This window comes from Zalophus californianus, chromosome 4 (genome assembly GCF_009762305.2).
Source record: "Zalophus californianus isolate mZalCal1 chromosome 4, mZalCal1.pri.v2, whole genome shotgun sequence".
Classification (NCBI taxonomy): Eukaryota; Metazoa; Chordata; class Mammalia; order Carnivora; family Otariidae; genus Zalophus; species Zalophus californianus.
Genome location: NC_045598.1, coordinates 14,752,279 through 14,822,360, shown reverse-complemented (window position 1 = coordinate 14,822,360; position 70,082 = coordinate 14,752,279). Strand labels below are relative to the sequence as shown.

Genomic DNA, 70,082 nt, shown 5'->3' with positions numbered 1-70,082 from the left:
GTAGTCACTTAGTTACTGGAGGCATCTACCAATTCAGAGACCTTTGGGATCATCCCATCCATCCCTCCCCATGTTCACACAGGTGTGTGTGTGTGTGTGTGTGTGTGTGTGTGTGTGTGTGTGTGTGTGTGTGTGTGTGTGTGTGTGTGTGACAGGTGGGGTCCCAGCAAGGACAGGTAACTTGGGGGTCACCCTGCCTGATAGTAACTTTGCTGTGGCCAGAGGCAAGCCCAGTCTGTTGTTCTTCCCACGATGCTAGATGCTTCTTATTTTCTGATTCCAGGCCATATAATTCTACACCCTGAACATAGTGAATAACAACCGCTGGTATCATGGTTACCATGGTAACATTGGCCCCAAATGTTCTCCCAGAGGGGCTGGGAGTGGGGCTTGGGCTGTGAGAGACCTAAGGCTGGGCGGGGGCTGACCTGGATGGGGCCAGAGTCCGCTGGTGTCTCAGGCCCGAGGGATGACATCACCCCTAATGCCTTCAAGGAAGCCCCAGGGCTGTGCCTGGAGCAGGGACCGTCACCAGTGATGTCCCAATTTGGTGTTGATGTTACCCGTGGAAAGAGAAGCAGGATCCATGTTTCAGATTTTTTTTTTTTTTTTTTAAGACCAGAAAATGAGAGACATAGCTGAGTCCTGGAGCAGATGAGCTACATAAGCAAGGAAGGGCCACTGGAGAGAAACCATGTCAGGCCCTTTTGAAGTTCCAGGGAGGGAAGAGAAGTGCCCGTGAGTGACAGGTGTTGGTTTGTTCTGGAGAAACAACACAGAAAAAAAAGTGCCCTGAGAGAGGGCTAGGCCCAGAATGGGGTTCCAGGGATGGAGGGGCTCCCAAGACACAGTCCTGGGGCTCACAAGGCAGGATGAGCTCTAACTCCTGCTCCCCAGGTGTCCCTAGAGCCCTTATGCACGGGGTGGGGGGGTGCTGAGGCTGCAGAAGAGGGAGGTACTGTCACAGAGGAGGATGCGGGCAAGCGAGGCCCTGAGAGGAAGTTGGGGCAGAAGACTCCAGGGTCCAGGGACTGAGGGGAGGCGGTCCACAACTTCCTGCTATCCTCAGTTATCCCTCTGCTCCTCTCCATTCCCTGCTCCTTGTCTACTTCCCTCTTCCTCAGTCTGTCCCCCCCACCCTCTGCCCTTGCTTTCTTCCTTCTCTCTTCCCCTTCTTCTTCCTCCCATGCCCCTCTCTCCCTCTCCTCTCCCTCCTTTCTCTCCTGTCTCCTGTTCCCCACCAGGTGACTGGAAATGCAGCAGTCCTCAGCCCCCCTACAGCAAAGCCAACCTGAACTTTACACATACACACATAGACACACACACATTCAACTGCATAGGCTCTTCTTGCCTCCTAGTCATCACCCGGGCCTGCCACTGTTTGCTCAGGGAATCTAAACAGCAGCCCAGAGCAAACAAAAGTGAAAAGGAAAATCTATCGCTAAAATCCAAGGCTAAATAGACATGCACCTGGGACAGCATTTCCCAGACTGTGGCCTGTGAACTCCAGGTCCTCCAGGTGGGAGCTGTGGTCCCGTGACGCAGCTAAAGTGCAGCTTTTGGAGCACACCAGCCACGTGACCTTGGGCAAGTATGTCATCCCTCTGTGCCTCAGTTTCTCTTTCTGCAAAATCGTAATAATAATGGTATCTGCCACAAAGTCCTGTGGAGCGTGAGCTCTGCTTTATGATATGGGTTCACCTTCCTTCATCACAGACTGAAAGAAGGCTTCAGTATTTTTTTTCAGGAAGCACAAGAAATTATTTATAATAGTCTGAAAAAATACACTGTCATATTTCAAGTGTATGCAATAGAATGTACTGTCACGAGCCCTTTCCCCCAGGTTGTCGGCTCAAGTGGCTCCTCTTGGGCAGTCCAGCTAACTGTCTTTTCAGGGAAGATAACGTTCATGTTTGTGCTGTGGACTTGTTGCTGCTGAATCCTTCTGGGGGGCTCTCCTGTTAGGCAGGGAGCAGGGGGCTTCTTGTTCATGCACCCTTTGCCTGACCAACCACCCCTGTAGCTTGTGTTCTGTATATACTACGCTTAAGGCAAGTGTGTATCTGTGTGTGGGTTTTAAAAATCACTTACTTCTTATAGTGATTTCACTTGTACCATGACTTCTTCACTGAAACCACAAAATCCGGCTTACAACTCTGGAAACCTAACCCTATTAGAGGTGTGACTATTCTGAAGATTACATGCACATTTTATATATATATATATTATATACATATATATATGATATATAATATATATAATGTGACTGGTTTAAATGTAGATTGTATTTTATTGTATTCTATTGAGGGGACCTTTTTTTCTCTTACACTGTGATTCCGCCCCCCGCCCCCCCGCCTGATAATAGGAGTGAGGTTGACTTTGGGGAGATAAGTTCTTTGTCAGGACAACAAGCAAGGGAGGATAGGAGCGAGAACTTGGTGCCCAGATGCGTACAGTTATTCCGTGCCATGGTGGTTCTCCTTGCCAAATGAGGGTGTGGTGACTTGCTTCAGCACCTTGTTCTGATCCTGGTTCATTCTGTTTCTGTTTAAATCAGGCGTTCTGCTTCCCTGAAAGCTCACAGTCAGCTCAGCTCACTGCCATGTCCGGCGCAGGGTGGCAGGCCCCTTGACATTGCAGCTCACATTCACTGCGTGGCTCGCCCCACCTGTGCAGCACTGCAGCATCTTCTCCCCCCTGAGCTTGTACTTCCGTTTCAGCATGTGGCTTTTCTGGTTCAGAACTGAGGGCCCCTTAAAAACAAAATGTGTTTCTGCGTGGGGTTTCCATTTTGGCTGTGTGACCCTGGGCAAGACACATCCCTCTCTGGGTCCTTGTTTTCTGAGTGCTCCCTAATTCCAGTATCGAGTCGTGTCCTGGGCACCCAAACAGCACGAGCTTTCAGGCCGTTTCTAAATGCTTGTCCTTGAGATGACTCAGTATCTCACCAACAAATCTTAAACAATGGAGGTCATTAGTAACACATCTAGTTTTCACATTGAAGAATGGACTTGGTTGCTGAAACCAGAGACAGAAGGGGTTGCCTCTGTTGCCTTATTCTGGGCATACGGTGGAGGCCTTGATGGCAGGGGCCCAGCAGCCTTTGAATAAGGCCGTCTCTGGGATCGGCGTGCCTGGCACAATCCTTCGTGGAAGTGGTCGCCGAGGGGAGCTCTGGGGTCCTGGGAGACTGAAGCTGGATGCTCACTAGAGCTCTAAGCAAGAAGCCCAGAGGGTAGCTTGGGTTTTATCTTCTATCTTCCCCACTTGCTTTCTCGTCAAGGAAGAGGAATTTCCTAGCCTAGTAGCCAGGCAAGTAAAGCCACCTCATGTCTCTTATCTACACACAGTGTTTTCCTTTCTCCCATTTATTGAGATATTTCACCACACAGACAAGATGCAAGAGACTGTTTTAACATACCCCTGTGCAGATCTTCATGAATGGCATAACTTGCTTCAGATCCATTTTTGTGTGTATGAGAAATAAAATGTGACAAACTGTGTGCTCTCCCTTAAAAAAAAAAGGTATCTGCTTCATAGGTGGGTGTGAAGATTAAGTGCCCTAAAATGGGAAGATCTTAGAATAGCTCCTGGCTCAGGAGAAGGGCTATATATAGTGTGTGTGTGTATTTATAAAACCATTAGCTGTTCCTATAGGTGTTCCAGGGAAGGACGTTTGAGAAACACTGAGTACTTCTTGCCCACCATCTTGGAAATAATCAACACACAACAGTGCATCAGAGGGCCCAGAAGTCCTACAGCAGAGAGATCTGTTCGACTTCGTTTACCTTTATAATTCTCAAACTTGTTTTTACTGGAGTATTTTCCCCTTCCTTCTTTGGAGGCACAAAACACCTGTCTCTTGGGACACGTCCACTTTGGACGGTCACAGTTTGAGAAATGCTGGCTTGGGATTATTCACTGTTTGAAGACCATGGTGAGTGAAGTAGAGGTAGAAAGCATTATCTGAGTCAACAAAAAGATCTGGAGTCAAACCCCAGCTTTACTCTGCCGGCCACAGAGCCCAGGAAATGGTGCAGTCAGGCCCCTAGCAAGGAAGTGGCTTGCCCAAGGGAAAGACTCAAGACTGATTCACAGGACCCGCCCTGTCCAGGACTCTTCCACTTCCTTCCTTGCTTCTCCCTCAATGCCAAGTGAAAGCAGGAAGTCCTATTTTGCGGGGGGGAGGGGGCATCCCTCATCTTTGAGACTGGTGGGAGTCTCCGCCCCTGCTCCCCATTGGCTTTTCATGTCCTGCAAGGCTTGGGCCAACGTGGCCACGAAGAACATATGCTTTCCTCCCAACCGAAAAGAAGGAGGAGGTAAGAAGTTCCCACTCTTCTCTCCCCACCAAAAAGAGTAAGAGTTAAAGAGCTAAACTCCCTGCACGGACTGAGTGACCAGGCACTTGTGAGAGAGCCTGTGCATGTGCCCCTGTCCCTGGTGCTGAAATGTGTCTGGCCCCTGGGTGGTGGTCCCTCAGCCCCAGACCCGGCGGGAAGAACGGCTGCAGAATCTCTTGGGGAGCGTCCACCAATACTGTGATTCCCAAGCCTTGCACCGTGTCTGCTCAGTCAGAATCTCCTGGGGTCAGGAGCCAGCCTCCTCACGTTTGGAAGTCTTCCGAAGGGTGGTTTGGGACCCCACTACCTTAGGGAGCATTTGTGTTTCCCAACCCTAGCCTGCTTTTCCCATGGATCAGTGTTTTTCAGTGGTACTATTTTCTGAAAACAATTTGTAATTTTGATACTCTCACAGAAAAAAATAAATCATTTTATATGTTTTATATTAATGGAGCAGATTTTATGGGTGGTTGGCAGTTCTATTATGTTTACGGCGTAGCCATTTTTTTCCCCCACTTGGAGCTTGAGGGTGCATATTCCTTCCTGAGTCCATATGTGTGGTGCTCTGAAGTCCACTGCATTCTTTCCCTCGGCCTGCAGGTCTGGCAATTTAGGGCGCTAGAGTGGATTTAATTATGTCTCTGTGTTCTCTGTCCCCATGTTGCAATGCTCCAGGCATCAATGAGATGCCTCTAGTGTGGTATTTACTCTTTCAGATACTTCTCTTTCCCTCTGGGACCCCAAGGATGGTCCTCAGTGGAGAAACAGTCGCATTAGACATTCTACCAAGAAAGATGCCAGCAGGATGGGTCCAGACAGCTTCCCCAGCCTCTGATGACCCCCTTGGGCTCTAATGCTATGGGGGAGGGCAGATCTGACCCTTGAAGCCCTCATCACCTCTAACTTCGCGGATGCCAGAGCAGCAGGCTTTGAGGCTGTGAGGAGGTATAGAGTAGTGTTCACAATTACAGGCTCGGAGTCAGACCTGGGTTCAAAGTCTGGTTCTGCTTTTGTAGCCATGTGATCTTGGACAAGTTGCTTTCATTTCCTGGGCCTCAGTTGCCTAACGTGTGACATATGGACAACTCTATCCATGCCTTAGCAGGGTTGGTGTAGAGATATGGGAGGAAATGGACATCAAGGTGTCATCCTTTAAGTCATCATAAGTTTTTCTATCGTACAAATTAATCTCTACCCAGATGATGGCAGCAAACTTAAGGAGGGCATTTGCACGTTAATGTGATATTCTTGATGGCCTACATACTTCCACTTCTCTCCCCCTCCCCTGGAAATCAAGTTCTAGGAATGAAGTTGAAAGTACATGTTTGGGGTCATGGAAGGGCAGGGTTGTGTGTCCAGGCAGAGTATTGGTCACTGTCCCCTCACAGTATTGGTCACTGTCCTGCTCTAAGGCATCTTCTAGAGGTACCTCTAAAGGGCAGTCCAGTCCAGGGGAAGAAAGGAAGCTGTCCCAGGGGTTGGAGAAGGTCATTGAGTTTTCCCAGGCCCGGCTGTGGAAGCCTTGAGCCAGTATGGGCCTGGAGCTGCTCAGGTCTTAGGGTTGGGCGGAGGGGAGAAAAATCAAAAGTCACAAACTGGGGGCTCCTTTACCCTGTTTGCACAGATGAGAACATGGAGGCCCAAGGGGATCCAGCGACTCGCTCAGGGCCACACGGTTAGTTGGCAGCAGAAGCAATGGAAAGAAACTGGTGTCCTTTTCATTGCACCACGTGGCTTCCTGGGCACGGTTCGGAGTCCAACGGCTGCGTCTGTCTAGAGTAAAAAAGACCAGACTCCTGGGGACCTGGGTTAGTTTCTGGGAAGTTGGATTAGATTGGTTCTGTGTGGCCCCAGGGAGAAGCCGCAGTGCTTAGGTATTGGAAATATAGATTTTGGCATCAGAGAGACTGAAATGTGAACCCAGGCTCTGCTATTCTCTGTTGCTATGAGCTTGACCTCTTAGTTTCTTCACCTGGGTGGTGGGACTAAAGGGACACACTACATGAGTGATGTTGTGAGTCAATAAAAGAGCCAGTGGCAATGCGTATGATCTGTCTGTGCATATGCTAAGATGTTCAGTGAGAGCAAAGAGTTGATGGTACGGCCAGAAGTAGCCGAAGTTGTGTGTGTGGACGTCCAATGACAGAAGGAGCTGCCTCATCACCGGAGGTGAGCAACCCCTGGTGGGGATACCACCGAGAGGACTCAGGCATCTGCTGAAAAACGAACCAGCGCCTCTGATGTTCTGTGAAGCCCACTCTCCCCCTTCTCAATTCCCTGGCTCCTGCTCACCAGGGGCCTCTGTTTTCCAAAGCAGCAAGCAGCCTGCATGGTAATTACTTTTGGACTTATTAAGCATAATTATCCCCTAATCGCATACAACCAGTAATTACGGTGGCTGTTACCAGGGGCCTACCCATGCAGCACCACCCGCCGCCCTGGGGTCCAACACCCAGCTGGGGCCTGAGGATGGCCTGGTGCTCCCTGCCCAGGGGTTGGGGGTGCTGGCCTGAGATGGGGCTGCTGCATCCCCCACCAGGTGCTCCTGCAGCCTGGGCACCCTGCTGGTGAAGAGTTGCTCACATATGACGGTACCAGGGCCACACCAAGCTCCAGCCAGGCCACATGCTCCCCATCCTGTTAATGCTTGTCTGAGCCACCCTGCATCTGCCCATGCTGTTCCCTCCTCTTTTCCTCTTCCTTCCCTCCAACCAACCACCCTCTCCTCTTGCCTTCCTTCAAGTATTTTTGAGACTCCTTTATGCTCCTGACACTACTCTAGGTACTAAAGTTACAGCAGTGTTGGGAGCGGGGGACAAAAGCCATGCTTTCATGGGATTTAGTGTCTATTTGGGGGAGAGAGAGAGACAAAGAAGAAAATGGGTAAGTTATGCTCTTAGAAGAGGTTGAGCGCTGCAAAGGAATAGGAGGCAGAGGGATGAGGATGAAGAAGAGGGAGGGGTTAGAGAAAGTCATAGTTTTAATGGGATGGCCAGGGTTGGTCTCACTGGGAATGGCACACTCAAAGACTTGAAGGAGGTGATGGGTTAACCTGTGATGATATGTGGGGAGAGAATGTTCAAGGAAGAGGGAGCAGCTAGTGTGCCATTTAAGGATGTCAGTTTTCCTCTGAATGAAACATTTGAGCAGAGGAGCGGCCTCATCCGGCTAGTGTTTTTGTGTCTCTACTCTGTCCACAGAGAGACATGGGGGCAGGGGTGGGGGGAACCCAGTGAGCAGGAGCAGTTGCAACAATCCAGGTGGGGGAAATGGTGGGGGCTTGGCCACGGAGCTGGGAGGAGTGGAAGGATTCCAGAAATATTTTCAAGGTGGGGAGGACAGGATTCCCTAATAGGTGGGGAGAGAGGCATCAAGGATGACACATAGGTTTTTGGTTTAAATAACTGGAAGGAGGGAGTTGCCACTTAGCACATGGGAAAGGCAAGGGTGAATCAGGTTTCTGAGGAGGGCAGGTGCTCGGTTGGGGACGTGTTAAGGTCTTGGCTGTTGGAGAGAGGTGCTAGTCTGGGATTCCGAGGAAACAGGTCTGGCTGGGGCGTGATTGTGGAAGCCCGCCCTCCCCTCTTAGGATTTATCCCTGTCCCCCCGCGCTCTTTTTCTCTCTCCTCAGGGCTTTTTGTGTCTTCCTCCGCGTCTCTCTCCCTCGGCCTCCTTTCCTGGGCCTCGGCCTCTACCTCTCCCTGCCCAGCGCCGCAGGGGGTGAGGCCCCTGGGGTGCCGGGATCTCCTGCAGCTGAGGCGCCAGCCAATCTCCCGACGTCTTGGAAGCAGCTTGTGGGCCAAAGGGTTGCGCCTCCTGCCCGCAGAATGCGCTCCACTATTTATTTACATGCGGACCAGACTATTATTTATTAAGGTATCGCTGCCAGCTGTGCGTGGGCGAATTGTTCTTAATGTACCCCCTCCGGGTTCCCACGGCGGCGACGCCTTCCTGGCAGCGGAGCCAGCGTGGCTCCGAGCGGGGAAACCGAGGCTCGAGCGCGCGGAGGGTGCTGGGAGTGCGGGTGACCGCGGGGTGCGGGCGCCCGCGGGGTGCTGCGGGCGCGGAGAGAGGCCAGTGCGCAGCGCAGAGGGTGCTGGGAGCGCGCGGTCGAGAGGTGGGGACGCGGGAGCGCGGGCCGGGGGTCGCGGAGCTCTCGCCCGGAGCGCGATGCGGAGTCTTGGAGCGGGTGGGGGACCCTGAGCGAAAGGGACGTGCAGGGAAGACTGGGGGGGCTGTCTTCTAGCAGGTGAGGGACCCCGAGAGCGAGGAGCCGTGCAGGGGGACTCAGGTGGGGGTCTTGGAACGGATCGGGGATCTCAGGACGGAAGGGTAGTGCCGGGGACCCAGGTGGGGGGGGGTCTTGGAGCGGGTGGGGGACCCCAAGCGCGAGGCCAGGCGGGAGTGAGTTTTGGACGCACGGCGCTTGGGCCTCGCGCGGCTCGCCCGGCAGTGGGCGGACAGACCGACGACCGCGGGGCCCCGGGAGGGGGCCGTCGCCTCCCCCCCACCCCACCGCGTAGGCGGCGGCTTCGCCTCGCCTGGTTCTCCCGACGTCAGCAGCAGCCGCTGGAGCCGGAGGGAGCGGTTTAATTGGCAGGATTTTGGGTTAAGGACAGATGTGGCTTCGCCGGGTTTGGAGGCAGGGCGCACGGAGGAGGGGGCGGGGGGGGAGGGTACTGGACGGAGGGGGGAGGGGAGCGGGTAAAATAGACTGAGCGAGACCCCGGCTGGGCGCCCCTGGAGAGAGGAGACAAGGCAGAGGTGGGCGACCGTTGGGAGCTAGAAGCAGATGAAGAGGGACGGCAAATACAGCTGGGGAAGAACCGAGGCGACGTGGAGGCTGCAGAGACAGCCGGGAGAGGGCGCTGGCGGGCTGGCTTCTGCCCTCTGGTGCCCCCCCCCCCCCCCCCCCCCCCCCGGGCCCCTTGCCTGGGACCACCCCCCCCCCCCCACCCAGGTATTAGCACAGTCCCTCCCGGGCGGCCGTCTTCCTTGCGGGAGGGGCTAGCTTGGGGACATTGATTCATTTAATTTTATTACTGGTACGGTGGGTACAGTGTCTGCCCATTCCCAGGCCTTGTTGGTGTCACCCAGATAGTTCTCTCCTGGCTGGGAACTGCGGCTTAAGAAAACCCAGGGAACCCTGCCCTGCCCCCCAGCCCTCCCCCCCGCCAGCACTCAGTAAAGGCTGACTTCAAGCAGGCGTCTTAGCAGCCCCGTGGGTCCCCCTCTGAGCCGCCCGGGGCGAAGCACATTTCTTCCTGTGAACAGCGCCGAGGGAGCGATGGTGACAGGCCAACGCTGGATGGAGTAGCCCAGAAACACGCATTTTCCACCACTCAGGGCCAAACCTCTCATTGATGGTGGTTGTAATTTCATCAGGCCTCTGGCCCTGAGGGACAGTGTTGTGCTGGCGGCGGGGCTTTCCGGAACGGCATCCAGTGGATCTGTGGGGTCAGTGGTTACTCTGCGGGTTCCCCAGGCTCCCAGAGCTCATGTCTCCACCCCTGGACCAGCTGTGGCCATGCAGGACGCTGCCACCTGCATGCGGGGGCCTTGTGGCCCAAGGGAAGAGTCCTTGTCTCCAGGAGAGCTGACACAACCTCATGGGCATCCCCACCCATGGATGTTCTGGAATGTTCTGAAGTCTGGAACCAGGATGGTAAAGTCACCGCCGGGGAGTTATCCAGCCCTCCTCCCTCATTCCCCAGATGGGGAATCTGAGGCCCAGAGTCTGTGTGCTGGAATGACCTGGGCTTTCACGGAGGGACCATTGGCGAGGGGGCTGTGGACGGTGCCGGCCCTGTCTCCTTATTTCAGTATCAGGGCGGCTGGGTTTTACTACAAAGTGGGGAGGGCAGCAAGATTCATTTTCTGTGTGCCCAGCCTTCTTTCCAGCTCTGCTTCCTGTCACCTCATGCTCTCTGCTGTGCTCTCTGCTGCCAGACCCAACTCCGCCGCCTAAGCGTCTAGCTTGTGGGAACCATCCTCACCCACACACCTGACAAGGGCCTTTCCGAAGACCTCCCCTTAGAGTAGCTGTAATGTAGGATCTTTAGACCCAACAAGGGCAGGCCTGGGGGGGACCTGAGTGACCTGGGTCCAGGCCGCATCGCTTCCCGGGCCTCAGTGTCTCCATCTGTAGAATGGGGCAGGGTAGACATTTGGAGGTTTCTGAGCACCCTTTCTAGCTCTGACAGCTCGGGACTGCCCAGTAGGAGGAGCAGCTGGGACCTGGGTTGGGTGGGCCAGGGCTCACCTGCTGCTTCCCTTCCTTGGGGCAGGAGTAGAGGGGGTGATGGGGACAAATAGCAGAGAAGAGGCAAAGCTCTCCGGCCCCCAAGGAACAGCATGTGCTATGTAGGAGGAGCATTTGTTACCCATTCTCCTGTGCCTGGAGCCTCCTGGTCCTCCGCTGCCTTCTGGGGAGGGACAGGAAGCGTGGAGCTGTATTTGCTTCCTGGGGGGTGGGGTGGGGAGGAGGGGACTTAGGCGGCAAGGGGGCAGTGAACCTGCGGTCCCAGCAGCTGAGCTCGGCAGAGCAGGAGAAAATGAAAAGCTTGGTATCAAATGTTCCCTGCCCCTGCGTGGCCCAGCCGCCCTGGCCTGGTGGGAGCCGGCGCCCAGGAGATGTGGGGTGAGTGAATCAGTGGGGCAGTGTGTTGAAGGAGAGAGACCTGGCCCTAGGGTTGGGCAGACATGGGTTTGGATCCTTCCCCACCTGTTTCTAGCCGGGGGATCTTGAGCAGATTAATTAATGTCTGTGAACTGGGGTTTTCTCATCAGAAACACCAAAAAGCTACTTCATAGAGTTGTGAGGAGCCCATGAGAGGCATCAATGGAAAGACCTTAGAATATGGCTGACATTTAGGACTCCCCAATTTAAAACTTCTGATTATTTTTATTAAAGAGAGGAGGACTGGCTCACCCTCTAAGCGTGCACTTCAGCCTACATGTACTGAGCATCTAGGAGGTTTCAGGCACTGCAGAACCCCAGTCTCTGCTCTCAGATTGCTTGTAGTCTGATGGGGGAGACACACAGCCCTGAAATACCACCCAGAAGTGCTGGTAACAGCCATTACCTGGAGGACAAAGGAGTGTGGGAGAGGTCCAGTCGGCCCTGAGGGTACAAGTCAAGGAAGGCTTCCTGGAGGAGGTGGGCTGCACACTGAGCTCTTGGTAAACATCCAGCTTGGCAGCAAAAACATGGCAAGGACATGAACAGCTTGCTTGGAGGACACTTGGAATCCAGTCTCTGTTCCTCTGTCACCTGTCTGAAGGTTGTCTCTACCTGCCCTAGGATAGCAGCATCCTCCCCACCCTGACACTCCCTTTTCCCTAACATTGCTTCATTTTTCTGCCTTTTGCCTTAATGTACCTTTCCTTGATTTTGTGTTCTTGTCTGTCTCCGCTACAGCGTCAGCCCCATGAGTGCAGCATTATGGGTGCAGGTGTGCCCCTCACTCCCTAATTCCCATGTTGAACTCTGAACTCCTAGTACTCAGAACGTGACCATATTTGGAGATAGGATCTTGCCAGAAGTGGTCCAGTTAAAATGAGGTCATTGTGGTGGGCCCTGACCCAATATGACGGGGGTCCTTGGATAAAGGGGGAATTTGGAGACAGTTGCGTCCCAGAGCGAAGGCCATGTGAAAACGGGGGTGGGGTCTGCTGCCACAAACCCAGGAAGCCCCAGCAGCTCGGAGAGGGGCCTGGACCAGATCCTTTCCTTGAAGTGCTCAGAAGGAACCAACCCTGCCCACACCTTGATCTTGGACTTCTAGCCTCCAGAACAGGAGACATGGCATTTCCTGCTCTGTGGTCCTTTGCTACGCAGCCCTACCCAGCAGCCCAGGCCGAAGCTGTTATGTCATTGCGTGGCCCTGGTCACTTGGGGGCACCAGCCACAGTTCGCGCATGGACTGCCCTTGCTTGAGACATGCGGTGGCGAGGGCCACAACCTGGGTGGCGGCCCGGGTGGAATGGGGGGACCTGCAGAGCCAGGGCTGTGTGTGATGCAAATAGGGGGTCTGGTGTCTTCAATCCCTCTCGAGTCTCGCCTGCCTGCTTTCTCTTCTTTCCCGGAGTGGTGATCTTTCCTCTGATCCAACCCATCTTTCTACCGCCCAGTGTGCAAAGCTCAGGGGACTTGGGGGCGGGGGAGGAGGGCCGTCTTCAGACTGAGTATTGTCTCCCCACAGAGTCCTGAGACAGGTGCCACCGGAGCCGCACAAGAGTTGCCTCAGAGAGCACACAGTCTGATGGAGGAGACAGAGCCCCGTTTGGAAAACCCCTGGTCAGATGGAGGAGATAAGATCTGTGCTCCTGAAGAGCCTCCAGTCTGATCAGGTCAGGGAGGGCTTCCTGGAGGAGGTGGGCTGCACACTGAGCTACACAGCCCTGCCCTGGGAGAGACCAAGAAGTATGGCTGGGAGCTCCCAGTCTGATGGGGGAGACAGAACACACATATGTAGACACTAGTAAATATCCCATAAGAAGCTGCTGCCGGGAGGAGGCCTGGGAAGGCTTCCTGAAGGAGGCGGGCTCTCACGGAGTCTGGAGAAGGAGGGGTACTAATAGGGTGGCCAGGAGGAGGAGTGGGCAGGGCAGGGCAGGCCCAAGTAGGTGCCTCCTTTACAGTTCCAGGGGAGCTAGCCCAGTGCCTGGACTCACGGGTGAGTACGTGACCGGCACAGCCTTTCAGTGGGCTTCCTAGCCATCACGAATCACCCATTTTTAGCAGGGAAAAAAGGCTGTTGACAGGGGACAGGAATAGCTTCTGAAGCCTCCCTTCATCCCTGCCGCTGCGCTCCTCTGTCCCCGAACGTCTCTGCAGGCCCCGGGCCTGGAAGGCAGTGCACGCCCCCGGCGCCCTCTGCTGGAAGGCATCAGAACAGCACCACAGGCTCTGCGTGCCAAGGCGTTTGTGCGAACAGCCCTGGGTTCTGGCTCTGTGGAAGCCCCAGATTCTGAGGCCAGGAGTGAAAGATAGGCGGGAACTGGGTCAGTGCCTGAGAGGGTCCATATCTGCAACCTGCAAGATCTTGGAGCTTAAGATCTATTTGGAGTGGCTGAAGGAGCCACCATGGACCACACCCCCCACCCATCCCAGAACTTACTGGAGACTCAGGAGCTCTGAGTATCCAGGGCCCCACCTCCCCCCAGGCTAGGAGAGGACCTTCTCCCAACAGATGACCTATGTCTCATTATATTGAAGAGGATGTGTCCCTTTCTTTCTCCAACCCTGGATCTGGGGTGGCTAGACTTCAAGTGAGTGGTCTGGATGTTTCCAGAAGGGATTCATCATTGGGAGAGTCTAAATGATGCTCCTATGAGAAGGAGGGTAGCTGCTGCTGGATGGCAGAATGAGAGAGCTTGGCAGAGCTGGGCTAGGACTCAACATACTGTTTTCTCCCCATTTCAGACGGAGATAAAGATTAATGAAGCCTAAGGGAGCTCAGGTTTCTCAGGAGGCCCACAGTGCCTTAGAGGGAACTGGCAACCACAGGACAGAGAACCCAGGAGAGCCAGGACCTGAACCTTGGGCTCCCTTCATTCTCTCCTTCCGCAGAGTTCCTGGAGAGAATCCAAGGGTACTGAGTCTCTGCTTTCCTGAGTATGTTTTTCATAGCACGAGGGGCTAGGAGATCCTTATTGCCACCCCAGCAGGACACACACACACACACACACGCACATGTACACACATGCAAACACACATACAAAGTGGCTTTTACAAAATGCACAACTGGAGAAGCAAAGAAAGCAGCAGGTTTCTTATAAAGATGGAGGTCGTGCCTGCTCATAGGTCAGTGAGGTGCTAAAAGAACGTCAGGTCCCCCAGCAGCCTAGAGCTGTGGTGGGAGGTCGGAGAAAGGGCTTGTCTAGCTCGGCAAAGGCCCATTACCCAGCTGAGAGTCATACACGAGGGCCACTCCTGTGCGCAGCATTTCTGTTGGCCTTGTCAGTCTCAGCCTGTTGGGACTCCTCAGATGGTTCCTATTAGGGGCTGTTAGCACATCACAGGGATGTTTTTTGGCCTATTGGGAATTCCTGTTTTAGTCGCCTGTTCTCCCTGAAGGCTGCAAAGGGACACTGAAGTGAGGAAACAAGGTAAGGTGCTAAAGGAGTTCCAGATAACTTAGGTTTGCTTTTGGAGGCAGTTTGTGTGGGTTCCAAAACAAAATGGCGGCTAGTAATGATTTTCAGATAAAGGTATTTTGTGACCACTAATTGTTTCGGAGGGAAATCGGAAATGTGGGAGGCAGCTGTGCAGAGCAATGGTGGCAGGTGCTGTCAGGGTCCTGCCGTACCCCCACAGCTGGTTCAGTTCCTGGAGCACATGGGCTGGACACCCACCAATACCTGTATTTCTCTGACTGGTGGCTTTCTCTAGCTGCAGAAGTGAGCCCAGCAAGGGCACCCGGGCCGAGGCCAGAAGTGCCACGGAATGAATGCCATTTCTTAGGAGTGACCCTCAACCAGTGACTGACTGGAGCTGGACCAGTGCTCATTCCTTCTCCATGAGCTTGGAGATGTGCCTCTACTCTGGTTTCCAGTGGGATGAAAGTCCACACTCAGAGCTGTAACCTTCCCTTTACTGGTGTCCTTCATGTTGTTCTTTTACTTCCTCACTTGCCTCAGGGTGTTTCCGAGGATTGCACAAATACACTCTTTGCACTGAATCCTTATCTCAAGCTCTGCTGCTGGGGGAACCACTGTGACCAATTTGTCCCGATTTTCCTGGGATTGTTCCAATTTTATTTTATTTTTTATTTTTATTTATTTTTTTAAAGATTTTATTTATTCATTTGAGACACAGAGATACAGAGAGAGAAAGCATGAGCAGGGAGAGAGACAGAAGGAGAAGGAGGCTCCCCGCTGAGCCAGGAGCCCGATGTGGGGCTCGATCCCATGACCTCGGGATCATGACCCGAGCTGAAGGCAGACGCTTAACCATCTGAGCCACCCAGGCGCCCCAGGATTGTTCCAATTTTAAAAGTCAAAGTCCCACATCCTGAGACTGCCCCACACCTCAGTCCCAGGCAGACAGGGACGATGGGTCACCCGAGGCGGGATCCCAAACCAAGACAGATGTGAGCACACGGAGCAAGGCAAACAGACCACTGAACCACCAGTTTGAAAGCCAAGTATCAGTTTCGGAGAACAAAAGAGCAGACACAAGTATCATTTGGTCATATCATCAGGTTCATTAGTTTTTACGAGCTAAGCGCCTCTAAGAGAACAGTAGCCACCAATGACAAATAAGCCATTCCTTTGAAACCAGACATGGTCATACAGCCCCAGGGCGTGGTTTGCTAATTGTTGGTGGATTGAAGACGGCTGACATCCAGGACTCCCACAGCGTCCACATGACTGGCTACTGGAAAAAGGCGGCGGGTATTCTAAGAATAAGACGTGTCACAAGCACTGAAGGGGACATTACAGGTAAGCAGGCAAGGGAACAGGGCAGCGTGTTGTAGGCACTTAAGGCTCCGAGGGGGACAAGCACCGGCCATGCCACTTGAGCCAAAGCCACCTGGGCAAATAGCGAAACTACACCGCGTGTGTCACCACATTTGACCACATTGAGGCAAGGCGCTTTGCCTTGGGAAGCGGCTGTAAGCTCAAGGCAGCTGGCTCCGAGCCAAGGGGGTTTGCAGCATGAACAGGAGGAATCCCACTTTGTCAGGTGATCTGGGAGGGGGTTCAGAGCTCAAAGTCAACAGGCTGAGGGCCCGGAGAACGCGCGGGTCAGGGAGCTCCATTGTAGGGGGCTGGGAGCCTGGCTGGGAGATGCTGCCAAGCTCCTGACCTTAGGACATATTTCTGCAGATCAGATTATCCAGCTGCAAGATGCCACATACGCCCCTGCCCTGCTTATTTTTATACTGGCACTGCCGAGCATGCTCCAGCTGAGGAATGCGCCCATTTGGTGGTGGTGGGGGGAGCTGATTTCCTTAGTCCCTGCTAGATTGGTGGGGAAAAAAAAAATCTCCCAAATGCCACGGCAGTGAACACACAGCCCATTCCGGGGGTAGCAATGCCCTTCTCTCTCCCAGGGCACTAGGATGCAGAATGCATTTGTGTCTGGGGACCACTTGGGAGAGGTTCCAATACGCACGTAGTCAATAGCAGCATTTGGACCCTGCAATAGCAGGTGCCTGTCACGGGTTCCAGTGGGGCCGGTGAATGGGGTGGCCAGTCGCCAGGCGGAGGCTACACACAGATCAGGAGAGACTCCTTTCCTCACTTCCTTTCATTGGGGGTCCCTGCCAAGGAAGAAGGAAGATTCCCCTCCTAGCGAGCAGGTGAACCCCCCTCCCCACACACAGCAGGTAGTTTTGGAACTCGCTACTCCATTCGCCCCATTACAGCAGCAGAGGACAGTAGATGTCGTCTGTTTTGTCCGCAGGCAGGGGAAGTATGGGGAAAACGCAAGTGCTCTCTGGAAGCCGGTGCTTATTTTCAAATCCAGAGCAAGTCTGCCCAAGTGTGGGGCCCAGTTTTCCCAGGATCTAGAGCTGATCTCAGCTGAGGGGGCCCAGAGGGAGGACTCTGCCCTGCATGTGGCAGGAGGTTGGACCCTTGGGACACTTTGTGGCAGGGACTCCTCTGTCCCGCCTGGGAAAGGTGGCCCATCGCAGGCGCTCCTGCCAGGGTCCCACGCTGCTCTATCACATCATCAGTGTCAGAAAGCTCAGGGGCTGGCCTCTAGTGCAAATGTTGCACAGTCTGAGGCCACCCCTACATACAGCAGGATCAGAGGTTGGGGATGTGGCAGGTGAAGACATACTCGCCCCGGAATGCCAGGGAGTGGGGAAATGGTTCATGGAGCAGACATTCTTCAGATGCTTCTCACCAAGCTCCAAAAGACGGGAGCACCAGCCGATGTGTTCACTCTGCTGCCCCAGGAGGCCTGGCATACAGGAGTTTCTCAATAAAGGCTCTTTGAATGTCAGTGCCTGAAGATCCCTAACGAAGATCTAGACGAGTGTTTTCCCAACCGAATAACCCCGGGGGAGAGCAACCTTCTGAATCACCTCATTGGAGACTGACAATACACATTTGCATATTCATGACTCTGAGTCTGTCTTGACCTAAAGAAGTCTGTTTTCCTTGTGTTTCCCCAACATGTTTGCCTGCTGGACAGTTTCTCGTGAATTGCTAATTCACATATCAACCAAGGAATAGTGTTGGAAATGCTGATTGAGTGTAACCTCCTCATTCTACAAAAGATGAAACAGGGCCCTGAGAAAGCAAGCAACTTGCCAGAAGTCACACAGCACACTGATGGAGTTTAGACCAGCACTGAAATTCCCCGGCTCTCCTCAGTGTTCTTGCCGCTGAAGGTGGCATCTGTCGGACAGGGCCATTAGGCATGTGCACTCTCTTGATCCTTCAGCCAGGCAGCACATAAATGTTTCTTTGCATCACCTAGAAAGTAAGGGCTAGCTTAACAAAAAATCCAGATTAATCCAAGTTAATCCCAATTGCAGGAGCAATGTGTCCCTCCTTGAGAACTTCTGGAACCACCTTAGCTTCAATGCATGTGCTAATTACCTAAGGTTCTTACTTTTTCCTTAAAGCTAGTCCCTTCTGCTCTGGGCTTGGCAATCCTGGGGGCAGTTTCCGGAGACTGCGTGTCATCTCAATACCTCTGAAGGCCTTTAAAAAATGTCTCTTATCCAGATGTCCCCCAAAGCCCTTGGGTTATTTGATATCCATGAGGATTTGTTCCTCTGCCCCTTTGGGTGCTAGGCATGGGAGCCAGGGGGTGCGGAGGTTGGCAGCCCAGATTTCCAGCAACTGTTCCTGGAGCAGGATCCGAGGACATTCCCTGGAGAAGGGGGTGGTACATCCACCACCTTGCTGGGTTCTCGGTTACTCCTTCCAGTTCCACACTGGGCCACCTTGAACCTGCTCATTGTCCACACTGAGCCTGGAGACCCCGAATCAGGTGGCTCGGGAGGCTGGTGGCCCAGTCCAGTCTCATCGTGTAAGAGGAGAGGGGCCCAGGAAGCACACGCAACTGGTTCAGATTTACACAGACAGTGAGCACAAGTCCATGGTCACTAAGGGGTAAGCATCACAGAGGCAGAGAATCTGGGAAAGTTGGAGCAGTGGCAGCCCCCCAGCTCCTGCGCACCCAGCAAAGGGACGCCACTTGCCCAAACAAGTGCCAGGCGTTCCCACTCTTGGCCTGACAGGTGCTTCCACTAATGTGGGCCAAGGAGGGGATGTCACACCCCTCTCTCCTTACCCCGAAGCTGGGGCTGCTGGCTGCACGAGTGTTACTTTTGTGCGGGGAGGTGTGTAGGGAGGTGACAAGGCTGTCCTCACACCTGCTTGAGGCCTTGAGCAAGAGAGCCTAAAACCCTTATCCTGCTCAGTGGCACTGATTTTAAGCCAACGGCCCAGACTGTCATCCATGTGCCACCTGGGGTGGTGGTGGCCACGGTGCTGTTGACTGCCCGGCTGGGTTCCTCCCCAGAGGGTGATTCTAAAGCACAACACTCAGCCAGGCAGCAGACAGGACTTTATATGAGGTCTCCAGCCCCTTCCCCTCCCTTGGGGATGGATCACCAGGTTTTCAGAGCCTCAGCAGGACCTGTGGAGGGAGGCCCTCCTGGGGGATTTTGCAGCACAGCCGGAGGGCAGGGCAGGGCCCCAAATCCAGGGCGGGCTGTGTGGGGGGCAGGATACCACATCATCTTCTCTATGCCCGAAGGGCATTCTGCTGGAGCCCTTCTCTCCCTCTGCCCCTGCTGAAGACCAGGCATTTCTCGAGTCTTCGTGAAGCTGGGATGTGTGCCAGAGCCCACACCCCCTCCACAGGTCAGTTTGCTCTGTGGGGACCTCCAGATCTCCCTGGAGAGGGACTGGCTTTGTGCCAGGGCCCTGGGGCCCAAAGGGACCACTTGGTGAAGAGACATTAAGGCCTTGGAGAGGGTGGTGTGTGGGTTCAGCCTGGAGTCCCAGGCTGCTGGACTTCCAGAGGAGTCTTCAGGGCAGAGACGACTGGGCGCCAGCCTCCAGGGAATCTGAGGCCACGCCCGTCACCACAGGGTACGTGTGGCCTTGAGACAGGGAAGTCCCCAGGGGCTCTCTGCGGGACAATTCAAGAGTCCTTCATTTCTTTGAATAAATCCCCCTCCCAGCTGAAGCTGCTGGCCCCAAATGCGCTGCAGCCAAGCACTGGTTCTTTGTTGCAGAGAGGGACCCCGACACCCCAGAATGGAGCCGACGTGGGGGCCTCGCGTGCCCCTCAGCGCCAGTGGAGTTTGCCGTGCACAATTCCTGAAACTGTGCAAATTATTTAAGGTGTTGCCTGGTTTCTCCACTGGCTTCTGTGACCATGTCTATTCTGTTTGGACTATTTTTGCACAGACTGAAGCTTAGTTTTCACACCTCCGCTGGCAGGGGGTCTCCCGTTGGCCTCCCCACCTCCTCTTCTCAGACTGGAGGTCACCGAGAGTCTGCAAACTAGAATATACTAAGGGCCTCCAAGCCCAGGGAAAAGGCTCCTCAGTGACTCTTCGTAACATGTTGGGAAGGATGGTTCTCCGGTGGGTTTGTAAGTGGGATTTCAGGGTGCCAGACTGTCACCGTGGAGACAAGGCAGCAGGCAGAGGTTGTCTCCCACGCCTAGATGCGAGCTCGCGGGTCTGGTTACTGACAGTCTTTGGGTTTGTTCATCCACCCTTTTATTTGGGGGGGGGGGGTGTTGCCCACGGGACCCTCTTCCAGAGAGAACTGGGGTTTAAACTGTATTTTCTCTCTCCCCACCCCACGGCTGCCTGAGCGTCCAGCCGAGAGGAACCTTGGGAGCGTCTAGAGATCTAATCCAACTCCCTCGCCTCGCGCACTTATTTTACAGGTGGGGAAACCGAGGCCCAGATGGGGGGTAGGAGCTGGCCTACAATCGCACAGGTAGGTGGTAGCAAAGTTGGGATTGAACTCAGGCCTCCTGACTGCCAGTCCAGGGCTCTTTCTAGCAACCGGTATATTGGCTACAGCGGCAAAAGCTCCCCCTGCCAGGCCCGCATGGTCCCCTCCCTCTCCTCCCTTCCCGCCCCGACTACACGTAATTCGGGTTATAGCAGAGCATGTTGAACTCCAGGTTCTCGTCCCAGTGCCGCAGCAGCACGAAGAGCTGGCGGGCGGCCGCCTTGAGGGTGCCCCGTGTGCGGCCCTCGGGCACCTCCTGCCGCTCCAGCCACCAGTTGGCTTTGGCGGCCACCAGCTCCCACTCAACGAAGTAGGAGGCCGAGCTGTGCTCCAGCCACGCCAGCGCCACCACCGTGGCCCACAGCTTCCCCGTGTGTTCTGTCACGGCCCTGGGCTCCCAGCCTGGCTTGGCCTCCCCCAGAGGCTCCGGGGAGAAGCCATCACAGGAGGGGTGCTGCGCGGAGGGGCTGAGGCACAGCTGGGGGCTCGGGGTCTTAGACTCAGGCTGGCGGGCGGCGAGGGACACTCGGTGGCAGGTGAAGGGTGAGGTCCACTTGAGCTTCTCCATGGGGATGTGGATGGCCTCGCAGAAGGCTTGGTTGAGCAGGAAGGCTCCGGAGGCCAGCTGCAGAGACACCTGTGTGTGGAGGAGCCCCTCAGTGGGCCTCAAACTTTTTAGCCTGTGGAGTCCCAGGCCATGCAAAAGCCTGGGTCCACACAGCCTGCCCATTCAGCCCCCCTCCCTGCCCCCAGCCTGCCCCTCGTGCCCGGGAGATCTGCGGGATACCCCGGCCAACTGGGCATCTCTGAGCTTACCCCACAGGCCCTTCAGACTGAGCAGGCCCAACCCAACATCTTCCCCTCACACCTGCCTCTTGTCCTGCACAGGTGCGCCCCGCTCGGCCACTGGGGCCATCCACTGCCATCCGGCAGACTCTGGGCAGCTCACCTCCCGGTCCCTCCTCCACACTGATCAGTTTCTAAGTCCTGGCAGGTGTACTTTCTACTCAGCTCTGCAACCCACCAGCTGCCTCCACTTTCCTCCCCTGCCCCACCCCCCCAACTCAACCTCTTTCCCAAATTTGGTAAGGCATAGACCATGGCGCTCTTTGGAGGCCATCAGCTCAGTGACTTCAAGTTTCTCTTAGAATCAGTGATTTTCAGATCACTGGCTCGCTCTCAACTCTCCCCCCGCCACCCACCCCCAATTCTCCGGCCCCCAAGCTCTCTCCTCTCTCCACTGCCGGCCATGACTCCTCACCCTTCAGGTCTCGGTCTGACCACTGCACTCCTCAGGCAGTCAGACTTCCTTCCTCCCTGACCTCAAGCCTGAAGTCACTGTCCTTCAGGTGTCCCTCTGGCTGTCACATGTCCCGCACCAAACCCAACCTCTGCTCTCTCATCGCTCAAGCATCAGGAGTGTCTGGTTCCTTGTCTGTGTCCCCACTAGATACTAAGTGCCATGAGCTCAGGGACTATGTCCATCCAGTTCAAGGTTGTCTCCCAGGGTCTAGCATGGTGCCTGGCTCCACAAATATTTAATCCAAGCACAGTGCTCTGCAGCCCAGGAGATTTGGAAATTCAATGTGACACTATGCGATGGGTGTGTAGGGCCTGGGGCTGTGTGGTGCAGCTCACACCGGGGCCCCTCTCCAGCACCCTCTAGTCCCCAAGCCCCGCTGGGCCTCCTATGTGGTGGGGCCAGGCCCCCTTGCTCTTCAATGCAGAGACCCCCCCGCCCCCCTCCAGACCTGGGCTTCTCACCCTGCCACAGCATGCTGGGCTGTCTGCAGAGTCACTTGCTAAACATGGTGCGTGTCCCTGGGGTGTTAATTTTACTTACTTGTGAGCTATTTCGAGGCTTATTTTTATGTATTGGAAAATAAACACACATAGATGGTGGAATAGAATGCAAAATTCCTGTGAATTTTTTAAAGCAAAGAGAGCAGATTGCAAAGAACATTCGTGATGCTGGTGCTGGCTTCTAGCAACACTCTTAGGCCCCTGGCCCTTGCCCTGCTGGCTACTTGGGTGGGAAGGTCTCAGTCTTCTTCCCTTTGTGAAGGGGGAGGGGTGGGCAGGAGGCTCATAGGAAGGCCCCTTGGAGAGTGTTGGGGGTTGAGGTCTGGGGTCTGGGGCACTCACCAACGGGATATAGTCGAAACTCTGGCTCCCTGGGGTTGACTCTGGAGCCTTGGTCAGTGGCTTGCTCAGGAAGCCCTTGGCTGCTCGAGTCAGCAGCCTGGACTTGCTCAGATTCAGCCTATGTGGGTGGAACCAGGTAAGAGTGGCCAGGGCTGCCCCCTGGCGTCCCTGGTCATCCCACCCCCCCCAGCGCCCGCTCAACCGCCTCCGAAAGTTAGGGCCAGAAGGGAGGTGACAGATGGCTTTCTCCGACTTCCTCATTTGACAGCTGGGGAAACTGAGGCCCAGGGAGGGGGAGGGGGCTTGCGTTTCCCGAGTCACGCAGTGAGTTAGCAGCAGCCTAGATGAGGAACATGTTAGTGTTCTTTCTGTGACCCTCTTCCAATAGTGTATTCTTGTTCAGCCCAGTGGTCAGAGAATCTTAGGCTAGCCCTTCCAGGGGATTTGCACCTGCATGGAGACCATGGACATGTCGGGGGGCTTCCACAGTGTGAAACCGGAAGACAATGTATCTGGGGGTAGGAGGCCTTCTCGATACCCTTCAGATTGTTCATTTTTGTTTAAATGTCAGGCCGGGCCTGCTTTCTGCCTCCCAAGCCAGGGACAGCCCCGGGGAAGCAGGTGGTGGTACAGCCTACCTCTGGTGGAAATCCCACGTACCTGGATCCAAAGAGAGAGTCTGAGGTCTTGAAGGAAGAAAGGGTATGGGTGGCCAGACTGCGCAGGGGACCTGGAGAGCCACAGAATCTTGGTTGGGGCCTGACAGACGACCCTGTACAAGTGCTCCCTGCCAAGGGGGCAACAGAGACCTGGAGAGGAGAAGGGGCCCGCCTATACCACTAGGGGTCCGGGCTAACCGTTAGGCTGCAGGGCTGCTTTTGACCCAGGTAGTGCGGGGGAGGGTGAAATACGTATGTCCACATGTAAGAAATAGGCCTCCAAGTTTCCGTGGCTGGTGGCTGCTGGTGTCTTCTGGAAGGTTATCCATGGGGGGCAGTGATGGCTTCATATCAGCCCCCCTCATCCCTGAGTGGGGACATTGAATTTCCCACCCTGGCACATTGCTGGAGGCTTCTAAGCAGAGTTAGGTGGTAGAATGGTCCCTCAGCTGGGAATTGGGAGGTCAAATTCCAGGCCTGGTGTTGTCACTAACTTGCTGTGTGACCTTGGGCAAGTCACTTTACCTCTCTGAGTCTTAGTTTCCACGTCTTTAGATTAAGGATACTCCTATTAATCTCACACAGGGATGTTTTGAGGGATAAATGAACCACTGAGGACTTTGTTGGGCTAAGACACCCTCCTGGCCCAAGGATCAATCACTGCCACCATCTTAATTAAGAACAGAGTTGGCTGACTGCTTACTCACCCTCAGAAGCAACATACTTCTCGCGACCTGGGGACGTGATCTCACTGGAGGGCGCGGTGGGGCTTTCCTCCATATCTACAACAGATATGAAGCCAGTGAGGCCTGAGCTCCCCTGGCCCTCCCCTTCTCACCTCTCATCCCCTCAAGGAGAGTGAAGGTCCAAATTCACAGTACCTGGCGGTGGGCTGGGAGAGCAAGGTCAAGGTTTCCACCCCTGCTTGTGTGGACCTTTGTCTTCCAGAGAGAACACCATTGCTCCCCCATAAGACTCAGATACTCCTGGATTCAAATCCCAACTCCCCCACTGACTAGCTGTGTGACCCCGGGAAGGTTACTTCCTTTGTAAGTTTAGACTGCAAATTGGGCATCGGACTATCCATCTCACAGTGTGGTTGTAGGGATTAAGGGAGGTAATACCCAGCTAGTGCTTAGTGCCTGGCCCAAGGGAAGTGCTCAATAAAGCCCCAAGCTATAGACCCAGCAGGGCAATGGGAGCAGGTCAGGGGCCTGAGGGTGGGGGAAGAGGTGGGCATCAGCTCACCAGGTCTGTGCCTTACTGAGGAGGGGCTCATGCCAACTCTCCACGAGGCACCAGAACATGGCATTGACTTGTCAGAGGGCTCTGAGCCTCAGTTTCCCCATCTGTAAAATGGGGGATAATAACTGTACATAGTCTGTTCAATATGCATCATCAGGGTGATTATTCTTATGATTGTTATCTCAAGGGCTGGACCAGGATGGGCAATATACCACAAGGGAAGAGTATAAAATATGGAAAAGGCTTCATGCACACATGTTTATCAAAGCCTCTGTCTCCCCCCTGAGACCATTAGTGGCTCTGTGAGGGCCCAGAAGCTCTGTTTATCACTGGGGGCTCGGGAGCAGCACCACAGCGAATTAGGGACTGGATGTGGAGCGACTGAGGCAGGTGGGAGGCTAGCAGCATGGTAGTTCACCTCATGGGCTCTGGAGCCAAGCACTGCCTGGGTTCAAGTCTTGGCTCTATCATGTATCTGCTGTGTGACACTGAGTAAGTCACTTAACTTCTCTGAGTCTTGCTTTCCTCACCAACTTTGTCAGACGCTTGGAGGAAATTAGATTAGAACAGTGCCCAGCACAAAGAAAACTCACAGTACATGTTAACTATTGTCATCCTTGGGGAGGGAAAGGGCTTGGGATAGAATAAGAGTTTAGAAGTTACAGACACTTGGGTGTAAATCAGACGTCAGTGAAAAGAAGGGATTGGGGCGCCTGGGTGGCTCAGTCGGTTAAAGGTCCGACTCTTGATTTCGGCTCAGGTCATGATCTCAGGGTCGTGGGATCAGCCCCACGGCAGGCTCCAGCTCAGTGGGGAGTCTGCTTAGGATTCTCTCTCTCCATCTGCCCCCCACCCCCGGTCTCTCTCAAAATAAATAAATAAATCTTAAAAAAAAAAAAAAAGGGATTTGTGATTTTGATGGACACCATGGGCCACCAAGAACTGGGCTATGGAGAAATGAAAAGGTAGCCAGAAATTTCCTCTAGATGGGAAGCCCAGCTTGGCTCAGGGGTTCCAGCAGCTTCCCCCACTCCCAGTTTGAGAGGCTCTGAGGGACCAAAGAGCTGGCAGAGCTTTATATTTTATTTATTTTATTTTATTTTTTTAAAAGATTTTATTTATTTATTTGAGAGAGAGAATGAGAGAGAGAGAGAGAAAGCACATGAGAGGGGGGAGGGTCAGAGGGAGGAGCAGACTCCCTGCCGAGCAGGGAGCCCGATGCGGGACTCGATCCCAGGACTCCAGGATCGTGACCTGAGCCGAAGGCAGTCGCCCAACCAACTGAGCCACCCAGGCGCCCTGGCAGAGCTTTTTAGTTTCTGTAGTTACGCATTCTTCTACCCCTCACACACTGTTCTCTTTTTTACTCTATCAATGTCTGTGAGAACTTTCGAGTCCCTCAGGTAAAAAATTATGATGATCTGGGTGTCTGGCCTAGGGGCCAGGTGGGACTTCTGATGTCCTTCCCATGCATAGAAGAAGGCAGGAGATCCTCACTGAACATGAGAGGGCACAAAGGAAGGGGTTAGGACTACCGCAGCAGCCAGGCTGTCTTTGGAGGGACCAAAAGACATGCAGACATTCAGGAGACAGAGGGTTAAAGCTATCCTGTGAATTAGTGCCAGGTCACAAAAGGGTCAAATCATGGATGCTTAAGCCATAGGCACAACGAAATCAGGCAAAGGCAGAAAGGAAGCTTTGGGAATCCTGAAAGAAGCAGATGGTAGGACCCAAACAGATGGAACTAGCTCTTGGCCCTCGCTTTTCCCCTTGTTTATTAGTTTTCCTGGCATTCGGTGCCTGGGAGGACTCAAGAGATTGGAGTCAGGGAACAGCCGCTGGGCTCTGCAGACTTTGAAAGGGGCGAGGCGGAGGGCTGGTGCAGGCACACAGACTGGCGGCAGTTCTCTCAGCGAAGCTGTGTTAACGGGGGCATCCTCGGGCCAAGCTGAGCCTCCGAGAGCCCGGGAGGCCTGGCCTCACACTGGTCCTGCAGGGGGCCCAGAGGACAGACTCAGAGCCTGGCTTCCAGGGGGCCTTGGGTACCAGGGTGCCTCTGGTGCCCAGGCTTCAGAACACGCCTGAGGCAGCTCTTACTTAGGTTCTGGAATTTGCCATCTCCTGCTGCTGAGTCTTCCCCAAGCAGGGTCTGAGACCGTCCGAAGCCAGCAGCGGCTCCGCTCCACTGTCGGGTCAGGACCTGAGAGTTGATCATCCGCCACGCAGCACCTTCATGGGGACAAGGAGAAGGGATCAGATGGATACGCTTGGGTCAGTCCTTTGTCTCTCCCCCAGGGCTGGCGGGAATGATTCTGCCTTCAGTCTGTCACTTGTCCAGAGACAGAAAGACATTGTACAAGGTAAGACCATGAGCTTTGGAGCCAGAATGACCTGGGTTTGAACCTCAGCCCCATCTCTTAGTAGCTGGATGGGGTGCTAGCCGCTTTGTGCCTCAGTTTCCTCATCTGGAAAATGGGGATAATAACCTTGCCAGGTCCATGCTATGGCCGAGACAATGCTCAGGAAGCAGCAGTATTTTCTAGTTAGTTAAAAGTCTGCTTTTCTCAGGAACACCCAATTTTCCTTCTCTCCTAGTTTGTGGTCTCAGAGACCAAGGCCCCCATTCCCCTCCCACAGGACAGGGGCCTCACCAACGGGGGATGGATAAAGAGAGATGAAGCTATAGCACTGTCAAGTGTGTTTTGGGGAACCCCACTCTTGGAGAACAATGGTCTGTAAACTATTCCTTAAAAAAACGAGGAGTTCTAAGGGGAGGTAAGTTTGGAAGAAGCTGCAAAATACAGTCCCTTCTCTGAGCCTCCTGATGTATATTAACATACTAAAGGCTCTGACAAGTTCTGCAATCAAGAAAACACTGGGCGTTGAGCTTTATTTAATACAGTGGTTCCTAAATGTATTTCCTAAACTGGGACTTCCTAGTTTGTGCTGAATGGCCATGCTCAGGACATGCGACTAGGGTTCTAGTTTCCTGAATCACACTTTGGGAAGTACTGATCCAGGCCTTAGGGGGCTGTGGGACTTGGGTTAAGACATGGGCCAGGTCCCTGAACCTTCCAGGCTGTGGGCTATAGACACTAGGATGGTCTGCGATGGGTGAGGAGGGTGAGACATCCTGATTGTCATTCAGGATGACAAAGCCCAGTGAATGAGAATGTCCGGGGGAGTAACAGTCTGGGCCTCTGGCCAGAACCTGAAATGAGAGCAACCCAAAGAGGGAACAGGGTCGTCGATTATTTTGATACCACAGATAAGAAACAGCAGAGGGGAGGAGGGAGACAGGAACAAGGGGAGGCACATTTTGTTTTTAAACATTCTTTAGAAGGTCTGCTGAAAAAACAAAACAAAACAAAAAGGAACTGCAGAGGATGGGAAAATGTAATTCAGGGAAGAAAAAGTACATATAGTTAAGGTACCTATGAAAAGTATCTCACCAAAAAAACCTAAAAAAAAATCCCCAAAGAGAGATTCTTCCCTTGCCTATGAGCCTGGCAGCGTTTAGAAAGATAAGCAGCACACAGTGTTGGTGAAAAGCAGACCCCCAAACAACGTTTGCAGTCAGGTCACTTTGGCAAAACACATCCCAGTTTTAAATGGGCAGACTTTTTGATCCGCAATCTTACTTTGGAGAGTTAATTAACCCCAAGGAGATAACCAGACAGGGGCACAAAGATGTTCTTTGCACCATAATTTATGATAATCAAAAGGGGGGATAAATTGAAGGTCTAGTACCTGGGGGGCTGGTGGAAAAGGTACTGATAAACCTTAAGTGGTAATGGAGAGGGGCAGGAGGAAGTAGACTCTGCAGCCAGGCCGCGAGATTCAAAGCCTGGCTCTGCCCCTCACTGCTGTGTGACCCTGGGCAAGTAACTTAACTCCCTCTGCCTCTACCTTCCCATCTGTAAAATGGGGATAATAATAGCATCTACTTTGCTGAGCCGTGTTGAGGATTAAGTCATTCGATGTAGATAAAGTGTTTTGGACCACTGTCTAATTGATGATGAAAGTAGAAAACACTGCAGCTATTAAAGTGGTGATAGACAGTCACCTTCCTGGAAAGATTTTTTTTCCACACCCACATTTGGTAGAACACAGCACATATTGGTATAATCCAATTCATGGAAAATTATCTTTTGACTTCTCTACATGTAGATATTCATAGAGAGAAGTCTGGAAGGATGGTCACACCAAGGAGGTAATTAGTAACTCATTTCTGGATGACTGTCAATTCCAGGCATTTTTATTTATTTTATGCCTTTCTATATTTTAGAATTTTCTACAGAGAGCACACACATTGTCCCAATTGGAAAAGTACAGTAAAGTCCTATTCATTTGGTGGGGAAAAGGGAGTGGGGTGGTTTCATTGCCTTCTGCAGAGCAGTGGGGCGGGGGCTCCTGTACCCACCACCCTATGGTGACTGAACCACTTGGCCAGGGGCCTTTTTGCTTCTAGGCCATTCCTTATACCCCTCTCAGCAGGTCTGTACTCCTTTGTGTCCCAGCTCCCCTCTGACAGCCAAGGGGGTCTGCTTGGCCCTCAGAAGTGCCCAACTGCCTTACCAGAGTTGGGGTACCCCACCACGGTGGGCAGGTACTGGCTCTTGCTCACGTCCACAGGCACAAAGACTGTATACTTGCTGATGACATTGCAGGCCTTGCTGGTGTGCACAGCATTCACCTGGTAACGGCGGCTGGACCCTGTGGAGGGAGAAGCTGGGGGTCAGTGTGTGGATCCGGACAGTCCTACCTGACACAGAACTTCTGGAAGCTAAAAGAAGGGCTAGACCAGTGGTCCCCGTCTTTGGTTCTATAAGCTCTTAAAATCAAGGGGTCTGCCCACTTGCCAGTTAAGGAGATTAACCCTCACCCCCAAGATTATTAACCTCCATCAACGTTTCATAAAATAAGGACATTTTAATGTAAAAGAGCTAAGACATCTAGGACAAAAAGATAGTTACACCCCTTAAATAACTTGAGTGTTATTAAAAAAAATCCTCTAGGTGCGCCTGGTGGCTCAGTCAGTGGAGCGTGCCACCCTCGATCTTGGGTTGTGAGTTCGAGCCCCAGGTTGGGTGTAGAGTTCACTTAAAAATAAAATCTAAAAAAAAAACCAACCAAACAACAACAACCGAACACCCCTCTACATCACCTGTATTCTCTATTTTCATTTTGCAGCTATCTGATAAAAACTTTGCTGCAGGATTTCACAGGTACCCTGGCTGGGTGGGGACCCCTGGTCTGGCCCACTGGGACAATCTTGCAGAGAAGATTGAAAACCAGAGAGGGAGAGCGCAAAACACAGGGTCACACAGCGAGTTAGTAACGGCCCTGGGATCAGAACTCAGGATGATCTGACCCCCAAACCCAAGTTCTTCACATGGAACAAGTGAGCAGTCTCCATGGCTCGCTGCCTCCGAGGGCTGTGTGAGGAGTCAAGGCGGTGAGGGATTGTACAGATATTTTGTAAACTGTAAGGTGAGGTGCTCAGAAAAAAAATGTGTTATACAAAAGTACAAATAATGTAAAATATAAGCAATATATTACTGTATAAACAAAGCATGAACCTATCACAAATAGTGTTCTCTATATACCAATCTGTTCTCCAAGCCTGCACCATCGTGATCCCAGGAATCACTGTCTTAGGAATGTTTGCCCCAATTCCTGAACTAAATTAGTTCCCTACCATCCCCGTTATAGGATTTCTTGGATCGCTGTAGTTCTTAATAGTACTCAGGACAAATGCACTCAATCGTGTGTATAATTATTTGATTCATGTCGGCTTCCCAGCTAGTCTAAGCTCTAAGGATGGGAATTGTGGTGGTCACTGCACTGTTGAGCCTGGCCCCGGGATGATCCAAAAGCAATAAATGGCGTTGATGAGTGGGTGAGTGGACCAACTAAGTCTAGTGGGTTCTGTAAGAAGGTGTGGTTCCAAGGGAGCATGTCAGGGGATAGGGCTGGCCCCATTGTTCTGTCTCTGGAGCCCTACAGGGGGCGCTGCAAGGAGAAGCCCTGGGAGGTGAGAAGGAATGGGAGATTGCAGCCGAGGGAAAAAGGAGAGGACAGATCACCGGATCACGGGACGGGGTGGGAGGGGTGGAAGAGCCCAGGGCTCGCGGGGAGGCATCTGGGGGCTGGGGGACGGGGGGTGATCAAGGGGGGCAGAGGGGAGACACCTGGAGGCAGCGGTGGGGGACAAGAGGTGGAGCACTAGACAGTGGCAGGGCTGTGGGAAGAAGGAGGTTGCTGAAGCCTGGGGAGGAGAGGGGATCACCGGTGGGTGGGCCGGGAGGGGTTGGGGCCTTCCGCGGGGCCGTGAGGAGGGGGCGGGGCCCGGGTGTGGGGAGGAGGAGAGAGGATCCTGGTGGGGGGGGCGTGGGATAGAGCATGGGGCGGGGCTTGAGGAGGGGGCGGGGCCCGGTAATGGGGAGGGGGTAGGATGGGGCATGGGGCGGGGCTGTGAGGAGGGGCTCCCGGAGGCGGTCCGGAGCGAGCAGGCGCGGAGCTCACCTGGTTCGATCTCGCCCTCGCGCTCCGCCAGCTGCTCGAAGTCGCGGATGATGGCGCGGGCCGCCAGGTGGTGGAAGGTCTCGCTCCACAGGTCGGCGTCGTGTGCCCCTCCCCGCTCCGGCCCGGGGGGCCCCAGCTCAAAGGTCACCTCCCATTGCAAACGTTGGCTGTCGCGCAAGCCCTTGACCACGGCCTTGCCCAGCACCGGGCCTGGAGTGGAGGGCCTGCGGGGATTGATCTGCTCCTCGGACTCTGCCGGGGGCTCCCAGTCCGAGGACGTCTCAGTCTCGAAGGGGGAAGGGTGATGGGACGGCTCTGCGGGCAGAGGGACAACCAGGCGATGCTCTGAGCTGGGGCACAGAGGTTAACCCTCAGGGACGTCATTCCTCCCCAGGGCGCAGACATCGCGAAGCAAGTACAGTCTTCTCCCCCCCACCCTCCACCTCAAGGAACACACGAATCCTTCCCTAGGACAGCTGGATGGTATGGACCTGTCCCCAAAATGGGGCAGACCCACCTCCAGGAATCCAGTCCACGAGGTAGCCAGATAGGGTGGGGTGGGGACACTTGGGCAGCGAAGAGTGCAGCCACAGGGACATCTGGGAGCCTCAGTCAACCCAAGGGCCAGGTTGATCGGGGGGAAAGTGGGATTGGTGAGGTTCTCTGGCACGGATGGGCAACAGCCTATCCTTCCCTCCAAGGGCACAAAGGCATTTGCCCTCAATCCTATCATCTGAAGCTGGGCTACAGCCAAGAATTCCTCCCTGTCCCCCGGTTGGGTCCTAGACCCTGTGGGCACTTACCTGGGTCCCCAGGGCTCCGGCTGTCTGAGGCAGCCTTCAGGCTAGACCCAAGATCCGGCTCTTTCATGGGGCTCCAGGTCTGGGTCTCCTGGCTGGAAGGCAGGCTGGGTTGGCAGCCTTGGGGCAGCAGAGAGGGCCTGCGGGCTCCTGGGCCGCGGAGTCTGGGGCCCTGGCTCAGGTCCAGACCACTGTTCAGCAACGGCTAGGAGTACAAGCGAGAGGGGAGGAGGCTGAGCTCCTTAGTGGCTGCCCTTCCCTCCACCCCTAGCCACAGCTCTTTCCCTGGGTAGCCCAGGTCCTTCTGCAGTACCCAAGGACACATAACCTACTCTCCACTACCCATGAGAACCATCAACACAAAGAATCCCAAAGCATGGATGAAGTCCAAACCATGGAAAACCATGGAAAATCACATACCGTGGATAATATTCTAAACCCACTCTTTTTTTGCCATAAAGTTTAAAAAACTTTGTGTGTGTGTTGGGAGGAGGCTAAAATTATCAGCCTTTTCCTTATGTCTTCTCATATGTCATGCTTAAAAGGTCTTTCCCACTCAAAAAAAAATTCTAGAATTTTTATGATTTATTTTTGTTTGCTTAAATCTTTGACTCACATGGAATTTATTTTGGTGTAAAGAAACAGGAACCAGCCTTTCCTTGATTTTCTGAGTAGTACAGACCTCAACACCATTTATTAAATATGGTTCATTCATTGAGTTTCTAAGGTTTATCAATTCCCTACCTCTATCCTATCAAAGCTCTCATGTACATTGGTTTTATTTCCGAACTTCCTCTTCTGTGTTGTGGATTTAATCTGTCTATTCTTGTGCTGGTACAAAAACACCAAAAGGCAAGGGATAAACTGGGAAATATATCTGCAACATGCATGACAAAGATCATTTTCAAGAAAAAGCTCTTATAAATCACTGGGGCAGGGGGAGCAGAGGTAGACTATGGGTTCAGGACATCTATAGGCAATTCACAGAAAAAGTATCCAATAAACCCATGAAAAAAATGCTCCGCCTCATGAGCATTGCTCTAAAATAAGTTATATGATTTTTTCCACCTTCCAGATTGGCAAATATTTAAACATTTGATGACACCCATTGTGGCCAACGGGGAGACAGGGTTTCTCTCGTGGACCCTTGATGGGAGTATGAACTTGAGGCACACCCGTGGGAGGACACTTTAGCAGTGGGCTGTCTGTCAACATTAAATGTGTACAAGCTCCTTTGACCCTAACGATTCCAGTTTTAGAAGTTCTGTGGAAATGCACAGGATGCGAATATCTTTGTGCACGTACTATAGATTTGTTGCAGCGTTGTTTGTAAAAGTGAATATCTGGACATTCTCAAAATGTACATCAATAGGGGTTGACAAGTAAGTTATGGAAGATCCATGCAGTGGAAGGCCACACAACAAACCCTGAAATGAAAGAGTCAGATTTCTTCATACCAGTGTGGGAAGATGTCCAAGATCAAACATATTTTAGAAAAGTAAGTTGCAACCATTCTGTATTTTGATTGTGGAGATACTTACATGACTATGCGTTCGTCAAAACTCACAGAACTGTTCACCAAAAAGAGGAATTTTACTGAATACCAAAAAAAAAAATAATGAATTAAAAGGACATTAAAAGTGTAAATTGGAGATTTACTTTTGGATTTTGGAGCTATCCAATAATAATTGGATATAATTGGAGATTTACAATGTGATTATTCAAAACATATATGTGTGTTGCATGTGTGTGTATGTGTGTGTAGTGTTTCTGGAAAGAAACACTGAAAATCATTGGGTTCGGGCACAGGGAAGGGGTAATTTTATTTTTACTTTATACCTGCCTGAACTGTTTGAGAGTTTTTATTGCAAACTCTGAGTATGTATTACTTCTGTAATTAAAGAATATTAAGTGAATGAAAAATGAATTTTGTGCCTCTGGGAGCACATACGCTTGGTAGGGGGAGAAGATGGGGGGCAAAAGCACTTGCAAGATGAAACAGAAAAAGTGGACTCTCAGGTTTTTAGGTCGACAGTTAACCATAGAGGCTTTCTTATCTCTATCAAGTATTTATTGGGAAGAGGATTGTGCCTCTCCTTTAGATAAGGGCTCCTTAGGGCAGGGGCTGGGGTCCTCCTTCCTGTCTCCTCTGGGCCTGAGGTCCTGGAGATGGCACAAGGGTGTGGGAGAAGAAAGGGACTGGTTACTGGTAGGACGGCCTCAGTAGGAGCTGGTATCCAGCCAGGGCTGCTGGGTCCCAAGAGGTCCTTAATCCCCATCTCCCATCAGAGGCTGGGCTTCCCCTCACCCCTGCCCCACCATCACCTCCACACTGAGAAACAGATGCTGCTACAGTTTCCATGGCAACGGGTTAGTCTAGGATTCAGCCCTTCACCCAGCCAGAGGCTGCAGGAAGGGTGTACGTGTGTGCGTGTGCATGCATGTGTGTGCGTTTGTACAAGTGTGTTGGGGAGAATCAGATTGGAGAAGAAGCCAAGCAGGCGACCAGGGAGACATGAGCAAAGATGGGCCAGAAGCAAGCAGGAGAGAACAGATGCTAAGCTGCCCAGAGCTCTCACCAAGGAGAGTTGCATTTAAAGGACACCTGCTGTATACCAGGGGTGCACCAGGCAGTTCATCTCCTATCAGCCATTGCCTGCAAGTCTTCCACGTAGAGTTGTCTCCCAGTCAATATCTGCTGACGGCAGCTCAATCAGCTGTACAAACTACTCTCCCCATTTCATAGATGGGGAAGTTGGGGCTCAGAGAGGGTAAGCAACATGTTTGAGGAGCAGAGTCCACCTGACTCCAAGATCAGTGTCTTCCAACCGCATCAAATGATCCCTGACGAAGCACAGAGAAGGGCCTGCAGGGTCAAGGAGGCAATGTCTCTGCCCTTGGGGAGTGTAGGAGCTTATGGAGAGGCAGGGAGGGCTGGTGGTGGTGGGTGGGAGGGGGGAGACTGAAAGGCTCCTTTTATGGAACTTTGACTCACAATGACAAAGCTACACGAAGCCCATTCTTAAGAAAGTGGATAAGGTATGCAGATAATAACAAACACCAATTTGGTTTGGGACAGTATTTCTTCATCTGGTGATGCTACCCTCTTCCTCAGGGGAATTTGGCAATGAGTGCAGACAGTTTTGGTCATCATGGTTGAAGGTGGTATTCAGTTGATAGAGGCCAGGCATGCTGCCAAACATTCTACGACACACAGACAGCCCCTTCAACAAAAAGAATTATCGTGTCCATAGCGCTGAGGCTGAGAAACTTTGGTCCAGCTGAACAGTGGGTGACTGGTCCCGTTCTGGCTCTAATTCTGAGATGATCTCTGCCCTGAGTGAATGTACCACCCTTGGGATTTGCAGAAGGTGCGGTGTGAGGGAGGAGGGAAGTGAGGGCTTTGCAGGCAGAGGGTCCTGGGCTGCAACCCCCTGACTGGCTATCTGACCATGGATAAGTCACTTGACCTTTCTGACCCTCAATTTCCACATCTATACAGAGTGGGGGTGGTCAGCTCCCCCACTCCTTCCTCTCAGGAGTGCTATAAAACCAAACGAGCATAAATGGGGCTGCTCCTTACCAGCTGGGAAGTGTTGCGTACAGAGAATGGGTGATGTCACTGAGTACTGGGTACCATTATTAGAAAGGGGCTCAGGCAGATGGAGATCCCCCAACATGAGGAAGAAGACACTCATTTTGCTGTATAAGTAGTGGACAGGCTCCATCCTTGTGGCTGAAGCAGGAGACAGCTCGCTCCCCGTCTATGGTCCCCCCCAACTCCAACCTGCCCTGCAGGTACCTGCAAATCAATCTGCCACCACGGGGCGTCTGTGCTGGTCTGGTTGGTGAGGTCCTGAAGCTTGGCTTTCCGAAGTGGGTATCTCCTGGCAGGCACTGTGGGGTCGCTGGCTGTGGGGGCCCTTGGGGAGGGCTTGTGGTTGGTGATCTGGTTGGTGCTATATGCCCGCCGTCGCTGGGAAAAGTCTAGACCTGGGTGGGGTGGTGACAAGGGGTGCCGTCAGGGTGGAGGTCAGTGGGGAAAGAGAGAGAGGGGCTTGCATGCTCCTTTCCTGCTTGGAAACTTCTTGAGTTATCCATGGCTTGCCTGCTGAAATATCTGTAGATGTCTCGCCTCCCTTGGCGTTCAAAGCCTTATGTAAACTGGTCCTAATGCATCTATCCAGCTATTGTCCTTTCTGCTCCTTTTTCAATGTACCGTGTGCTCCAAACGTACCAGATGAGCAATCACTTGTGTGTCTTCTAGTTTTCTAGGTGTCACATTTCTACGTCTTTGCTCAGCCAGTTTCTGCTGCCTGGAATCTCCTCTCCCTTCCCACTTCTAAGAATCTGTGCCTTCATTATGTCTCTGTTGATATCGTCTACCAATGTGTCTTTCCTTGGGACCCCCCCCAGCTTATTAAACTTTGCTGTGGTCCCTGTCACTCTGCTTCTATCAAAGTTAAAGCCAATTGTATCTCTTCCACTAGGCAGAGAGTTTCTGAAGGACAAGAGTCCATGTTTGCATCATCTTTGCTTCCCACGCTGTGTTCAGGACTTAGCCATGGTGGGTGATCAATAAATGCCCTATGAATGGAAATTAGCACCATAAAGAGGCTTTGGATGCAAACAGCTCTGGACCTGTCTGTACCCTCCCTCTTGCAGGTTTCATGAGGTTAGCCAAGTTGCCTAAGGGCTCCAAGCCTCAGTTTCATCATCTATAAAATCGGTGGAACAGGACCCATCCCTACAGCTGCTAAATCTTCAGTGAGATTCTTTGTATAAAGTGCGCAGCACATAGTAAGTGCTCCGTAAAATGTAGCCATCGTGGCCTCCCTGAAGAGAGAGCAAAGCACAAGGAACAGCAGACTAACCAGGATTAGTGGTGGAGTCTCCAATGTATGGCTGGGCATCTTTGGGCTGCCTCAGGTTGAAGTGTGACCCCATGCTCTTGGCACAGTTTCTGTTGTCTGGGCTGGGCCCCTCATCCTGGGAGTGGTAGAAGACGGAGCTGCTGGACCCCTGAGAGTGCAGCATGCTGCATCGTCTCCTCTTGTCCTGGAGGGAGGGAGAGAAAAGAGGGCTGGGAGTGGGGCTAGATGTCAGAAAGAACACCTGTGGGGCAGGCTGGGTGTGATGGAAGGTGGTGGGAGTTCCATCTTTGAGGATCTAGAGTAACAGGAAGCTTTTTGCTTGCTTGAGTAATTTAGGCAGACTTCTGTTCAAGAGATGGTGAATGGAACCAACTCTTCATAACATTTATATCGTTTATATATATATATTTAAAGATTTTATTTATTTATTTGACAGAGAGAGACACAGCAAGAGAGGGAACACAAGCAGGGGGAGTGGGAGAGGGAGAAGCAGGCTTCCCGCAGAGCAGGGAGCCGAATTCGGGGCTTGATCCCAGGACCACGGGATCATGATCTGAGCTGAAGGCAGATGCTTAAAGACTGAGCCACCCAGGCACCCCCTATATTGTTTATATTTTTAATTATCTTCTTTATTTAAAAATTTTTTTAAAGGTAATTCTCAATGCCACTGCTGTCTCCAAGTAGGTAACCAAAATTAACAAAATGAACCATCTGCTCTGCTCCTTCCATTCCATTCTCCATGATATAAACATATATATATATATATATATATATATATATATATATATATATATATATAAAACAAGGGCTTTGGGGGTAATTTTTATTTTACAAGAACTGGACTAGATTACTTACATTTACTTACATTTACATGTATCTTGAATTTTGCATTTAAAACATTTTGGAAATCCTGCATATCAACTATTCTTTTTAACTTTTGACTGCACAATATTCTACCACTCCTTATTTTTAAGCATTTGCTTTGTGGCCATTTATTTTGCACCACAAAAAAATTGCTACAGTGAATCCTTGGACATAAATCCATTACATCACTTTTATTTCTAGGTGTTAGATTCTTAGGAGGCATTTCTGGGTTGAGAAGTTACGTATTTCTAATTTCATTATTTATTTCTAGATTGCTTTCCAGGAGGGCAAGTCATATTTATACCATAATAGGCAAGGGTACCTTTCCCCAAGAGCCCTGCTAGTACCAGGAGAAAACTTTACCAGTCTCATGGGTAAGGAAAGGAGAAGGCATTTATTTGAGGATCCATTCCAGTGGTAGTGTCCGTTGATGATCTGCTGCCTCTGAGACCTTCAAGAAGGGTCTAGACTGTTCAAAGACTGACCAACATTCTGTTTAGCATCTTTTCCCTACATTTGAACACCCCACTCTCCATAACACAGTAACCATTACCCTGACATGATTCTTAGGAGATGGTATAACATTCTAAAAGCTGGAAATATCACACACAATTCTCACTTCTCTTGCAAGATTGAAAACACCTTTAACACAGAGTGCACGCTGGGGAGGGGTCACGCAGTTGAGATGGCCATATGCCATCCAGTTTGCCATATTCCTCACCACCCCTCTTGCCTCTCTGTGGACTCCATGATAATTGCTATCCTTCATGGTGTTTTCCCCTTTTATTTTTAGAAGTCCATTTCATTCATTTTATACCTGCCCAGTCCCTCTAGGCAATAAGTTGGTGACTCCTGCTTAAAAATCAAACAAGATGGCAAATCCTTCAAGCCGGCATAGAGAGACTCACTAAAGAGGAGAGATGGGGAAATTTCAGGCAATTCCCCACATTTTAGCATGAATTCCATCTTCCTTTGAGAAGTTCCTCACTTTTATCTCACTTCTGTCACCACATACAAGAGAATGATCCATGTAAGTAAAACACAAACTTACCTAAGGAGACATGACTTGAATAGAGCTTTTGGGGAGATAAACCTGAGTGCAGTTGTTCTGAACTGAGTTGTTTGTCAAAATCACTTTGGGGAGATTATGTCAAATGCAGGTTCCTGGGCCTTACCCTCAAAGACTTTTAGTCAGTAGACCTGGGTTAGAGCTTGTGTTCTGCATTTTATTTATTATTATTACTTTTTAAATTAAATTAAAATTTGTTTAAATTCAATTAATTAACATATAGCATATTATTAGTTTCAGAGGTAGAGTTCAGTGACTCTGCATTTTATTTTATTTAAAGATTTTTATTTATTTATTTGAGAGAGAGAGAATGATAGAGAGCATGAGAGTGGGGAGGGTCAGAGGGAGAAGCAGACTTCCTGCTGAGCAGGCAGCCCGATTGCAGGGACTTGATCCTGGGACTCCAGGATCATGACTTGAGCCAAAGGCAGTTGCTTAACCAACTGAGCCACCTAGGCGCCCCTATTTTATTTTTTAAAAAGATTTATTTATTTATTTGAGAGAGAGAGAGTTGGAGGAGGGGCAGAGGGGGTAGAGAATCCTGAGGCAGACTCCCTGCTGAGCGCAGAGCTCCACACAGGACTCAATCCCAGGACCCTTAGATCAAGACTCTGACCCAAAATCAAGAGTTGGCCACTTACCCAACTGAGCCACCCAGGCGCCCCTTGGGCTCTGCATTTTAGACACATTCCCCCAATTTTTCTGCTGCACGGGATCTTAAGAACCACATGTTGCGATGATAGCATTTACCCGAGAAGTGTCACCATGACCACATGCCCATGGCCTGGCAACCAGACCCCAAAACTGTAGACCTAGATCCAATTAGTTCCTAGTGGCCACCAGTGGCCTTTCCAGCTAAGGATGGTTTTGTGGGTAATGTTCTAGAGCCCCACTGTTCTGGAATGTCTAAGATACTTACAGATCTGGGATGGGAGATGTATAAGGAGGCATCACACACAATGCCATATCCCACCAGCCGCTCTCCGGGGAAGAGGGAGCTGGTGCTCACAGGCGAGATTAGGACCTCAGTGGTCTCAGGGAAGACCCACTCCACAGTTACATCACTCAGGACTGGGGCCATGGCCTTCTTCAGGGATTTGATCATCTGTTAGGCAGGGTCAGAACACAGGTTTGGGGCACATGTGAGCAGGGGCATACAGAGATGAGGAGCACAAAGACCATGTGGGTATGAGCATGACAGGGTGTAAGCAGAGAAGAAGACACAATAGGCCTTGGGGTGGCTTGTTCAGTGAACGTGCCTCTGAGCTTCTTAGACTACTAGAATGTCAGAGTTGGAGCAGATCTTGCTTCTCTAAGCTTAGCATTTTATAATGAGGAGATTTAAGACCCCAAGAAAGTTTGTGTCAAAGCATGGACTGGATAGTGATCTTGAGCAAATTAATTTGCCTCGCTGGGCCTCTGTTTCCTTTCCCGGTAAAGTGAGTTAGTAATTTTCAACTCTCAGTGTAGTTGGGAGGATTAGCTGAGATACTGGATTTGAAGTCGCTGCCTCATGATAGGTGTTCAATAAATGACAGCTGTGGTTTTGCATCACTTAGGCTGATTTCTTCAAACGTACTGCAAAGCTGGAGAAAAATGATCTGGGGATTGTGCAAACCATAAGGGTGCACTCCCAGATCCCCCTTGAAGGAAGACTGTGTCCTTTTGCTGCAACGAATGCCGAATGCCATTAGGTGATAGGCTCCAGATGCAGCCCCAGCTTTCCAGCCAAGACCACACCTCTCTCTGGAAGCCCCCAGGCAATGACTGAGCACGGCAGCGATACCAGTGTTGGCATTTCAGCCCAATTTGACTACCTAATGGGTGATCTTTGCTCCAGAGCTTCCTGTTGGGTTGGCTGAGACCTTGCTAGACTCGCAGTCTGAAGTTCTCCCTGCTCAGTCTTTTCACGGGTATGCACGTGCATTACGGGCTGAAGAGTTCTCCTTCCTGTTTCTTCCTCTTTTTTCTTTCACAGACATTATCCCCCAGTGAACTTCTTGTAGTTATGAGCTTCTTAAAACCTGCTCTGTCTCTGCTTCCTGGAGGATCTGGACTGACCCAAGGATTTTTTAAGAGTTCTGTTATTAGTGCCAACTGTGCAGAAAATGGAGAGATGACTATAATCTCCTTGATTTCTGGGTCCTTTAGATGCTTCTGAGCCACCATTTGTCATCATTGGGAATGTGGGCTAGAAATGACCCCCAACACAACTCCAGATCCATAGGAGCAGTGACTCTTTCAGAAGCCCCAGTCCTGCCCAGCCAGTGGATGGAGCATGTGATCCAGTGGCTGGAGACCAGTGGATCTAGTGTCCTGTACTAACTCCAGGAGTTGCCTTCTCTGTGGCCTCCACCTCTCTGATTCTCACTAGGGTGTATAGTGGCCTAGTGGGGAGCTTAGACTTGGATGAAATGAAATCCCAGCCCCACCACTGAGTTGCTGTATGACCGGTCTGGGCCCTCTGAGGTACCAGCACCAAAGAGACTGAGCCCCTTTCTCCTACCTTGGGTTGGAGCCGTTCTCCCTCCACCAGGAACTCAGCACTGCCCTTGGACACAGTTGCCAGCCCTCTCACCAGTCTGTGGCAGACATTGGGTCCAATTCCAAAGCTATAGCACCTGGGGGAAGGGGAGGGGAGAGGGTGCTATTTCCCACCCTCTGTGTCTTCTCTGTCCCTTCGGTGGAGAAAGGGACAGAGCATGACCCAGCAGAGCTATCTTAGAGCTGATCCTAGCATCAGGCAGAGGGTGAAGGAGAAGGCAGAAGGCCATCATGGGGCACTCACATTCACAATAGCCCATTAACTCCCACCCCAGGACAGAGTCAAAGCAGCAAGAAGGACTTCCTCCACCTAGGCTGCCCTTTGGGAGCTATATGCAGAGGTGTGGTGTTATCTCATCCCACCTGAACTCTTGAGGGGAAAAAGGCAAACTTCGAAGTTAGCTACACCACCCTAGAAGACAAGCACCATAGGAACTGGAGTTCTCTCCTTTCCTTCTGGCATTTTCCATGATGCCCCACTTCCGGCACCCCCAGCCCAGGGCAGCCCAGAATAACCAAGGCCTTAGACCTTCAGCCTGTGCCCACCTGGTGGAGAAGGCATGGTTTCGCAGCAGTTCTAGCACCTTGCCGGTGTTGTTGACGGCACCATCTGTGATCAGGAAGAGAAGCCGCGGGTGGCCTCGGCGCACTGGCTGCCGGATGATCCACTTGAGCGGGGAAAGGATATTGGTGCCACCCATGTCAGCACGCATTCTCTGGATGTTATCACAGGCCATGGCCACGCTCTCCTGCAGGGAAGGGTCATGGACGGGGAAGATAGCCCCAGCATCACCATATGGCGCCAAGACTGTAAGCCCCCTGGAGGATGCATCCTTTGTTTCCCTAGATCTTAGCTCCATGGAGCCAGGGATGCCTTAGATCCATGCACAGGAAGAACGGATGGCCACTCATTTGGTGTGATTCTGCCCAATAGCACCCCTTATGAATGCCCTAAATGCTGTTCATGGTGTACTAACTTACCACTGTCCTTTCTTTGTTCCTCATTAAAAATATAAACACCCCTGGAAAAGGCAGCACATCAAGCTCCAATTGCTCAGTACAAATGAGTGTCCTTTTCTAATTAGCGAGGCAGGAGGTGTAGTGGTAAGACCATAATACTAGAAATCTTAAGACTCAAGTTCTGGCCTGCCTGTGTGCTAATCCCTACAATACTTTGAAGAAACCATGTGCCCAATGTGGGCTTCAGATTCCCTTCCTCCTGGATCAACACTATGGAACCCAACTGGCCAAGGACTCCTGGCACCGGATGGATATCAGATGTTCTCCTGATTCACGAAGATGCTCTTTCAGCACCTGTGCTTGGGGTAATGGCATCTATCAAAAGTCTTGAAATGGATATGTACCTTCTGAGCCAACAAGACTAAGGATTTATCCCAAGGGAATCATTAAGGTTGGGTGTGGAGTCTTTGCTACAAAGATGACTGAATAGAAAAATATGGAAGCAACTGACATGCTCAACTGCAGGGATTTAGTTCAATAGGTCCTGATTGATCCGTGTAACGAAATACTAGGCAGCCATTAAAATCATCTTGCAGATTAATACTACTGACATGGAACTATGCTTACGATAGGCTGTTGTGTTAGAAAGTAGGTTACAGAATGGTATGGCCCGTCTAATCCTATCGTTATTAAAAATGTATCTTACTAATATGTGGAATTTGAGAAAGAAGACAGAAGATCATAGGGGAAGGGAGGGAAAAATGAAACAAGACAAAACCAGAGATGGAGACAAACCATAAGAGACTCTTAATCTCAGGAAACAAACTGAGGGTTGCTGGAGTGGAGCAGGGTGGGAGGGAGGGATGGGGTGGCTGGGTGATGGACATTGGGGAGGGTATGTGCTATGGCGAGCGCTGTGAATTGTGCAAGACTGAGGAATCACAGACCTGTGATACCTGTGTACCCCTGAAACAAAAAATACATTATATGTTAATAAAAAATAAATTAAAAAATATGTGTAAACACATAGAACAAGGTCTGGAGGGATTTATACTGAGCTTGAGCTTGTAATGGTAGTCTTTTTTTTTTTCTGATGTGATCATGGGAGACTTTTTAATTTTTCTTTTTGATCATCTGGATTTAAAAATTGTGGGACAATCAATATACATAATTTTTTGTATTTTAAAAACCTATAAAGTTATTTTTCATTGAAACACGCTCTTCCTTTCTCCCTCCCCTCCCTTACGTTCTTTCTTCCTGTTCCTGGACCTGGACAGGATATGCTCCAGGTTTGAATGTGCTGCTGGGTCCCCAGTCTTCTTGTTCTAAATTGTAGTTTGAGCCTTGTGAGTTCTATTCTTAGCCCATCTCCCCACTTACTCATTCTGTAACCCCTTACAATTCACTCCTTCAGTTCAACCTTACATGAGTCTATCGTTCTCTTGAAACAGAAGCAGGATATAGCCTCTCTCTACCCCTTCCTTGAACCCCCTCTCCGTGCACACCCATACTTTGCCCAAAATGGTCCTTATTTTTAAAGAGGTTCTTATTATTCAGAAGATGAGATGTCAGCAAATGGCCTACCCAGAGACACCCTATCTAGTTCTCTGCTGTGGGCCTCATTGAGTTTCCACAGGGCGAGTGTGGGGGGCAGCTTCTGAGGCAGGCCTCAGGGTTACCCACACTTTCTTTTTCTTCTTTTCCTCACCACCCACCCATTCCGGACCCAGCCCTGCCCCCTCCTTACCTCACTGTAGGTCTGACTGGAAGGGAAGAGGGTCTTAAATGTGGATCCAAACCCAATGACATTGAAGAGGCAGGCTGGCATGAGGCTCTTAAGAGCCACCAGCATGGCATCCTGGCAGGCGAGAGAGGGATTTTCAGAGTTCTGGAAGGAGTTACTAGCTGCCACCACCCATCAGTATTCTTATCCCAGCACAGAAGCAGCCTCCAGACGGGCTTTCACCCCACTGCCCGCACCCAACAGTAACTTCTCCCTCAGATCAAGAAATTTGCTGACAGCAACCAGAGGCGGGACCAAAGCCATCATCATAAAACTTCTCATCCATGCAGCAAGTCCAACTTTTCAAAGCCCTTCTATTATGCTTGCCAGTTCCATTTCACCTCCTGCTGACCCTGAGAGGTTAGAGAGAGCAGGGAGCATCCACTCCCTTCTGCAAAAATGAAATCAACATCCAAGGAAGGCACGTGGCTGAGCCGGGGTCACACTGTGGATGGAACAGGCTTTCATCCAGGCCCTTCTGCATCCTACGCGCCCTATCTAGGGTTGACTCTCTAGTTAACAAGTCTCTTAGGGGCAGTCTCTTCAGCTCATATTTGTAAAATGCCCAGGAGATACTTTACGTGCATTACTTCATCCTTCCATGACCTCACCATGACAAAAGGGGGATCTGGAGTAGAAAACCTGTGCAATCTCCTCTCTACTGTAAAGATGCATGGATGTTTGCATCCTCACCATGGCCCTTTACGCAGGCACCATACTATCCCCATTTTATACAAGAAAAAACTGAGGCACAGAGAGGTGCGCTGACTCATTGGCGAGCATTCTGAGAGTAGCGCCTCCAAAGTCTGGGAACATTACAGAGTCCTACCCGACTTCACCGTGCAACACCAGAAGCCCTTGATGAGGTCTGTTGAAATAATCACAAAGAGGAAAGGTGGGGGAGGTGGCAGGAGGGATGACGACGATGATGATGATGACAGTGGCACAGGGCAACAGTAAATCTCAAGCAATTACTATGTGCCAAACCCTGTGCTAAGCACTTTCTATTAATTATCCCATTTAATCTCTATATCGCGTTACAGCACAGTGGATAAGAAGATACATGTTGAAGTTAGCCATCTGTGGGTTTAAATCTCACTTTTATCATTCCTAACTTGACCTTGGACTAGTTAGGTCACCCCTCGGAACCTCAGCTTGGCACATAGTAAACATTCAGTAAATAGTTACCATCACCAATCCAATGAGAAACATAGGAATAGCAACATCGCTGTTTTACAGATAAGGAAACTGAGGCTCAGAAGGTTAAGATGTTGCACTGGATCACAAAACTGAAGGACAGGACAGCTTTTAAAACATAGCTCCAAGATCATTATTCATGTTGGCTCTCTGCCATGGCACAGAGCTGGGGAATGAGGGGCTCTCCCTCATCCCCAAGTAGTTTACTGATGGCACCCCGGGGATCTCAGCATGACTTGAGAGAGACAAACTGTTTGTGTTCCAGAATCTAGGAGGAAGCAGTTGCAACTGGATCTTGGCAACTTCCACAGCATACAGCTTTGCAGGCTCCACAGACCTGCAGCCCCTCTCCCATCCCCCTCTGTAAACATCAAACAGTAACATCAATGTTCCCTCATCTCCTTTTTTGCCCACGTCAATACATTTTGTTTCTCTACAAAAGAAGTCAGTATCTCCTTATTTTTTCATTAGCCACTAATGAATACTCCTGCTAGCAGGAGACTGCTGATCCATACAGATTGTCTCTGCTCACACCTATTAGAGTTTTAAAAACCATGTTTTTGGCAGCCAGTGGTAGCTGGAGAATGAGACCAGCTGCAGGAGATTAAATTGGCTGAACTTTCCCCCTTGGCGTGGCTGTTCCGATCTCTATACTCTCCCACCTTCCTAAGCCTAGTTTTTCCTAAAACAGTCTACCTAATGGGCCGCGATTAATGACCCAAGCAAAACCTGCCTATGGCCTCATTGCCAGTGGGGAAAGGAATGTGTGCCCTGAGTAATTTCTGCACCTTTCTCTAAAATGGGGCATGTGTAGCAGAATGGATTGTGCCAGGACAAAGCCATTTGTGAAGGGATGACCTTGAGCTCAGTGAGCTGAACTGGAAAAGAGAGCAGGAGAGACTCCCAAGGGGAAAGGGACTGAGAGGAGAGCCAGAGGAAGTTATTGTCTGAACATTCTGGAAGGTAAAGGTCGGAAAGGTCTTTAGTTCGGGAAGTGGATTTCCATTCACAAACCTACTCCATTTAACTGGTAGTAACAGCCTGGAACCCAGAGATGACAAGGATATAGAGAATGAGTCCAAGCTCAGCATGAGAAAAAATGCCATGGTCAATTATTGATGTCTGTCTGGCCTTGGGAGAGGGGAACAAAGGGACATGTGACCTATGTTTGCCTTTCCTGAATTAATCTTCCCTTCTCATTTTACAGAAAGGATAACTGAATCCCAGAGGTGAGAATCAACTTGTCCAAAGCCACATAGCAGGTCAGTGGCAGAATGATCCTCAAACCCAGCTATTGCTCTTTCTACTAAGCCATGCAGCAGAAATGACATAATCAGAGAAGAGAGCTTTTCTCAGTAGAGAGGTATTATCATTCCCTATCAGCAGGGTAAGGAAAGTGAGCACTGATCCAACATAGGGAAGGCTTTGATTTCCTCATTAGCTCTGTGATGCTGGGGAAAACACTTGGCCTCTTGGGGACTCAGTCTCCTTACCTGGAAAATGGCAGGGGAAATGGATTAAATGCTCTCTAAGAGACATCATAAGATCCCATGATACTTGAGAGTAACTGAAGAGATGTCTTACAAAGTGATACAGCTGTGGAATGAAATACACATGGCCACAGCGGCCTGGAGTGTGCTTCAGCAGGACTATGGACAGTTCCCCAGTCTAATTCTTGCCTTTGATGGAGGAGGGCAGAGGTCGGGAGAAGGTGACAACCTGTCCTGCACCTCAGTGCCAAGAGGCTTCAAACGGGAACTTTGGTCTTATACATGATTGCTCAGTCATACTTCAAGACTAAACCCAATCATAGCAAGCCCGAGGAGATAGTGGGTATCACAGATCCCACCCAACCCTTCCCCTCCTTGTCAGTCCTGTTGCCCTGGAAACAAGAGTTTTCTCCAGGGACAAACTAGGGGGAGGGATGAAATTTCAGGTGACAGCAGAGCCTTCTAACTTCTTATTCCCGCATCTTTCATTTCCTTGAACTATGCGCTTTTACCCAGTTCAATAAACAGTGACTGGGGGCTTTTTATGCATAAGTACAGAGCCGGGCTCCATGGGGAGAGATAGATGAGAAAAATCTGGTCCTTTCCCTTAATGAGTTCATAACTCCAGAGGAGGAGACACCACATCTACACAACCAAAAATACAAAGAAGAGCTAGATAATGCCATAATCGAGGCGAATAATCTCCTGAGGGAGATGAAACACTTCTGGATACACAGGGAGGAATGCTTATCACTCTTCTGCACTCCTTCAGAACTTCCCACTGCAATGAGACCATACTCCCAGCTATGGCTGGTTAGCTGGGCTGCCCCCTTGCTTGACTATGAACTCCTGGAGGGCAGGAACTATATTTGCAACCTGCTGTTTTTCCAGACGGCCAAGCACAGCGCTTTGCACATATTATGCACTTGAAAAAAAAAAAAGAATATTTTCTACTGGATTATACACACTCGTTAAGGCCATGTGCGATGAATCTCTGATGTCAGGTGGTAGGAGCAGACAGACAGGAGTTTGATCTTAGACCACAGCAGCTGTGTGACCTTGGGGAGGTTACTGAAATTTTCACGACTGGCTTTCCCATGTGGAGAATGGTGACAATAGGGCCAACCTCACAGGATTATTGTCTGGATTAAACATCAAGCTGTGCATTAAGTGGCTAGGGTCGTATCTGATACATAGTAAGCTTCAGCAAATGTTGGTTCTTTCCTCTCTTTTCTGGGCCCCTCTACACTCAGGATCTAGTGAGGTGTTTCTGCCAGAGCAGGAACTCAACAAAGGTTTGCAGAGTGCCAAGGAAAGCTGTAGATGACTTTATCCCTTGGACAATAGTTCTACCTCCGTTCATACCACTTCAAAGTTTTATTTTGGGAACAAGTTGAGTTTGGGTGCCTCTGTTTAAACTGATTTTAAAAAGTTAAGTTGTTCCTTGTAGTCATGGGTAGTCATTGAGGAAAGTAGTTCAGGTGTGGAAGGAGGGCTGCTTGGAACACAAGAGTCCTGAGGAAGCTGGTTTGGGGGAGCACAGCTGATCTACCCTGGAACCCTAAGTCCTGGGTGGGGCGGGGGTCCTCTTACAGGTACCTTGACGCGGTGGATGTTGGTCCCACTCATGCTGCCACTCCGGTCAATGAGGAAGATAAACTCGCCATGGGTCTTTCTCAGGTTCGGCTGGACTGACTGGAGGTCAGGGCAGAAGTTGAGCATGATGACAGAATGGTGGGGAATGTCTTTGTGGAGGCGTTTCCGGATGATTTCTGTCTGGAGGAGAAAGGAAAACTCTCACTTGGGCATTCCAGGGGTCCAGAGCCACTCCCGAGGGCTCAAGCTGGTCCCCACATTACTCACCCGGCTTTGTCAAGATCCCACTCAGTCAACTGGTCACTCCCACAGCAAGCTGGTGGCAGATCCCCATCCGTGTTTCCCTTAGTGGGCTGGGGCCCCGCTGGGAAGATGGACATCCAGATGCAGCAGGCACCCTGTCCTCCCGCCTGCACCTGGCTCTTCCATGTGCTAGACTTTCACAGTTGCATGGACTTTGGAGGCAGAAAGACCGGGGTTTAAATCCCAGCTCTCACCATCCAGCTGTGTGTTCTTGGGCACGTCCCTCCTCTGGGTCTGTTTCTTCATTTATAAAATGGGGCAAATGACATCCCTTTCTCAGGGCTGGTAGAGGATGACCCTGAGCAGGAAGTCCCCGCACAGGTGCAGGCTGGAAAGCATCTCTCTGGCTTTCACCCCCAGTGTCTAAGCCACTCTCCGGCTCATCTCCCATGGGCTTACTGATTCTGATTCTCTCCCTCTGCTAACCTCCTACTCATTCTTCAGATTTCACCTCTTTAGGAAACCTGCCCCCATCTTTAGGGTGGACCGACTAGCTTCCTCCTCTGTGGTATGAAGACAAGAGTACCTATCTCACCGAGTGATATGGACTCAATGCAATGCTTGTGAAGCCTGCTGCCTAGCACAGAGCAGCTGTTTCTGAACAGGATCCACCATCACCAAACCCTCTGGGGTTTAACTTAGAGCCCCGTACAGAGATGGGCTCCTAAACATTAAAGGGATGACGGGACCATAGTTCTTTATCTTTTTTTGCGTGTTCTTTTTGCTGGCCCTGGCGAGCTGCTGCTGAACGTTGCTTCCGGACACACGTGCACTGCGCCAAATCTCATTTCCTCCATCCTCACTCTGCCCCCCTCTCTTTCTCCCTCCACTCTGACTTCCTCTCTCTGTCTGTTTGTCTGACTGTGTCTGCGTACCTGTGTCTCTGTGTCTGTTTCTCCGTTTTTATTGGAGCCCCTTCCTCAACTCAGTCGATGACATCATCACGCACGCAGGTGTTCAAACCCAAGACCTAGAGGTTGTCCTTGGTTCCTCTCTGTCCTCACCCTGTACATCTCCCGTTCAGCAGAGGTCCATTAGTTCTGCAGCTAAGATGTGTTCTGAACGTGTCTTCGGCTCTGTCTCCACCACCACCATCCCAGTGCAGGGCAGTACCGTCTCTTGTCTGGGCCCTGAGTGTCTCCTTTCTGCCACTTTTTTCTCCCTGCAGTCCATTCTTTTTTTTTTTTTTTTAATTTCACTTATTTGAGAGAGAGGGAGAAAGTGCACAAGCAGGGAGAGGGGCAGAGGCAGAGGGACAAGCAGATTCTCTGCTGAGCAGGCAGCCAAAGGCAGGGCTCGATCCCAGGACCCCAAAATCATGACCTGAGCTGAAGTCAGACGCTTAACCAACTGAGCCACCCAGCCGTACCTCCCTGGGGTCCCTTCTACATAGAGCAGGGAGTGTGATCGTTCTTGTCATCTTGTTGTTTAAACAATAGCTTCCCCTCATACTTTGCATCATGGTTATGAGACCCCCTAATGCCTGACCCCTGCCTACCCATCCACCCCATCTTTGCCCACTCTGCCTCTGACATTTCAACAACCTGTTTCCCGAACATGTCACCATTGTCCTGCTTCTGGTTCTGTGCACGGTCTTCCATTCCTCACCACTCACCAGGTCTCATTCTCAGACAGGCTTTCTCTAAACCGCAGGCTAACCAGCACCCACACTTATCACTTATTATCATATTATCCTGCTTTATTTCCTTCATGGTCCCCAGCCCTCTCCACACTCATCTTGCTCATTCATTTGCTTGTCTATGTTATAATGTAAGCTTCATGAGAACAAGGACATGTTATTTTTAGTGTTGAACAGAGCAGACATCTATTAGGGACACAGTATTTGTTGAATGAATAAAGGAGAGGATGAATCTGTGTAGGTCTTTTTATCTGCCACTGACCTATGTGTGCATCTCTGTTTTTTTTTCCCCCAGTCTCTCTGTCTCTACTTGTCTCTGCTTCTATCCACATCTCTGTCTCTTGTACATGGTGTCTTCCTCTGTGTCATTTGCCCCCTCTTTGCTAAATCACAGCTTTTGACAGCTTGTCACACCCACTCTTCTTGATTGATGTTCACCCTCTGGATGCCTGCCTCCCACCCTTGGTGAGGGATCTTACTCTCCCTCCCACACGTAGCTCCTTTGCCAAAGGCCACTGCCCAGCCTGGCTCACTGGAAGACACAGCCCAAGGTAGCCACAGCGACATCTGCTGATGAAAGGAGCCCTTCTGGGAACCTGATTTTTGCCTCTCAGAGAGGCGGCGTGGGGGCCCTGGCTCGGGATTCTCCAGCGTCTCCTCCAGCTGCCCTTATCCAATTACCATGAACTCATCACTTCTTAGCAGCTTGGGGTGATCCCTATCCTCCCTGGAGCTCATGAGAATACAGGGTATTTGCATAACCGACCCAAGGTGGCAAATTCTCATTTGCTTCTGTAGTCCCAGAGCTAATTGATAAGTCTTGGCAGGCAGGGGAGCCAGCCCCGGGCCTGGGAGCCCCACTGCCCCTACCCCTGCCCACATTCTATAGTTCTCAAAGCTCAGGGGCACTCCCACTCTGAGAACCTGGCCCCAGCCTCTTCTCCCAATTGACTCATCTGGGCGAGAGGGCCCCTCTGGGAAGGCAGGTGTTTCCAGTGGGGTCCCTAACGTGGGATGATATGGGTCGTGAGCTACTGACCCTTTCCCTTTGCTATCCTTCCTACCTCCCACCAGGCCCCTCCAGTGGGATGTCTAACAATGGGAATGACGTGAGCCGGAAGCAGTCTACACATTCCCATACCTCCCCCTCTGCCGTGGTCCTCCACCAGTCAGGGAGGGGCTCTTAAATCCAGTGAAGCTGCCCCCCAGGATCGACTCGAAGTGCTTAGCCTCATGTCACCAAAGTCAACTCCCAAGAGAATGGTCTTCTCCTCCTCCCAGCTCACCAGTCCTTTTGGGGTGCTAAACCTCAGTGTTCTCATCAAAAAAGGGGAGACCAGAAAAAGAAGTGTGCCATTGTTCTTCAACCTGCCTTGGCCTTCAGGGCCTGGCTTGGTGTGCAGGGCCATGAGCAGGAAAGACTGCTGATGTAACTTGCGGCCGGTGTCCCAGCCTCCTACCAGGCTTCCCCAGCCCACCCCTCCCCTCTGCTGAGGCCTCCTCATACTGGCACTTCATGGGGCCAGCGCGGGCCGAGAAAGGGTCTTCTTCAGGCTTCCTCCGCTCTGCCTTTATTCTTTATGTAATAGTAGCAAGGATCTCAGAGGAAGGACGAGCAGGACACCCTTTCAGCAGGTGGGAAAAGGGAGGCTCAGGGGTAAAGATTGTTTGGGAGGGCACCTGCCTGTGGGGTCCTGGGGGTTCCCTGGGGTGGAGTAACCTGGAGAAGACCAAGGTTGTTTCTGCCGCCGGCCTAGAATGTCACCTGGCTTAGGCCTCTTGGTGGCACCAGGAGAAGGTGGCCTGGCAGGAGGCGGGAGGACAGGGTGCCTGCTGCATCTGGATGTCCATCTTCCCAGCGGGGCCCCAGCCCACTAAGGGAAACACGGACGGCGATCTGCCACCAGCTTGCCGTGGGAGTGACCAGGCAAACCACCCCCTTCCTTTGCCCGGTATCTTCATTGGTCCAGTGATGCCCAAGTCCCCAGTGTCACCCCACTTCCGCCACCACGGACTCAGCCCCAGCCACCCTCACCTGTCTCTCTGCCCTGCTGTCCTTCTTCATCCCTTTAATGAACTCCGTTCTTCCTTTCAAGTGCTGCTCAAACTCTCCCAGGGTCATGTCCCCTTTCTCCATCAGGACGTGTGGCATGTGGGGCTCTGCAGAGATGAGATCACCTCTTGGCACTTGTCCGAATGTGAGGGCAATACCAGGGACCTTGGTTTAGGAGCAGGATCTTCAGAGTGGGGAGGACTCCCCATTGGAAGAGGGGGATGGATCCCTGACGGCCTGGAGGGGTGTGGGGGTCTTAGCTGGCAGGCAGGAGAGCCTAATGGTCTCTCTGGACCTCAGTTTACCCATCTGTAAAATGGGAAAGAGACCAGGTTCTGATCTTTTCAGATCCTGACATTTTATGAATCCTTAAAGAGACAGAAGAGTTACTTTCTGAGTGTTCAGAGCTGGGAGGGTCTCATTGAGCTTAAGATTTCAAAGGTCATCTGCTCAGCTGCCTTGGAGGCAAAGTACTCCAATGGGTACCCCGAGGTCTCTGGAGCTAGAGTCCGGGCACTCAGCTCTGCCAGCTAGAGTCATGTTTCCAGGAGGCACGTAGTTGCTCTCCTCTCTCTGCCACACCCCCCAGCGCTCTCCCTGGCCTGGCCACTGGACGAGGGGCCACATGTCTATGCCCCATGGGATCAGCATCTCTTCCTTCCCACAGGCCTCCCAGGGGCCCCGCCTGGTGCACCGTACCACTGGGGTGGATGAGGATCTCCACGGGCCGGTCGAAGGTATGCCTGTTGGCCAAGGTGATAATGATGCTCTTGGCCGATCGTGCAGACGGGGCGGCGTCGGCTCGGATCTCGTGAGTGGGACTCTCCACCCCTGTGTGGCACAGAAAGGCGGAATAGGCTCAACAGCTTCGGGAGAAATAGGGGCTCAGTGGGAGGAACATGGAGACCCAGGTCAGAGATGAGAGGCTCCTGACTTGCTGTGTAACCATGGACAGGCCTCCTCCATTACCCCCATCTGCAAAATGGGGGCTTAGACAGATGGTGTCGATGGCCTTTCCTGCCCCGACCTCAGGATCCACTGGGGTCAAAGGGTTGCTTCCTCTTAGGGCACATAAAGAAAGAAAGAGCTCAACGTTTGGATCTCTGGGCACTCTGGGGATCTCTGGACAATGGTCCCCAACTCTGGCTGCACGTTAGAATCACCTGGGAGCTCTGAAATATTCCAATCCCCGGGACATACCCCAGACCACTGTCATCAGTAGCTCTGGGTGGGGTCTGGGCGGCAGGATTTGAAAGCTTACCAGGTGATTCGACCATGCAAGGTAGGAACCAGGAAGCACCTCTGTGCCTGTGGCCTCTAGGAGAGGACCAAGAATGTCCATGCCCGCATGGACATCGCCCCATGGGAGCCACTGAGGTGGGTATGGGGATAGCCTTGAAACCTGTCCTTGGGAGGGGCTCATCTTTGGGCCACATGTTGGGGGGCAGGAAGTGGGGGTCCATAAGGCTCCATGAACTTCAGGATGTCTTCCATCTGGGCAGGACCACTTCCCTGCCCTCCCTTTCCTCTCTATCCCTGGCAGCTTTCGGCCTGAAGCCCTCTCCACTTTGGGGCCTCAGGCTCCTCCAATCCAGGTCTGGGCAGCTGTGTCTCACCTGCGAGCAGGCATGGCCCACGAATCTCCAGCTGGAAGTTGAACTCATATTCCATGGGGTTGGACACATCGGTGTCCAGGAGAGTCGCCAGGCACAGCTTGCTCCAGGAGTCCAGGGCTCGGGTGCCGAAGCAGTGCTTGTCTTTGCTGGGAAGGGGGTCGAGAGGCAGAGGAAGGGGAGGAGGAGGAGGAAGATGGTGAGCCCCGGGCAGCCCCGGCACCCCTGCAGCCCAGCTCTCAAGGGGGCTCGTGAGTTTCCTTCCACCTCCCACCCTTACTCCGCCGCACGACCTGCCTCCAGGGAGGGCCCGGACTCCGATGTAAGGCGCAGCTACCTGGTAGGCCTGGTGCCCCCTACCAGCGGCACACATCATTCTCACCAGTGCCCTGAGAAGAGGCATCAGGGCCCCCTCTCCCCATTTCCTACATGGGAAAACAGAGGCTCCACAAGATGCGGCGGCTACCCCAAGTTCCTACAGCTAGGACTTGGCAAAGAGTGGGTCCTTGCCAGGTCAGTCTGGCTACACAGTGAAGAGGTTAACACCATATCACCCCATTTCTTGGCTCCCTGCCCTTCTCTGTGAGCTGGGAGCTCCTGCACAAGGCACTTCTTCAAGCCTCAGTTTCCCATCCATGAAATAGGGGTAATAATGAGGTGCCTTGAGGGAGTGCTCAGGGAAGGGTCCCCTGCTGAAGGTTCAAGTTTCTGGGCTCTCTTTCTGGGTCATCCCCACCCTGTCTCGAACCCTGCTCCATCCTCCACCCCCCCAGGGCCACACCCTTGAAGCTCTTTGCTCTGGGAGCTTAATACTTGACACACCGGTCTCCTTGTGAAGTCTGGGGCGGGGGGTCGGGCGGGGGGGCAGGCGGTTGTGTGTTTTCAATGCGCACTGTGTCCTGAATGGCATTCAATCACTTCCTTTGTATTTCTCACTGCTGTGTTTCTGAGCTCCATCTATGTGGCGGTCTGCAAACCAGCCTTTGCTGGGACATGGTATCACTTAGGAGCATCTGTTATCTCAGACTTATTTCTTCCTGCCTCCCTGTGTCAACAGATAACACCGCCATAAAGATCCTCATCTGCGTCCCTTTTTTGGGCTTAAGAAAGAATTTCTCTGGGGCTCCTGGGTCAAAGGCTTGTGTGCTGTCTTTATACCTGCTGACATCGGCACAACTGAGCCTTCTGTGTTTGAGAGGCAGGGCCTACCAGGGTTGGGGACATTCAAGGCCTCGGTGGGTCCAGGAACGAGAGGCCTGGGAGGCCCTGAGAAGCTTATTCCTGCCCCTTCCGGCAGGCGGAAGTGAAACAGTTGCTCTCGGGAGAAGCAGGTATCAAATCCCCATGAGCCCCAAAGTTGCTCAGAGTGGCACAAGAAAAAATAAGAAGGATAGGTAATACCAAGTGCTAGTGAGGAGGAGGAGAGAAGGAGACTCTTGTTCCGCTGGTAGAAGTGGAAACTTACCAGCCTAGAAAGCAATCGGGCAATACACAGCATGCGTCTGGTGTTCCTGGTCTGACATTGGCTTGTGCTGCCTGCTTCTCTGCTGTGCCAACAAGGGGTCCTCACCCTAGGCTTCAAGATCCTATAATCGGACTCCCCATCATCTGTCTGACCTCTCTCTTTCCTGCTCCCACGCTGCTATAGCCATATTAGCCTTCTTGCTGCTCCTCCAACCCACTATACCCATTGCTGCCTCAGGGCCTTTGCACTTACCACTTGGACTGCCCTCTGCCCAGAATGTTCTTCCTCCAGCATATTTCCAGCCTCCCCTTCTTTAGATCAGGCTTCAAATGTTGCCTAAGCCTAGTCCATTTGAGGTAAAATAGCACCCAACCCCACTCTGTCCCCCTCTAGCCTCTATGCTATGAAGCATTTAGCTTCACAGAACTCACCTAATATATTACATGTTATGAGCTTATTTCTTTAGTCTGTCCCCATGTCCCCCCACCCCCATCAGAATGCCAGCCCCATGAGGGCAGGGACCTTGTCTGTCTAGTTTACTGCTGTATTCCCAGCACCTGGAACCTCGCCTGGCACCCAGTAGGTGTTTAATTACTGTCCAGGTAATAACTGAAGAGTGTCCTCCAGGCTGACTCCACGTGGAGAGCTGTAATAACCCTCCCGCAGCCCGGCCTGAGGCCAGCATTCTAATGGTAGCATCCAGAACTTTGCTGACACCATCTTCTGTGTCCCCGGCTGTCCCCAGAACCCTACCAGGGTGTGTATGAAACTGCTGGATATACATGGTGTATCTTCCCCGATTTCAGCTTGGTTCAAAGGTTTGAGACAGGACTTGGGGTGGGGGTGGGGAGTTAAGTAGTTTAACTGGTCATTAATTATGAGTGTTATTTTTATGTCAAAATAGTACAAAGACCCTCTGGAATAGATTTTAAAAATTAACACATGAATGATAAAATATAAGACTTCAAAAGACATCTGAATGCAGCAGGTAAGGAGGGCCTCCTCTCTCCGGGCACGGGAAGGGCTCAGCCTCCTCAGTCCTCAGGTGGGGAAAAGGGAGGTGACCCAATTTCAGCAGCCGGGGCTTCAGGCTGTGACCCAGCTTCTCTTCCTGTCACCCCTCCAGGGGAGCAGAGAGAAACTGTCCTGCCTTGGGCTTGTAGTATTCCCAGCACACCTTGCTGAAACCCCTTGTAATGGCTTTTTGTTGCTTTGGGAGAGACCTGAAGTTGACCAGGGCCACAGGGCATCCTATGTGTCTACAGCCTCATCTCCTATCGACCTGCTTCAGTTTCCCTCTGGAGTCCTATCCTTGCTACCTCAGGGCCTTTGCCCCTGCTGTTTTCACCTGTGGGAATGTTCCTCTCTGCCCACCTCTCCGTCATGGCTCAGCTCCCAGCTGAAATATCACTCCCCAGAGAAGCCCGGCCTGCCCCTTAGCCCCCCAGGGTGGGTCCCTATTTTATAGGTCAGCCCAATGCTCTTCTCCTTCATTGCCCTTTCCACATCATTAATTATGCATGCAAGCACAGAAACAATTACCTACATATCAGTAGTGTTCTTAGTTGGATAATGATCTCTCCCACCCAGTTCCACTTAGGAAGGAGACATGCTGGTTTGGTGCCCTCTGTATCCCTAATATTCAGCTCAGTGTCTAGCACCTAGTAGGTGCTCAGAAAATACCTCTTGTGAGCTTATAGAATAAAGCCTGGAAATTCTCATCCCAAGCTGTCCAAATACCAGAGCTTCTGGCCGATAGTGACAGGGGGCATTTCAGGGAGATTCTGAAGTGTTCTAAAAGTGAGTGGAGGGGAACAGTTATTCAGATGGTGGCCACCTTAGCACTGAGCCTCGCCTTCCTCTCTCTATCTCTCCTACCCCTCACTCCCCTGCCTTCATCCAGCTGACTTCCTGTGGCCACCCAAGTCTCTGCCCCTGGTCCGGGCTGGGGCTCCTTACCTTTGGGCCTGTTGAGTGGAGGGGCCAATGCTCTCGGTGCAGAACTGAGGCACAGTTGGGGCACAGACAGCAGGCAGCAGGACCCGCACAGCCCCGCTGGGCAGCGTCGGCAACTCTGAGGAGGTGCTGACAAAGATGGTGACGTTCTCCATAGGGGCAATGGTCCCCAGGTTGACCACGAACAGGATCCGCTCCAAATCCTCATCCAAAGCCACCTTCCCTGGTGTGCAGGAAGGAGGGATGACAGAAACCCCCTCTTGCAGAGTGTTCCCTAAGTGACAGGCCTGGAGTCAGCAGCTATGCATATATTATCTCTAGTTCCCTGTAACTGTGGTAGGTTTGTGAGCCCCTTTTGCTGATGGGAAAACCAAGGCTTAGCGTGGGGATGCGACTTGCCCAAGTTACTCAGTAAATAAATTATTCATTGAACCCGGATCTGAACCCACAGGGGTCTGAGGCCAGACCCCGTGTACTTTCTGCTGGGAGTGGCAGGCTGAGACCCACAAAACCCCGACAGAAGTCACGTCCCTGTTCCCAGACTCTGCTTCCCCTCAAAGAATCACATTGAAGCACCCTCCCAGCTTTGGGGCAAGAGCTTTTGTTCAATTCTCTCTTGTTGTTTGAGAGGCCCATTCCCTCACCCCTCCTTAGCCAGCGTCACCCAGCCACCAAGCCCTTCATGAAGACCTCCCTGGTCCCCACTCGGCCCCTCTCTCCCTCCTCCGACATTACCCACACCTCTTCTGCCATAGCCACTCCCACCTCCTGTTGTGGTTACCCTGAAGCGTGTCCTAAGCTCTTCTTCCAGGCTGTAAGCAGCCCTAACAACTTGAAGGCAACTTGGTATCTTACATGTGCTGGGTGCTCATTAAACGATTCTCGAATGTCTTAATGATCAGATCACAGACCCAATGGGAAGAATCTCTTACGTCACATGATACTTGGTCTGAATTCAAATCCTGACGGTCACTAACGTGCTGTGTGACCTTGGGCCGGTCACCACCCTCTCTGTTCTTTAGTATCCTCAATAGCAAGCCCAGTAGCCATGATTTGAGTCCTTACACCGTATCAGAGACTCTTAGCTCTGCAACCGTGTCTCTGTTGAGCTTTGGGTGTGTACAATTACTAGTTCCATTTTACAGATGAAGTTTAAGTTTTTATTTAAGCTCATAGCATTTGCAAGCAACAGGATGGGGAGTCAAGCCCTGGTATGATTCATTCCACAGCCTCTGAGCTTAAGGGACGTGCTCTCTATAGAGATACAGAGGTGAGAGCAGGAACAAGGTTCAGAGAGATTAAGTGATAGGCCTGAGGTCACACAGGATTCCTGACTCCTGGTTTAGTGCTCTCTCTACCCTATCGCACTGCTGTCCTTCCAGTCTGCTCGAGACCCCAGCCAGGCCCGGGCCCCGCCGCGGCCCTTCTGTCCTCCTCACCTGCGAGAGTTGTGGCTCGGAGGCGGGTGCCCTCAAAGTGGGCGCTGTCCATCTTGGCTTTGTCCTTGATCTGTACTGTCACGACACGGTCGGCAATGACCGCCTCAAAGCCGATCACCGTGGTATATTCATCCAGTGGGTACACGAAGAGGCCTGCAGGGGAAGGGCCTGGCATCACGGGGTGCCCCAGCCGCACCCTGCACATCCCACCCGAGGGATGGAAGCCAAGCCTTTGACCTGCCGGATGGATGGACGGTACTCACTGCCACTTAGAAGATGCTGGGGCACTCCAGCTGGGACCCCATGGCTCTGGGGCTAGTGGGGGGGTAAGTGCACCAGAGGCACTGCGGGAGCAGTGGGGTGGCTTGCAAAGGGACAGATCTTACTCTGCAGGCATGTGAGACCCATGTGGCCAGGCCGTCTGAGTTTTCAAGAGACAGTGGAAATCCGGGTTTTTATGTACTTGTTGTGTGTGCCAAGGAGCTGGGGCATCGGAGGAAACAGACTAAGGCTCTAATCCAGTCCAGGCCGCCCCTCCAAGCCTGCTGACCTTCGATAAGACACTCGGCTTCTTGAGGCCTCACAGCCCCATCTATAAAATGGGGCCAACAGAGGCAAACTCATGGGGTTGTCATGAAACTGGAAAAAGTAGCCACCATAATTTAGCTGTGTGCCTCGTGTTTTTATACCTTAGTGCTTCTCAGACTCTAAGAGCACATGAGTCACCTGGGTGGGGGGCCCATGAACCCTGGGGCAGCACAATGCCTGGCCCATGGTGAGCCCCCCACAGAGCCTCCCATACCTCTGAGCCTCGGCCTCCTCATCTACAAAGTGGGGAAACTGGTTCTCCCTGCACAAAAGCCCAAGGACTCTCCTCACATTGGCCAGTCCTTTATCTCCTGGGCCCCTAGCAAGTTCCATTTGAAGTCGCCCCCTGGAGATTTTCCTAAACAGAGGACCAGGGTGATCTGCTCTGCCCAGAAGGTTTCTGAGGAAAAGTCAGTTTCCCTGCAGGTTCCTCTGGGAACCGAGAAGGTTGGGACAGAGGGTGGTACCCCAAGACATGAAGCCTGGGGGTTGGGAGGCCCCCATCACTGGGGACGAAGAGGAATCCTAGCCGCAACAAGCCTTTACATAGTCCCTCTTGGCCAGCCTTCCCGTGACCCCCTTCCTGAAGTGGGAAGGGAGGCGATGGATTGACAGACTTCTGCCGGCCAGGGTCCCGCACTCTCTTGACTGCCCCACATGGATGATTCATAGTCTCACACTGCTTTTCATTCCTCGCGGTCCTTCCTCCTGCATTACCTCATCGGCTCCTCCTGCAAACCCTGGCGTCCAGACAGGCAGAGGAGCATCCTGACCTGGAGAAGGACAGTGGCTTCCCCAATGTCACAGAGGCAAGAGTGGGAGCTCCTGGTTCTCCATAGAGTCTTGATGCCTGTCCTACTGGGAGGTTCCCTGAGAAAGTGGGGCGGCCGGCCATTTGAGGCAGGTGGGCCTGCCTTGTGGGCTGAGCCCAAATCCTGACCTGATATTCTACTGGCCTTGAGGCCCGAGGGGCGGAACCGCCATGCCCATTTCACAGATGAGCAAACTGAGACTCCGGAAATGTACATGACTTGCCCTGTGTGGATCAGCTAGTACCTGTCAAGATGAGGACTACCCACGGGGGAGGGGGGCCCTGGGGAAGCTGCAACAGGGGTCCTCACCCTGGAAGGGCTGGGCTTCCAGGTTGCCATAGGTGAGGGAGGCAGTCAGCCCTAGGGCATAACCACTGACGAAGGACGTGACGTCAGAGGCGGTGAGGGGCAGGGCTGCCCCTGTGATCTGGTTCAGCAGACCAGGCATCCCGCTGGCTACTCAGCCTTCAGGGCCTGCAAGAGACAGGAAGGGTGGGAAGTGGGGAGATAGGCCCCCCCATCCCTTCCCAGCCCAGGCCTCCACTTCCGCCCCCACAGGCAGCCAGCATTCTCCCCGTTCTCCCCATGTCCTTCCCGGGGAATGACTCCTGCTCATTCTCAACCATCCCCGAGAGAAATGGGCATTCCATTTCTGCCCATTTCACAGCAGAGAAACCGAGGCCTGAAGACGTGTGACCTGCCTGGGTTCACTCAGCAGGAGGGAGCAGAGTCAGGGCGAGAGCCCAAGCAGGTTCACGGCCAACTTGGAATTCTCCCCAATGTGCAGTGCTCCCCGAACTCTGGTTGGGGGTCCAGGGACTCAGACTCTGACCCCATCCCTTGGTCAGTCCCTTAATCTCTGAGCTATGGCTGCCTCCTCGGCAGAATGAGGGAACGGGGATGGCTCACCACATGCCTCCTTCTCTGAGTGCATCTAGAATGAATCTACCCACCACCGCCAGGTTGTGAGGGGAGTAAGGAGTACCCCCAAAAGATCTTCAAGTGAAAGGAGCCACCTGATTCCTCCAGGTGTGCAGGTCACAAAGCCGGGAGTCATTCCTGGCACCGCCTCTTTTTCACTCCTCCCCCCCATACCCAGTCCATGGCCAAGGCTTGTGATTTATCTCTGCAAACGCCCTGGCGCCTATCCATTCTCCGCCACGGGCACCGCCTCTCAGGCACCGCCCTGTCTATCTGGACTGCAGTTCCCCGTTGGCCGCTTAAATCTACCATCCCCCCCACTCCCATCCAGCCTCTCCTCAGTGGCCAGGCCCCCGTAGCAACGCACCAAGTAGAGCGGTCTCCATCCCCCGCCACCGGTTCCTGGGGTAAAGGCCGAAACCTTTAGGTGTCTGTGTGGTCTGGCCCAGCTGGCCTCTCCAGTGGGTCAGTCCCCACGTCATCACACAGCCCTTGGCGGCTCTCCCAGCTTCCAGTCCATTCCTCAAACGTGTCTTGTGATCTCCCACCTTTGTCGCACCATTCACCCCACCACCCACTTTTAAACTGGTAGCTAGTAATCTCCTCCTTGTCCTTCATTGTCAACCGAGGGTCACCCCGTGGGGAAGCCACGCTCCCCGGGCCCAGCATCCTCCTGTTCTCCGTTCGTCTGCCTCCCGCAGAGCCAAGCCTCTCCCTCAGAGCACCTCCATCCGTTCGTAGGGGTGTAGTTTGTTGTGTGAGATTAGTTTGTGGCTGTCTGTCATCCCACTTACAGGGTGCACTCCTGGTTGTGTCCTCAGTGCTGATGAAATGAATACGGGAATGGATGACTGTCGTCGATCCCCAGGGATGGACCGAGCACTTCTCAGGGCAGTGATGTGTCCATTGTCTCTTGGGCTCCCGAGACCCTCCCAGGTCATCGCTGTGCTTGAAGGGTGTGGTGGGAAGGGGAAGCGAAGTCAAAGGATGGGGAATACAAATTTGAGGTTGGGTTCGCTCCAGGTTTTCCTCCCTGTGGAGCGTGAGCTGGGCAAAGCTTCTGTGGGCTGGTAGCCTGTTGCTGTTATTTGCAAGGTTGTTCAATGTGTGCTTTTTACTCTGCCTTTTCTCAAAGAAAGGAAGTCATCCCCTCCAGATCCTCCTCGAGCCCTGCTAGGATCCTCTGGTGCTCCCACGCTCTCTGCCTGGCAGTGTCTTTTTAATTATGTTCTCCCTTGGGCCTCCGGCCCAGACAGCTCCCGGCCTTGCCTTATCTGGGCAGGCTGACTGACAGCAGGAAGCAGATAAGGAGCCGGGAGGGGACTGCTGTATCCCCAGCTGCCTTCTCTCAGGCGTGTTCTCTGTCCTGGTGGCTGAGCAAAGCCTAACTGCTCCCAGGGGGCAGAACAAGATGGCGGAGTTCATTTCCTGAGCCACCTCAGCTGCCACCCACACTCCCTCCCTCCCTCCTCCTCAGCCTGGGTCACTCCTGGCTGGAAGGCTGACTGAGGAATGCAGCTTCAGGGACCCAGCGCCCAGATGGGTGACAAACTTGGCCTTTAGCTTCAGTCCATCCTGGGATGGAGTTTGGCCAAGGGGCATCTTCCCACACTGTCCCTGGGGCCCGCCCCTTGGGCACCTTGCCCAGGAAGTGGGGGAGGGTGTGGGCCCCCCTGTCAGAACCGACCTTTTAACAGTATCAATACCTTCCCTTCTTGGGAAGAGTAAACTTGAAATTCTTTGGAGCCTAAACAATGCGTATTTTTCATCAATTCAGCCAGCACCGATAAGCACTTCCTATATTCCAAGCCCCGAATTAACCACTGAGGATATGAAGATAAGACACAGCTCTGTCCTTGAGGAGATTACAAGCAATCTAGCAGCAGAGGAAGGGGAGTGCGGGAGGAATAGTAATGGCAACTGGAATCTATTGAACATGGAATGTGCTGGATGCATGTATCATTTCACTTAATCCTCACAAGCACCTTATAAGGCACATTATTGTTTTGTAGACGGAGACACTGAGGCCCAAAGAGAGATGCATTTGGCTTTGCACAAGAGTTTGGGGGGTGGCGTGGAAGGACAGAGGGGTAAGTGGGTGCTTGTATAGGACTTTCCCCTGAAGCGGCCCAGGGCCAACCCTGTGAGAGGTAGAAACCAGAGCCAATGGTGCTGGGCTCCTCTCTCCAACCATCCTGGCTGGAGTAGCCTCCAGGCCTTAGGAAACACCCAGGTTATAGGAGGTCCCCGGGGTGACGGGTGAAACCAAGACTGTTCTTGATGGTCTAGAGCCTGTACATGTCCAGCGATCCCTGTCCTTCGGGGAGCCCTGTCTGGGGTCAGACAAGCCCAGACGTGAGTCCTGGTGCATAACTGACTGCTTCACTCCCTGACGTGGGTGCGCTTTAGTCCCTGGATGCCAGCGCCCTCGTCTGCAAAGCAGGGCGAGTGGAGAGGCCACTGGCTCCCGCCTCACCAGCACCATGATCACATCGAATAATGTATAGAAGGTACCCAGTACTTGCCTGGCACATACTAGGTGCCCAATAAATACACAGTGAAATGAGTGAATGAATGAATGAATGAATGAATCATAACACCAGGCTGGCAGTTTCTGGGTTCCTCATTCACCCGGCTGAGGGAGAGATGTTCTCTGACCACCAGGCCCAGGGCAGCTCCTCAGAGAAGATACTGATGCTAAATCCATTAGGCTCTCATAACAGTGTTTATGTCAAGGGTCCAAATACACGGTCGCTGGCAGCACCAGGGTCCCACCATCTTCTAACAGACGGTCTGTCCACAGGGGATGCCGTGATTCTGTGTCCCTGAGCCAGCTTCTGGCCACCCCCCACCCCCCGAGCCTCCCGCTGTGCCTCCTGCGGCCACCACTCTGGAGTGAGCGGGCGCCCTGTATTCTGGGCCTCTGCTGGGGTTCTCTAGGAGTCCCTGTCCAAGGCTGACTCCTTGTCATCCCTCAGAGTCAGGAGGTGCCTCCTTGGTCTCAGCTGCTGCTCCAAGACCACCATTTTTTTTTTTTTTTAATCTGCCTATAAAACCCCTTCTCCGTGGTGCTTGCCATTCCCAAGGTCCCGGTTACACCCTTCTTGTAGCAAACACTTGGCACCTGGCTCCCGTCTTCCTCTGCTCCCCAAGCCCTGCCATCAGCCTGGTGACTTTAGCATCCATAGCGATGGTGCGTCCAACTCCCTGAGCTTTTATCCCCTGCCCCCTGGCCCTCCGAAACCTTTGCTCCCGCTCCAGCTCACTTGCCACTTGCACTCCCACGCCGTGAGCTTGGGACACCACCCCCGAGGGCTCCATCTCCAAAATCGCTCACTCGGTCACGTAGGTCGCTCTAAAAATCACCAACTCTCAGCATTCCCGAGCCCTCTTCCCTTGATTTCTCCCAAGCACTTGTCACCGTCTGGCACACTGCATATTCTGGTTTGACGTGTCTCCCCAACTCTCCAGAGGGTCATCTGCAACGAGGGCACGGGGGTGGTTTCAGTTCCTCCGCTGGATACCCACTACCGAGACGGTAATGCCCGTTCTAGTAGATGCTCCATAAATATTTCTCTTTGAAATGAATGAAACGTCATTCCACGGGCTTTATCTATAAAGCTTGGCAACAGCCCTCTGGGGTAGGTACTCCTAGCATCCCTGTTTTATAGATGAAAACACCAAGCTCAGGGAGGTGAGGTAGGCTGTCCAAGGTCACACAGCCGGTAGCTCACGGGGCTGGGAGCTGGACGCAGGTAGAAGGACTGCAGAGTCCGTGGGTTTGCTTCGCTGTGGGGCTGTGCTGCCTCCTGCTGAACCTGCCCCCCGAGCTGTGACATTAGTCCCCAGGAGCTCTCTTCCTCATCTCTCCATTTCCACCACTGCTGTTTCCTTACCCTGCCCTGAACCATCTCCACCATCTCTGACTTGGTCCTTCAACTTACAGGCTGCGTCCCTCCCAGTTCACTCTGTCACCTCAGGCACGCACGCGTGCACGCAGACACACACACACACACACACACACACACACACACACACACACACACACACACTCCATCTTTACCCTGAGCGTCATGGCTCCCCATTGCTCTTGTCTGTTGGGACAAGTTAAACCCTCAGCATGGCATTCAGGGCTCGTCCCCATTGGGTCCCCTTCTCTGTCCAGTGTCGCCTCCTGCCACGTTCTGCATGGTCACTTTGTTCCAGACACCCTGACCTTCTCACCGTGCCCTGAACAGAACAGCTTTTTTCTCACCCTTGGGCCTTTTCCTGGGAGGATGATCGCCTCCTTCTCTGCCTTTCAAAGTCCAGCTCAACCTTCAAGGTCCAGTTTCACTGTTCCCTCCTCTCTGAAGCCCCCCCGTCCCCGACACCCCGGTCTATCAGACATGCCCTCCCCCGGGGCTTCCACAGCCTCTGAGCACCTGTCTGTCACAGCTGTTACCCGAAGCACTATAACTGCTCATCGGAGATGCTTGGCAACTCCGGGCGCTGCAAGAACGTGGATGCCCCTCCTTCTGTGCCTGGGTCCCAGCTCCCTGCGCGGGGCTCCGTTCAGAGGGGGACCTCTACATGGGGCCCCTACCAGATTGTAGTGCTTTAAGAGGCATTGCTAATGCTCACACCCACCCTCCCTATAGGGTGAGGGAAATGAGGTGCTGGGGGACGTCGGGAAGTGTGTTGGTGAATGGTCAGGCTGGGTGGGATAGGAAGCAGCCTGCTGCCAGCTAATGCCTACCCTTCCCCTTCTCCAGCTGCTTCCCAGTCCATGCTGAGCCCAGGAGAGGGAGGGAGGAGGGAGCCCCGGGAGCCTGGGGAGCGTGGGCTTCAGGACGTGGGGCTTCCCCTAGCTGTGATGCCCCTCGAGCTGCCGCTATGATTCTGAGCACATGAGCTCAGCCAGCCCTGCACACCGCCACCCCCTCCTCCCAGCCGCCGGCTCTAGAAGATGCCTCTGGGCAGGCTGTGGTCTGCGCCCCAGTTGTCTTGGAGCAGCCTGGGATGCAGGGCTCTAGGCTGAGAACAGACTGGGCCAACGGGGACCTGCAGCAGGCAGTGTGACTTGGTTTAGATGTCATGTGGGGCCATGTCGTCCAGGGAAAGGAAAGGAGCCAGGAGAAGAGAGAGTGGGGACCCTGCTTGTCTTCCATCATCACGACAGGCTGGGGAATGCCTGCATCAGGGTCTCGGCATCAAGGAGAGGGGCCTCCCGCCTGCTTGCCAGAAAGGGATAGGAGAGGGGGGAAACTTGCTTGTGGCTAGCAGCCAGGTCCCAGAATCTGGAGCACTACCTGGGTGAGAGTCTTAGATGACTACTTCCTGGTGGCCTTGGGCCAGCTCCTCAGCTGGGCTCTGCCCCTTCCATACTGTGTGACCTTGAGCAAGTCACTTAACCTCTTTGTGCCTTAGCTTTCACATCTGTAAAATGGGACCACGACAGTGCCCACCTCCTTGGAAACTGGATGGATAAAGGACAGAATGCCTGCAAGCGAGTGGGCAGGAAGCTAGTGGGTCCTGGATGGGGCTGGAGGCTTCTCTTCCAAGGGCCCCTTCCTGGGCTGGGTGAGCTTGCACAGATGCCAAGTTGGCACGGCTGGCAAGATCCTTGGGAAGCTGGGAAGGTCCCTGCCCAAGAGCCCACCTCAGTAAGCCCTCTGATTCGGGCCTTGCTGCTGAAATGGGCCCTGTCCCCTCTCCTCCCCAATTCACTTTTTGTCCCAGAGACAGCCCAGCCGCCCTCCTTTCCCCATGTGGAACGCCATTCTGGAGACCTCTCCCCTTCCTCCAGGCCAGATGCCCCCAGACTCTGTCCACACGGCCAGGTCTCCCCAGCTGAGTGGTCTCAGCCAGACCTGGGCCAGACTATGAACCCGCCAAGCAATACGGACCTTGCCCCCTGCCTACTCGCCTTGGGCTGGGGGTTCTAATCCTTTTCCTTGTCACCAAGCTGTTCAGAAAGTCCATGCTTTCATGCCCCCACTGGGAACCTGTGCTTCAAGGACCACCCCACACACACAGCAACACCAACAGTCCCTTCAAAGTTGGGGCAGGTTCTCAGGCCTGATTGTCCTAAGCTTCTAGAATTCTGGGGTTCTCACATTCTGGTCTCCTTCTCTCTACCTCCCCCGTTGGGACCACATTTGTGCTTCTGAGCCCTGCCCCTCTGCCCCATCCACCCCATGCTCTAACCAGTCAAGACCACTTGCTCTTCCTCTAAATAAGCCTGATTTTCCTGCTTCCACGTCTCTTCTGAGGCTACTTCTGAGCGGTCCCGACCCCAACCCTGCCCCCCAGAGGAGCGCTCACCCATCCTTTAAGGCCCAGCTCAAATGCCACCACCTCCGTGAAGTCCTCGCCCACTCTCTCACCCGCCACTCAACGGATGTAGAAGGAGCGCCTCCCATGTACTGGGACTGTGCTGGGCCTGGGCCCCAGAGGCGAGCACGAGGGACAGGAACTCTGCCCTGAGGCCTTGTGTCCTGCCCCATCAGCTCCCAGCCCTTGAGGCCAGGGCTGCCCCCCCCCCCGCCCGCCCCTCCCCCGCCCCCGCCACTGTCTGGCCCATAGTCGGTGCTCACTGATGGCCTGAATGGATGCTGGCAGGTGCTCCATTTGTCCAGTGATTGAATGAGTGAGGGAATGAATGAATAAATGAACAGGCTGGAATGTATCGGGGTGGGAATAGGCCTTGGCTATGGGTTCCTTTAAAGCAGCTAACAGTGCGAGAAATCTCTCGATTTCAGCCCAAAGCCTGTAGGATCCCATCCCAGGGACAGATGTAGTCTTCTGGGGTGGGGAACTGGGGGGTAATCAGGCCAGAAGATGCCCAGGCCGCTCAGTGCTTGGCGTGCCTGCACTGCCGAGAGAGACCTGGAGCCCGGCCAGTGCGGATGTCCAGGTCCGCCAGCCCTGCAGGTGGCTGAGGCCCAAGCCGCCCACGGCGGCAGAAGCTTCCAGCTAAGAGGCTGCGTGTGGGCCTGCTACAGGAGGGAGGAAGAAGCACAGTCACATTGAAAACTGCACGTCCTCCAAGCCCCGCATGAGGGCTGCCGGGTTTCTGAAGACTGTCTGTTGTCCACCATTGACAAGGTGTTGTGAGTCCTCGTAGGCAGTGCTGGTTGGCAGGTGCACAGATGCCTGTTTCCTGGGGGCCCCGGGAGGTCTCTGGGGGCATTGGTCTCTGCCCACCAAGGGTCATTCGGAAATGAACCACCCCATCACTGGGAAAATTGGACTCCATTGACATGAATGCAGTTTGCACCCATCTTTCCAGGGCCGCACGTGCAAGATGAGCCCCCTGCGCTGAGCCAGCAGCATCCCCGTGGCCCCAGGAAAGGCACTAAGTGGTCACCTGTGGCTTCAGCCTTGTCCATGCCTCCCTGGGCGCTGAGGAGCTCACGGGAGGATGGCCCTGGGGAACGGCTGTTTTAGAATCCCCCCCGCAGTCCTTTGCCTTCTAGAACTGCTCTCTTGCACAGGGGGGCTTCTAGGAAATTGAAGAGACACCCTTGCCCTGTGCTTTCCCCAAACACTTGGAAGTGATGGAATGACAGGCTAGGAAGCTACTTGGCTGCTTCGGAAAATGGCCTTTCTTCTTTCCTGTCGATTCTTTCTCGCAGCAACTTCTTTGAAACTCAGCTTTGCCTTCTGTATAATGGGCATGTAAAGTGGCAGTTTATCCCCCCTGGGCTCTTGCAAGGATTGCAAGCGAGACACCACATCTTGAGGGCTTGCTTACCCCAGGGCCACCTCCTCAATTCATGTTGGCAAGGCTTTCACTTCCTTTCCTATCTGGGATTTCTTCCTGGTCTTGCTCTCCCACCAACTCAGGCCGCATCTGGGTACCTGTGTTTTTGGCTTTTCCCCACGGTGGTCATGGCCACCCATGGTCCCCAGACCTGCTGTCCAGCCACCTCAGGGACCCCCTTACCCACAGCACCCAGCCTGGGGGTTGGCTGAAGTGTAGATTCATTGCCTTAACTTCCTCTGAGGTCCCAGGTCGGTTTGTGCCCTGCTGCGAGGCTGCTCCCCCACACAGGCTGTGCCCTCAGATGGCACAGACAGGCTGCGTGGGCCGAGGGCACTGGACAAGGTCCCCAGGCCCGAGTGCCGGCTCTGCCGACCACTCTGTATGGGCCCCAGCCTGGGACCCTGCCGTCACACTCTGCCAGTGCCCACCACTTGGATCCCGTTCTCAGTGCGCCTGGGGGGACGCAAAGACGGGTGGATTGCTGGCTTAGTATCTGTCTTTGTCCACCTTGCCCTGGGGGGTAGGGACCGAAGCGGTCTCATTCCTTGTTAGCACATAGAAGAGTGGCTGAAAGAGCTCGTTAGAAGTAATAACAGCTAGGGGCGCCTGGGTGGCTCTGTCGGTTAAGCGTCCGACTCTTGATTTCGGATCAGATCATGATCTCAGGGTGGTGAGACCGAGCCCTGCATCAGGCTCTGTGCTCAACCTGGAGTCTGCTTGAGATTCTCTCCCTCTGCCCCTCTCTCCGCTCTCTCTCTCTCAAAATAAATAAATAAATGAAATCTTGGGAAAAAAATAAAAGTAGTTAACCGCTAAGATATGTCGAGCAATTAATATCTGCTGGGCATATTCTAAGTGCCTTTCAGCCCCAGGAAACCTCAGGACAACCTATGAAGGAGGCAAGTCTATTATTCCCATTTTCCAGATGAAGAAACTGAGGCCAAGAGAGTTTGCATCTCTTGCTCAGGTGATACACTCATAAGTGATGGAGTTGGGATTTGGACTCTGGCTTCAGAGATTGAGCTGTTAACCACAAGGTCCCTCCATACTTATTGCAGTGACCTGGTGAGGGTTACCTCCCAACTCTGACCCAGTCTTGGCATCTTTATCTAACAACATGAAGAGATGGGCCTGGAGAATTAATCCTCTCTCTTCTCTCCCAAGTTGAAAGCCCAGGGTCCACCCAGAAGAAATTGAGTGCTCCCAGCTGCTCTAAGGAACAGATGTGCATGGGTTCCCCATCTTTTTTTTTTTTTTAAGATTTATTTATTTATTTGAGAGAGAGCGAGAGAGAGAGCATGAGCAGGGGGATGGGCAGAGGGAGAGAAAGAACCTCTAGCAGACTCCCCGCTGAACACAGAGCCCAATCTGGAACTTGATCTCACAACCCTGAGATCATGACCTCAGCCAAAATCAAGTGTCGGATGCTTAACTGACTGAGCCGCCCGGGCGCCCTCTACGGTTCCTCATCTTAAGGTTTCCATTTTAAAGGGGC

General features: G+C 52.5%; 1 protein-coding gene across 7 annotated transcripts; it reads right to left on the bottom strand.

The window, feature by feature from the left end:
* Nucleotides 1–19,045: 19,045 nt before the first annotated feature.
* On the bottom strand, nucleotides 19,046–66,845 carry VWA5B1 (von Willebrand factor A domain containing 5B1). 7 transcript variants are annotated; one of them, XM_035727236.1, is made up of 23 exons: nucleotides 65,093–65,166; nucleotides 64,104–64,316; nucleotides 60,226–60,390; nucleotides 58,517–58,669; nucleotides 57,081–57,300; nucleotides 53,660–53,805; nucleotides 52,743–52,874; nucleotides 52,026–52,150; nucleotides 48,052–48,228; nucleotides 43,730–43,840; nucleotides 41,569–41,771; nucleotides 40,985–41,099; nucleotides 39,398–39,583; nucleotides 36,546–36,729; nucleotides 35,474–35,664; nucleotides 31,675–31,876; nucleotides 30,872–31,186; nucleotides 28,922–29,059; nucleotides 26,441–26,572; nucleotides 23,806–23,880; nucleotides 23,100–23,169; nucleotides 22,440–22,557; nucleotides 19,046–20,931 (listed from the first exon to the last, which is right to left on the bottom strand). In XM_035727236.1, exons 3-23 carry the CDS (start codon nucleotides 60,362–60,364, stop codon nucleotides 20,425–20,427), a joined length of 3,639 nt encoding a protein of 1,212 aa, XP_035583129.1. In that variant the 5' UTR covers nucleotides 60,365–60,390; nucleotides 64,104–64,316; nucleotides 65,093–65,166; the 3' UTR covers nucleotides 19,046–20,424. The 7 variants fall into 7 exon arrangements, with proteins under 7 accessions (XP_035583129.1, XP_035583130.1, XP_035583131.1 ...); XM_035727233.1 differs by having other exon boundaries at nucleotides 20,425–20,931; nucleotides 57,081–57,351; XM_035727235.1 differs by having other exon boundaries at nucleotides 20,425–20,931; nucleotides 57,081–57,351; nucleotides 64,175–64,316.
* Nucleotides 66,846–70,082: the final 3,237 nt, after the last annotated feature.

Coding starts and splice junctions, on each gene's coding strand:
- VWA5B1 (XM_035727234.1), bottom strand. CDS start 60,364: ATGCCTGGTCTGCTGAACCAGATCACAGGGGCAGCCCTGCCCCTCACC. Junction 43,841..48,051: donor CCAACATCCACCGCGTCAAG/GTACCTGTAAGA, acceptor CTCGCCTGCCAG/GATGCCATGCTGGTGGCTCT. Junction 41,772..43,729: donor CCAGTCAGACCTACAGTGAG/GTAAGGAGGGGG, acceptor CCTTCCCTGCAG/GAGAGCGTGGCCATGGCCTG.